This window comes from Ruditapes philippinarum, unplaced genomic scaffold (assembly GCF_026571515.1).
Source record: "Ruditapes philippinarum isolate M1 unplaced genomic scaffold, ASM2657151v2 ctg3929_1_1_1_1, whole genome shotgun sequence".
Taxonomy (NCBI): Eukaryota; Metazoa; Mollusca; class Bivalvia; order Venerida; family Veneridae; genus Ruditapes; species Ruditapes philippinarum.
This window is the reverse complement of record NW_026860348.1, coordinates 8,265-72,406: the sequence shown is the minus strand read 5'-3', so window position 1 is coordinate 72,406 and position 64,142 is coordinate 8,265. Positions and strand designations below refer to the sequence as shown.

General features: G+C 31.3%; 4 protein-coding genes across 4 annotated transcripts; 1 reads left to right on the top strand and 3 right to left on the bottom strand.

Moving 5' to 3' along the window:
• Positions 1-3,487: 3,487 nt before the first annotated feature.
• On the bottom strand, positions 3,488-5,069 carry LOC132759734 (uncharacterized). The gene is made up of 3 exons (XM_060751554.1): positions 5,009-5,069; positions 4,389-4,495; positions 3,488-3,745 (listed from the first exon to the last, which is right to left on the bottom strand). Exons 1-3 carry the CDS (start codon positions 5,067-5,069, stop codon positions 3,488-3,490), a joined length of 426 nt encoding a protein of 141 aa, XP_060607537.1.
• Positions 5,070-10,283: 5,214 nt separating this feature from the next.
• On the bottom strand, positions 10,284-11,837 carry LOC132759735 (uncharacterized). Its single transcript, XM_060751555.1, has 3 exons — positions 11,605-11,837; positions 11,144-11,250; positions 10,284-10,541 (listed from the first exon to the last, which is right to left on the bottom strand). The coding sequence occupies exons 1-3, from the start codon at positions 11,768-11,770 to the stop codon at positions 10,284-10,286; spliced, it is 531 nt and encodes a 176-aa protein (XP_060607538.1). The 5' UTR covers positions 11,771-11,837.
• Positions 11,838-17,560: 5,723 nt separating this feature from the next.
• LOC132759733 (dephospho-CoA kinase domain-containing protein-like) lies at positions 17,561-23,133 on the top strand. The gene is made up of 4 exons (XM_060751553.1): positions 17,561-17,738; positions 18,637-18,840; positions 20,340-20,427; positions 21,179-23,133. Exons 1-4 carry the CDS (start codon positions 17,627-17,629, stop codon positions 21,453-21,455), a joined length of 681 nt encoding a protein of 226 aa, XP_060607536.1. The 5' UTR covers positions 17,561-17,626; the 3' UTR covers positions 21,456-23,133.
• A 1,455-nt stretch (positions 23,134-24,588) lies between these two features.
• LOC132759732 (uncharacterized) lies at positions 24,589-54,765 on the bottom strand. Its single transcript, XM_060751552.1, has 22 exons — positions 49,500-54,765; positions 48,425-48,528; positions 45,785-46,013; positions 45,111-45,294; positions 43,759-43,904; positions 43,142-43,218; positions 42,266-42,412; positions 41,104-41,216; positions 40,284-40,369; positions 39,845-39,923; positions 39,296-39,446; positions 38,577-38,671; positions 37,957-38,078; positions 37,219-37,365; positions 36,535-36,632; positions 35,838-35,963; positions 35,391-35,569; positions 34,746-34,836; positions 32,293-32,431; positions 31,521-31,585; positions 30,791-30,845; positions 24,589-29,903 (listed from the first exon to the last, which is right to left on the bottom strand). Exons 1-22 carry the CDS (start codon positions 54,388-54,390, stop codon positions 29,779-29,781), a joined length of 7,449 nt encoding a protein of 2,482 aa, XP_060607535.1. The 5' UTR covers positions 54,391-54,765; the 3' UTR covers positions 24,589-29,778.
• Positions 54,766-64,142: the final 9,377 nt, after the last annotated feature.

The following is a 64,142-nucleotide window of genomic DNA, read 5'->3' as shown; positions in this document are numbered from 1 at the left end:
AAAAATATCAAAATATAGCCCTTTGTAATATGGTTTTTTATATAAGGGTATTTTTGCATGTAAGCCGTAATGAACAGACTAAAACTGATCCTTCTCATTGTGGGTGCTATATAAAGTTTCTTTATTTTTCATTTTACATGTAAAATGCTAACCCAATCTTATTTAAATCAACTCCTAATTAACGAGTTAGAATCTGACGACCACCAATAGAATGTCACTGTGTCTTTGAAAGTGTTGTGGTTTATACTTTAATCGTTGGAAAAACCAATACTGAGTAGGTTGTTTTCACGATTTCGAGCAAAACAATATTGTCCATAAAAATTGAGTTTCTTATTTCCAGTTTATTTTTTTCAAATTACTTCAAACATTTTTCTTACAAAACTCATCAGTTTGTTACAATGCATCCACGAACAACGATATTTTGATATTTCGGCTTATGCCTATCTATAAATGACGGTTTTATTGCATGGCTAAAAGCAACTTTCTCGGGAAATCCGAATTACAATGAAGGCGAAACAAATACGGTTGCAATCAGATCTACATGCAATAAATAACTTTAGTAAGATTGAATGTCATCCCTGATTCATACTATGTAAGTATATATTGACAATAAAATACATGCATGATTTTGTCTGATTTGTGAATATTTTTTCAAAACATTTTTAGATGGATTCACATTCCAGAAATCTCAATGACGTGCCTAAATAACATGATTAATGTGAACCTGATATGTTTGAATGTGAAATCCGCAACATAAATTGTATTTCTTTTAGTAAGAAATACAAATGTACATGCAAAATGCTAGTATAACAGTTGCACCACTGTATAATGACCTTTCACACAGATTGGCAACGTCATAACCCGGGGTGAATAAATATCCCATGCTGTGAAATATTACATACACAGTCGCTTTTAATGTTTCATTACAAATGCTAAGGTCATTCAATGACACTCTCGTATCAAGCTATTTGAAAACTTGCTCATGTAACGGTGACAATAACAAAATTGCATGCATCTTTAAAAATATGATAAAATAATGGATTAAGCCGATTAAATGTTGTTCTGTTTTTATATGTATTTAATTTACAACATATGAAATAAGCACCAAAACATGACAAATTTTCAACGTTTTATAAGATATTGTTAAACATTTGGAAGAAGGGTTATCACTTACACATTGCATATCATACCAATTGTATTTGTTTGTTGATGAGAACAAAACAAGTTCTTTATGAGAACATTAAAAAAAATAAATATTATTTTATACATTGACTAATACCGGTATTGGCTTATCCATCCAAATTTGAGCAATAATACCATTTTAAGCATTTTTGGTCTCAGCTCAATTGTTAAGAATGTTTGAAGTTTATTGGAACCAAATCAGACAAGCCTTTTGCAACTAACCGGTAGTTACGAGGTAACATAACTGTGCCCTTGATAGAACTTGAAACCATTATCCTTGTGTTGAGAGACAGACACCAAAACCACTAGGCAGCGGGCGCCTTCAGAAAAGACATTCTTATTTGCATTCGTTTTAAGGTTAAAGGTAAAGATTTTAACGATACCATTGTCAATGTTGTCATTACATTAAGATTAAGCAATTAAAGTTATTAATGATAGAATAAGGTTCTGAAGAGTAACCCATTAACTCATGGCGTTACAGCAGACGTTATAATGAGTATGATTAAATAAGTTTATTGGAAATGCACAACTGCTTTAAAAGAAACGCTATGGCGGTTCACAAATTAACAGGTATTTTTCTCCATAATATTTATTATGGATATTATACAAACACATACAAACATTTGTCAATAAATAAACACATGATATTTAATTCGCAAAAAAGAAAAATACCTTTATGATCATACAAACAAGGAAAGAAACTGAATTAATTGAGTCAAATGCCACATGAAGGTGCATAGAGTGGATGGGTTATGATTTCCCTCATTCGATAGCATATTTAGACTTTGGTACTTCATACAACGCATGTTCTGGCAAGCTACAAGAAAGAGGCCCGAGATTGGAAAACAACAAGAATTATCATGAATGAGTGATATTCAATGATAGAGTGTCACTTTTTAACATACAATGCATGTATCAGTGACAATTGGTCAATGATCAACTCAGATATCTTTAAGATACGATGTGATACACGAATCTTTTTTGTATCTTTTACCAATTCGCTTAACTTTCGTCATTTAAGATTCCTTTTAAGGCTAACAGTTAATGTCATTCTTAACCAAATACAAACTGACACAGAAGCATAAAGCCGGAGAGCTATGAATTACTTGTTTCTTGTATTTCTGTACTCTCGTATGACCTTTGTAGATATCAGTTACGGTATATTTATTGATCTCATCATATAGTCTCTGTCTCCTCAATAACAAATACGAAAAGAATTGGTAACTATACTGTGTTTATAGTCTTTTGTATTTGATATATCTTCATTTATGCAAATTGTTAACGTGATCAGGGCAAACGCTTCCTTTAAGTAACAAAAACCAAGCGTCATTTTCTGTGTAATGCAAGAACATGTAATAATAAATATTACATGGTTAAACCGGCGTATTAACATATGTGTGGTTGTTGCTTAATTTTTCGTTTTACTGCATTCTAATTAAATGTTGAATTCTGCTTAAGTCGGTATTAGGGATTTTGAGTTTTATCAGTAGCTTGAACCACTACCGTTCATTACAATCTCAATCAAACTAAGGCCTGAACCTTTCAGCTTTGCAATATGGAGTTTGTTTTAAGTTTTTCTTTTTATTTTAATGGAAATTTTATCGTACATTAATTCTATGAATACATTTGTAATGCACTTTTTTCATTGATAAAAAATGTATGAAATATTTGTGTGTATCGATATATTTTTCGAGAAGGAAATGTTCTATTTGTTTTTCAAAATATGTTTTTATTATAAACCACTTTAATCATGCCATGTTTGATAATGTTCCATTCACTAGTTAGAAATTTATTTCTATACCTGTATATAAATGATTAAATTATAGAAAATTCTTCAATTACGAGTAATAAATAATTTTAAGCTGATAGTTTATTAGCTTTGGCATCCGCAACATAAAATGTAATTAAATACATAACAAATTAAGCAATATATAATGATGACCCAACGTCATAAACTGGGGTGAATCCCATACTATGAAATAATTAGTATTATTTTGCCATTTATGTTGTGAGCGCTTCAAAATACATGTCAAATGTCAAGGCCAGTCAATAACACATTCCATATGAAAACACACAAAAACATTTTTAATAAAAAGATCATATTAAATATAACACAATACAATGTCGTCGTAATGATAAGATAACATACATACTGTATCAATTTAATTGATAAGTCTATGTGAACAATTGGTAGCCAATAAAATGTTAAAATTGATGTTTTAAGCAGAAAATGCTTGTGGGTATTTAATGATAATGAATTCTGGATCAGCGTAAGAACAAATTAATGATTTCAAACTGTTTCAAATTATGTCAATGGTAATCTATGAAGCACAACTAAATTCACACAGATTAGTGGCATCAAAGATGGACTCCATCCTGAGTTACACAAGTCTCTGTCTCTACAACATGAACGTAAAGAGCATCCATCAATCATATATAGTCTTGGTGTTGATAGACATTTGAGAAACTCGTCACGTGATGAAGTTATACATTTATTTTGCTTACATGTTCGTATAACAGTATCATAATGTGTAACATTGTCAAACATCTTGTAACGTACCTTCTGAAAAAAGAATTATAACTACAATTATCTCTACAGTTATCAAATTAATAAAGATCAACTTTCAATCATATAACTGGTTTTCACTCGATCTGTATTAAGATTACCTTAAACAATAATAAGAAATATACAAAACAATAAGTTACGATTGATATCAATTGCTACTCATTTTATCTGACAGAAATTGGGATAAAAATGTAAGAAATGTAAATAATACAATTTTAAATATTGACTTACAATGGTACTTAAAGTGACATTATGTATTTAGGCCATAATTCTTTTCAAATTGATTATTTACTTTGCATATACGATAAATAACTCGTATGAGCCAACGTAAGTTTTGTAAATATCCGTTGGGTTTTACCTGAACGTTTTAGTTGACAAAAATAGTGGGTCGTTCTTTTTATCTTTAATGCAGATTTATATTTTATCATAAACATTTTCCATTATCAACTGCTGGTCAGTCAGCAATCGTTTAAAATATATAGCCAATTCAGCTCAACGAGACAATGAAAATGAGCATAATGTCACTTTAAATGGTAAAAATGTGTATTTTCACGGGAATAAAGTGATAACAATAATTGAACATTGGCTTCAGTTACGCTTATATTGATGTAAGAGTAGTTAACTAAAGCTATGTTATTACCATACATTGTTCTCCATATTTACATTCTACTTTTACTGCATTTATATTGAGTTTAGGATCCGTATCACAGTCATCCGAAATACACTTCCAGCATTGCAAACATAATCCTGTATAATATATTTACATATATATGAAAAGATAAAATAATTAAAAACATGTTTCTATATTAATGATCAATATTGACATATGTGTATGAAAAGACAAAAAGTCCTGTATAAATGTTATCGTTTTCAAGTAAATATGGAAAATGTCATTGTCCTCTTAAAAGTCAACAACTTCAAGTGTTAAAATATACTAAATCTATAGAAAAACACACCATCGTGTGAATGATAAACATGTTAGAAAAGAAACGTAAACAAAATCCCTAAATAAACAAGTTTATTCCTTTTACCTCATGAGTAAAATATTTTTTAAAAGATATCATCATTTGTACTATGCTTTATCTATGTAAATATACTTTTGACAAAATTTCATTTTCTTCCATGAAAATTAATCGTGTTTGTGATTTTTATATTTATTTTGATTAAACAGGCATGCTACATTTTGAACAATTTTTCTTTTTTTACATAAAAAATAAACTTCCCATTTTACTAAATATACTGATTTCAAGGACAACTCACCTCGTGCAAGAATTCCAAAAAATATCAAAATTCCTACTAACAGGTCGGGTAACCTTTTCATATCAGTTGGCTTATATTTCTGTCATAGATTGATATAAAACATTTTTGATATAGACATACGTTAACCAAATCAAATAATATATCCTTTAGTATAATGTAAATCATTTAATCCTTCTATGCAACGTTCAATAACCTTGTTGATAAACATTGTAAATATATCCATATATCAAGATGGCAAGGGATCATGTCTGCGTTCACCATGCTAATATTCAAAACAAATACACATCCGTTCACTGCCAATTATAGTTTTCCATAGATCGAGTCAATAGTCCAGGGATCATATTAAGAACAACTGATGCAAATATCTTGCGTCATAATCGTTTTTCAGTGGTGCAAGATTTTTCCATGTCACTAAACAGTCTCCAATAATTGTCTCTTGAGAGATTTCGACTGTAGTCATTGTTTATCCAATAAATTTCATTAGATCTGGCATGCCTGTTAACTTTCTGCTGAAACTTACTGGAATTCATTTAAGTTAATATAATAACAAAGAAAGATTCAAAATATAACAACCTTTTACATACACTTAATATCGTCTGTCAACGGCATTAACTGTTGAAAACTTGGAAAGTGATAGTTTTAATGTAACAATTGCTTCTCAATTTATGTAAAAATGTAAAAGGCCAACATCATCAAGTGGAGTTCTAACTCAAAGGAAGATAAGTAGAGTACGTATTTTTGTTCATATAGTATATTCAATACTACTTTAATAACGGTTTCATAAATTGACTAACAAAATTTGTAGTAATGTGCACATGTCTGCGGATGTTTCTAAATTATAAACATTCTACATTAAAACGTTCACCACTTTCTTGAATTCTCCTACGATATTGCATTTATCACCACTGTCTATAAACAGGCTCACTCAAACAGAATTTGCTAATTTTGGCATTCAGACGTTATTCGAATTTTCCATTGTTTTTCTTTTTCCAAAAATTTCGAGTTTGTCAAAATAATGAAATACATTTTCAAATTACGTATAACCAATTTATTCTTGTCAGTTGAAACGTATAAATCAAATTATCACAACAAGAACAATACAGCTAATCAGTGTCTGTTAGTAACAAAGGGTCATTCTACAGCCACTAACAATACATCAAACTAATGATAGAGGGCGCTCCCAAGAGGTATCGTTGTCCATATCAATTTGGCGGACAATCAACTAAATTATAATAATTACAGTAGAATACACGTTTTAGTTATATTGAATCTCAGATTATGCATGCAGGTCCGACAACGATGATATTTGTAACTATTTATGTAGAACTAAAAGTGACACATGAACAACTTTCCTCACTTTTATACGTCAATATATTGCATAGCAACAAAATAATCTGGTGATGCATTGGAATGCCCATTGATACCAAAATGATGAATTTTTTAATATTAAATAAAATGATTGACTTGAATATCCATACTTAGGTGAATGACACCAAAATGGAAAGTTTGCTAAAAAAATAAAATTAAAAAAAGGTAAAGATTGTGTTGATTTTCTTAAGTACGTATACTCACAATAATTCTATCAAATAATTGATATTAACAGAAATATAGCCTTTTGCACTATAAAATTTATAGAGCGTTGTATTTGGGTGTTGTTTTGATATAGGAGTATTTTTGCATATTTATCGACATCGTTATCCTCCATGAATTAACAGGCTAAAACTGATCCTGTGCTATATAAGGTTTCAATTTTTTTTTCATTTTACATGTAAAATGCCAACCCAATCTGATTTAAATTAGCTCCTTATAAACGCATAAGGATATGACGACGACCAATAGGTTGTCACCTTGTCGTGACCTGTGAAACAGCCAATCATCTTTTTTTAAAAAAAAACATGCGGTTTCTAATATTTACCGCACTGCGTAGTTAATTTTCACGATTTCGAGAACAAATATGGCGTTGTCCTAATAGCCGGCAGATAAACTGACAAAACAATATTGTCCATTAAAAATCGAGTGTATAATTTCCAGTTTATTTCTTTCAGATAATTTCAAACATATTTTTTACAAAAATCGGCAATTTGTTTTACTTCCACGAACAACGATTTTTTGATATTTCGTCTAATGACTATCACAGATTATCGGCGTTGTACCAAGCCCTACCCCCAGGGTTCAACCCCTAGGACTCCCTTTACTACCCAAATATACCTTAACCCATTCAAAATAAATGTCAATACAATACGAAACAATTGTAACAAAACTATATATTACTGACACTATAAACTACGGTGGCAATCAGATCTACATGGAAGAAATAAACTAAGCAGATGCCAACCCTTATTCATTCTATGTAAGAGTAAGGACATATTGTGAAGGTGATTTTCTTCTTTCTTGCTTCTTGTTTCTTTTTCACCTTTAAAAGACATTTATAAGATAAAAAGACTGCTAATAAGCATGCAAACCTAAATTCGATCACTTCCATGTGAAGTTGACAATGATGCATATTTTATTGCAGCTCTACTCTGACATCTTAAATGACCGTGATTATAAAGAAGACTGCATCTGTGCAAAACTTCATGCAAACAAGTCCCCCCATTTTTAACATATGCTAGCTTTTTTCTCTATGCACACACAATTTACTATCAAAATTGTTACATAATTGTTTCGTACTAAAATCTTTTTATTTTTATCATTATTTGGTTTATGCCACGCAAAATATGTTTAATGGTGACTTGCTAGCTGTACCGGTGGAGGAAGACCTCAGGTTTTTCTCAGTATATTTCTCGTATTTCATGCATTATTTTAACCTTAACCACTCGGCCACGGTAGCTTAACCTCACACACAGGTGCAAAGCTGCTTCACAAGACACGCACATTTTCAATCTCTTTTGGTTAAAAACAATACTGTCTTTTATCATGTTACCTAGCATATAAATGTGAAAGGAAAATTGTGCTTCCACATTCAATAAAGTTATGTTTGCAACAGTAACTGACTTGTTCCGTTGTACATCGATTACAAATTACTTTTAAAATGGTTGCAAAATCTGGTTTGCATTTGGTTTTGTGACTCAGTTTTTGCATGTGCCGCTCATGCACAAGTAACTTATTGTTGCAAATGTTTAAGCAAAGATATATGCACTAAAATTCGAAGAAAGACTAACTTTTCTAGCATTGTAGAGTGCTTAATTTGAATAAAAAACATGCAATCTATTCATTGAGAAAATTCCAATATTTTCAGTTTTTTAGTTGTAGTAGAGTTTGAAAGGGCACTTTTTAAATACACATTTTCCTCTATTTGTATTGATCCGTTCTAGAAATTCACGCTATTTATTATTATTACCCCTCACTTTTTACGTAATGTTAATTTCCCATAGGCCTCTGGGTGTTATTCTTACTGTTAATGCAAGTGTACCACGTGACTAAGAATTTTGTACTGTTACATAGGTAACAGTATTTTTTAACAGTACAAAATCTGGTCATGTGGTCTATTTTCTAAATAAAATTAAATTAAATGGCCGCCATTTTTCTCTCGATTCATTCTTATTTTCGATGATAGGGCCTAGGGCATCAATAAAGTAATTTTGACTCTCATAAAATTTAGTTCTTTGCACCATAGAGTTCTTTTCGCGTCTAAAATATCTTTTTGTTGAATAGTCAAAAAGTAAACATCCGTTTTCAACGGAAGTAATTGTAATGTGAATAATTTTGTGTCAAACTTGAATATGCAGATGATTAAATCATGCAACAAAGGGTTATTTAACACTTTTAAGCAGTGAAACGTTACAGATAGAGTTGTTGGACAGACATCTATATGATATCATCGTTATTTTGTAAATGCACTTTGTCAAAAACCATGCGAAGAATATTCTGGATACAGAAGGAACAGATTTCACAGATCATAACCTTATAAATGGGTTAGTGTTTTGTTTTCTTAATAAAACACAGCTTATTGTATGTTTATGACTGGTAGATTGGGTAACAGTACTTTCCTCGGGATGATATTTTTTTACTGTTACCCACAAACCCATGTGTTATTTATATACTGTTACTATAGAATGTCATTGACTGTCAATGATAGTCTGAGTGAAATAATATTTCAAAAGTAAATTTGTTCATGATTATAAACTGTGGTGAAAATAGAAATCCCATGCTATGAGAGAATAAGTATTCTTTCGCTTTTTATTTTGTCAGTGCTTCACAATTTGTATTTAAATGTCAGTCAATAAAACTCTTGTTGAAAAAAGATCATAAACTTAATTATGTACAGCTGGCATTCTCAAAAACTACTACATCTTTTAGTATACAATTAATACTGACAAAGAAAATCATCAAATTACTTAAGTTTGTAACAGATCTTTAAATTATACAAGATAATGATAAACATTTTAATAGTTCATATACCAATTTTAATGTGTGGGAACAAAGCAAGTAATGCCTGTAAATAATACAAGTAAAATTATGTCTTGCATTTCAATGCCAAGGTCAAAGTGTATTTGTGTTACCGTGCGTTTTTATTCTTATGTCTCTAAAAACTAGTTTTATGAATATTACCTTCAAAGATATTTTATGATACATGTAATTATTTACGATACAACAGCAACAATATTTTAATATATATATTTCTCTTCAATTATTATAACAGTTTTGTTAATAAACAATTGCAATGTAAACAGGAAAAGGCATCGTTTCATTCTTTTTTTTCTCGCTATTTTTATCCGTATTGTTTCATTCCTTACATTTTGGATGTAATACAGTCTTTTAAAGTATAATGCATAGTCATTCGTCGGCAGCCCGATACGTTTAAACATATGGAGATATATTAGATATTTAACATGACCAATATATCATGAAAATGTGAACCATAATTTAAGTTGAAAACTCCCTAAACAATACTCTAAACTCATATAAATAATATCATACAATACATAATAGCGATTATAATCTAATATAGAAAGAATGATAAAATAGATTTATAAACTGAAGTAAAAATATAAATTGGTTAAAATAACGAATATTAAAAAAAAAAGCAGATGAAAACACACAAAAATGATTTAACAGAACATTTTATTAAACATATCACCATACAATGTCGTCATTATAATAAGAAAACATACATACTGTATCAATTGAATTGATAAGTATATTTGAAAAATTGGAAGCCAATAAAATGTTAAAATTGATATTTGAAGCGGAAAAAGCTTGTGGGGAAAAAGTATTTAATGATAATGAATTATGGATCAGCGTAAAGACAAATAAATCCTAACACTGTTTCAAATTATGTCAACAGTAATGTATGAAGCACAAATAAAGTCACACAGATTAATGGCATCAAAGATGGACTCCATCCTGAGTTACACAAATCTCTGTCTCTACAACATGAACGTAAAGAGCATCCATCAATCATATACAGTCTTGGTGTTGATAGACATTTTAGAAACTCGTCACGTGATGAAGTTACACATTTATTTTGCGTACACGTTCGTATAACAGTATCATAATGTGTAACATTGTCAAACATCTTATAACGTACCTTCTGAAAATAAAATTATCAATATAATTATTATAACAGCTATCAAATTAATAAAGATCAACTTTCAAACACAAAAGTCATAACTGGTTTTCACTCGATCGGTATTAAGATTATCTTTAACAATAAAACAATGTACGAAATGTGAATAATACAATGACAAGTATTGAGTTACTTAAAATGCTACTTTAACGGACATTATGCTAAGGTTATATAGTGAGAGAGTCAAAATAAGTTTTCCATTTGTCATAATTCCTTTCAATTTGATCATTTATTTTGCATATACGATAAATTATACACATGAGCCAATGTATTTTTTGTAAATATCCGTTGGGATTTTTAGTTGGATTTTTAGAGTGGGGCATTCTTTTTATCTTTAATGCAGATTTATTTTTTATCATAAACATTTTCCATTTGCTTTTGAACCGTCACTCTTTTAAAATATATAGCCAATTCATCTCAACTTGACAATAAAAAATGAACAATTGAGCATAATGTCAAATGGTAAAAATGTCAATTTTCACGGGAATAAAGTGAAAACAATTATTGAAAATCGGCTTCAGTTCCTGATATATTTATGTAGTAGTTAACTAAAGCTATGTTATTACCATACATTGTTCTCCATATTTACATTCTACTTTTACTGCATGTATATTAAGTTTAGGATCCGTATCACAGTCATCCGAAATGCACTTCCAACATTGCAAACATAATCCTGCATAATATATAAACAAATATATAAAAAAGATAAAATAAATAAAAACAAGTTTCTATATCAATATTGATAAACATGTATATGTATGAAAAGACAAAAAGTCCTGTATAAATGTTATCGTTTTCAAGTAAATATGAAAATGTCATTGTCCTCTTAAACGTCAACAGCTTCAAGTGTAAAATATACTAAATCTGTAGTAAAACACACCATCGTGTGAATGATAAACATGTTAGAAAAGAAATGTAAACAAAATCTCTAAATAAACACCTTTATTCCTTTTACCTAATGTGTAAACTATTTTTAAAAGATATCATCATTATTTTACTAAATATACTAATTACAAGCGCAACTCACCTCGTGCAAGGATTCCAAAAAGTATCAAAATCCCTACTAACAGGTCAGGTAACCTTTTCATATCAGTTGGCGTTATATTTCTGTCATAAATTGATATAAAACATTTTTGATATAGACATACGTTAACTAAATCACATAATATATCATTTAGTATAATGTAAGTCATTTAATGGTCAATAATATTGTTGATAAACATTTTAAATATATCCATATATCATGACGCCAATGGATCATGTCTTCGTTCACCATGCTAATATTCCAAACAAATACGCCAATTATAGTTTTCAATACATCAAGTCAATTGTCAAGGGATCATATTAAGAACAACTGATGCAAATATCTTGCGTCAGAATTGTTTTTCAGTGGTGCAAGATTTTTCCATGTCACTACACAGTCTCCAATAATTGTCGCTTGAGAGATTTCGACTGTAGTTATTGTTTATCCAATAACTTTCATAAAATCTCGCATGCCTGTTACATTTCTGCCGAACGTGCAAAATTGGGCATAAAAACCTGCTAAATAATGACAAGCAACACGAACTCGAAAGTCAATAATTGTTAGAAGGAGTAGAAACTTGTTTTCACTTGTGATATGCCGTCAAACAATTCAGAAAAGGTGATCCATTATGAGCAATGAAATCAGAATAGAATACAGTATGTTTGGGTTTGTCTATTCACCACAGGTGATTGTTTGTTGAACAGTGTATGTTCCTTAGCTCTCAGAATTGTTTAAACTGTTTTCTTTTTGGAGGACTGGCGATCCTGAAGGGGTCAACAACATACAACCACTAAAATGAAGTACAGAGCATGTGTAACTCTGGAGATGTCACACATACTGTAAATAGGCAATGAAAAACCAAAATAATTTTGAAAACTGTTATAGCCACAATAAGGGGAGTAAAGTAACAAAAACACTAAAGCCAAACTCCTTTCAACTGCTAGCACAGTTTTTTTCTTTACTTGTGTATTAAATAAATACATATTTAAGAAAGCTCTTAATGATAAACATATGGTTTTAAAGCATGATTAAATTTCAATGAGAGTACGCCATAATGGCATTGGGAGAAAACTGTAATAATAGTTTTATCAAGTAAATCTTAAAGGACATCCACTGATCTCCAAAAGCCTAAAAACAACAAATTTGTTTTCATTACATGTATCAGCTAGAACACTGAAAACAAAAACATGCAAAAGGTAATTAAGAAATATACAAGGAAATAAATTGAAAATCATGTTAACTATTTGAAACTTGTTTGAAACGCATTTCAGTTTCGGGTCATTTTTCAAAATTAGAATAATTATTACAAAAGAACGGAGAGAGCGAATGATCTGAAATTTTGCAAACAAGTTGTTGTTCTTTATCTACGTCAAATAGAATATCAATCTCGAAAATCTATATCTAGACCCATCATGTCAAAATAACTTCACTGAAGTCCCTTTAACTTATAATTACAAAGAAAGTTTTAAAATATAATGACCTCTCACATACAATTATTGTAGTCTGTCAACGTCATTAACTGTTGTGAACTTGGATGATTTAAGTTATCCTCTGAGATATTGCATGCTGTTCATCATTGTGACTTTGTATGTTTTATTTACATAATGTTTTTGCTCCTGTATTTGTATATATGCAAACTGAGTTGATATCAATAAGCGATAAATGGAAAGTATTAGCTTTAATTTTACAATTGCTTCTAAATTTATGTAAAAATGTTAAAGGCCAAGATCATTAAGTGGAGCTCTAACTTAAAGGAAGATAAGTAAAGTACATATTTTTGTTGACAAACTAGTAGTATATTTTATTCTACGTTAATTACTGTTTGATAATTACTGAAATTTGTATCGTGATTAAAGTGCATTGTATTAGGGGTTATGTGCACACATATGCGGATGTTTCTAAATTATAAAAAACATTTTCACACTGTCTAAATGTTGAATTCTCTTATGAAAAAGCACTTATCAAGAAGAGCTACTGTCTATAAACAGGCTCACTCAAACTGAATTTGCGAAATTTGGCATTTTGACGTTATTCAAAGTTTACATTGTTTTTCTTTTTTTTTCAATCACGTAAAAACATTTACATATAATGTATAAACAATTTAATCTTGTCAGTTCAAACGAACAAATCAAATTATCACAACAAGAACAATACAGCAAATCAGTGTATGTTAGTAACAAAGGTCATTCGACAGCCACTAATAATACATCAAATTAATGATAGAGGGAGCTCCCAAGAGGTATCGTTGTCCATAACAATTTGGTGGACAATCAACTAAATTATAATAATTACAGTAGAATACACGATTTAGCTATACTCAATCTAAGATGATGAAACTTTAAGCAGATATGAAAGCGGTGATATTTGTAACTGTTTATGTAGAACTTAAAGTCAATATATTGTATAACAACAAAATAGTTACTCTAGTGATGCATTGAAATGCACGTTGCCATAGAAAATGGATTTTTAATTATATTTAATAAAAATATTGACTTGAATATCCATACTAAGGTGAAGTACACCAAAATGGAAATTTTGCTAAAAAAAATAATTTAAAAATAATGTTAAGATTTCTTTAATTTTTCTTTAGTACGTATACTCACAATAATTCTATCAAATATATTAACAAAAATATAAAAAAATGGCCCTTTGTACTATAAAATTTATAGTGCGTTGTATTTTGGTTTTGTTTTAATAAATATAGGAGTAATGTTGCATATTTATCGACATCATTAACCTCCATGAATTTAAAATTTAAAATTTTAACCGCTGGAAAATCCAATACTACTAGGTAATTTTCATGATTTATATAGGCGTTGTCCATATAGCCGGCATATAAACTGGCAAAACAATATTGTCTATTAAAAATCAAGTGTATTACTTCTAGTTTATTTCTTTCAGATTACTTCAAACATATTTTTCTTTCAAAAATCAGCAATTTTGTATTACTTCCATGGACAACGATATTTTGATGCTTCGTATAATGCCTATCACAGATTATCGGCGTGTGACCAAGCCCTGCCCCCAGGGTACTACCCCTAGGACCCCTTTACAACCCAAAAATACTTCAACCCATTCAAAATACATGTCAATACAATACGAAATAATTGTAACAAAGATATATATTGCTGACACTATAAACTATGGTGGCAATCAGATCTACATGCAAGAAATAACTTAGTAAATGACTTAGTCAGATTTTATGCCAACTCTGATTCATTCTATGTATGATTAAGGACATACTGTATAGGCGATTTTCTTCTTCCTTGTTGCTTGTTTCTTTTTCACCTATAAAGACATTAATAAAATGAAAAGACTGATAATAAGCATGCAACCCAAAATTCACTCCAAGGGGAAGTTGCCAATGACGCATGATTTATTGCAGCTCTAACTCTGACATCTCTAATGACCATGATGATAAAGAACACTGCATCTGTGCAAAACTTCATGCAAAAATGTACCCCCTTTTACACACTCAATTTCCTACCAAAATAGTAACATTATTGTTTCATACTAAAATCTTTTTATTTTTAGTAATGTTTGGTTTATACCACGCGCCAAAACAATATAGTTATATGGTGACTTGTCAGGAAGACCTTAGGTTTTCCTCAGTATATTATTTCAGGTAATATTTTAACCTTTACCACTCGGCCAGGGTAGCTTAACCTCGGTCAGTTTCTGTGTACACATGTGCAATGCTGCTTCACAAGACACGCAAATTCTCAAACTCTTTTGGTTATTAAGCATATAAATGTTTACAGGAAAACAGTTATGCTTCCACATTCAATACAGTTATGTTTTCCAGTTACACTGACTTGTTCCTTAAAATGGTTGCAAAATCTGGTTTGCATTTGGTTTTAGTTGTTCAGTTTTTGCATGTGCCGCTCATGCACAAGTTACTTATTGTCGCAACTGTTTAAGCAAACATTGTTGAACTAAAATTCAAAGAAACACTAAATTTTTTTTAGCATTCTAGAGTTCTTAATTTGGAAAATAAACATGCATATGCAATCTATTCAGTGAGAAAATTCCAAAATTCGTTTTTGCAAGTTGTAGTAGACTTTGTAAGGGCACTTTTTAAATACACATTTCCTCTATTTGTATTGATCCATTCTTCAGCAAACTTTCTATATCATATAACTCAATGCCTTCGTCTTTAGAATTCCCCATTGCTTACATCAGCTGTAAGAAAATGCATAATATTCACTTTATTGATTATGTAATCATAATTTTAGGAATTCTGGGGACAGTGGCTCATGCCAATGTACTTAAGAAGGGTTTTAATTTAACAATACCATCACAAATCTACATTGCAAATCTTTTGAAGTAACCATTGAGTTTACACTGCTATTTAACACCAACGAGCTTTGTTAATGAGAGCATAGGCTGAAACTGACTTTTCGTAAATATATGGGTGTGATAATCTGTTTCAACACCTGATTTCAATGGGTGCGACATTATGGATATTTGATTTCTTATTACAATTCGCAGTAACATTTGGGAATATGTATTTAGTTATTATCAATACAATACAATATTCTTTAATTTCGTCAAGGTAACATTTGTAACTACAGACATTACAAAAAACATGTAAATAAATACATATATAATTAACAAATAGGAAAGAGTTATATTCTTCACTTTAAGTAAAGAATAGATGACCAAGCGAAAAATAGTAAATGTTATACAACTAGAAACTTTTTAACTTAATATTAAATCAAGTATGAGGACAGCGATATTTAACTGTCTAGTTTATATTTAACGTAAGAAATTCACGTCATTTATTACTGTTACAATAGAATGTCATTGACTGTCCGAGTGAAATAATATTTCAAAAGCAAAACTTAGGGGTAAATTTGTTCATGATCTACACTATGAATAGACTAAGTTTTTTTTAAGATTTCTTTGTTTCTACTTTAAGAAGTTCTTAGTATTTAATGATGTTTGCAAAGATCATTTTAAGCACCTTATACAGGCCGTTTTATTTCGCTGAAGAAAGACTTTCGGAATACATGAAATGTTCATCTACATTTGTCATAAATGTATCAAAAGACGACCAGTTATATAAATTATATGCTTAAAAAGGAAATTACGTGATTTGATAGAAATATTTGCATCGGCTCTTCATCAAGATCTGCTGAAATTAGCTGAAATTCATGAATAATATTTCATTGCTTGACTATGGTGACATAGATGAAGAAAGATGTGTTAGATTTGTTGACGTTGGCGCCTTAATTAGAAATTCATTTTCATAAAGTCTAAGCCAAGTTTTTCAATAAGAAATTAATGCATATATTTTAATGATTACATATAATGCTTTTAAACATTTGCAGTACATATTTAACCCATTACTTCATGAGCATTTTGTGAAAAATGGTTGTTTTCATTGAAAAGTCTCCCGTTACAAGTTCAAATTGCTATTAAACTATCAAAACTGATTCAATACTAATCAAATTTGGCACAAATGTTGACTGGACCATTGCCTTTGCACCAACATGCTCAGGCTTAAATTTCCTGTTACCATGGCAACGAGGGGACATATCACAATTGCCAAAAATAACTATTTTGCGTTGATTTTTTCCATCAAAATTGATTTCAAAGTGCTGCAACTTCTCAATGGATTGAGTTAGAGTCAAATGCTTTACAATGCTGGTTACACATTACCTTATGATCGATCTGGGGGTCATTTTAGCCTCTCACAAGTCGACTGCCGCCCCCCTTTACCCCCCCCCCCCCCTTCTGGCATTCCCCTGATGTATCTGATGTTTCAAAATCGTTTTAGAACAATAATAATTATATTCATATATAAAATTTCACTTAAGTGTTGTTACACTCCTTTATTACGACATACAGGATCATTAAGGATAAACCGACATTAAGAAAACACCTGTATGATCTAAATATACAGATGGTCTAGATGATCCGTTTCCTCCTAAAATGCGTCCGCGTTTTATACCGTGCCAAAATCTACTTTCACTTTCATTTTGTTCCATTGTAACTTTTAACTGTTTTAAAGAGTTTAGCAATGTTTATTGTTGGTTTAACAGGCGGGATAGCCACTGGAAAATCAACTGTATCACAGATGTTAGCTGATTTAGGATGCCCAATAATTGATGCTGATGTTATAGCAAGACAAGGTAAAAAACTAGCTTATGTTTTGCCCTACATGTACAATTTACTGCACAGCTACATGTATATACCATTTGCTCGTTTTTCTAGCTTCATTTAAACTACCGAGGCACTTTAAGTTGTCACATTTATTCAACTCATTTGTTAGATAAGTTATTCATGTTTATAGAGATCAAACATTTCCTTTTATTATCATTCATGAATTAGAAATTATAATTATTCACCTTTTAGGTTCTTGATTTGTTATAAAAATCATTTGAAAACAGTGTGCATCAGTAACGTTACATTAATTACTGCATAAATGTAGAATTAAACTTTTAGTAACGTAATGCCACTGTTAAACATCAATTTTTGCTATAGAACTTAACTTGTAGACAAATTTTAGCAGTAAATATAATTGCATGCACATTAATTTGTAGTTATTTTCTTATTTACAATGTATGACTAATATTATTCAAAGTTTTAAGTACATGTACACTGACACTACATAATAAAGTAACAGTCAGAGGCATAGATAATTATTAATGTTATCTAGGTCTCTGATACAGTGTACATGTAGATACAGCTACTGTGACATTTCACATAATTCTCTCTTTATTTCAGTAGCAATTTCGCCAATTATGAGGGTTGTTGTTTGTTGGGTTTTTTGTTGTTGTTTATTTTTTCCAGAAGAAAAATGCATCAGAAGAATAGTAGACTATTTCAAGAATCTATTTTTGAACCCTAACCCAGGCTGCACATTTTGGTTACCCTCGTACAACAATTTGCTATTATTGTTAAAGCCTTTTACTCCTGACTACATGTAGCTTAAAAATATATCATTTGAAATTTAAAAAATGAAATTTCTTCAAAAAGAAGAGTCTGATTTATTTTATAGTTGTTGAACCTGGAATATTATCTTTTTAGTTGTTGAACCTGGAACTAAAGCTTGGAAGAAAATCCAACAAACATTCGGACAAGATGTATTTCATGAAAATGGACAACTAAATCGGGAAAAACTTGGTCAGATTATATTTGCCGACAGCAGTAAAAGGACGGCACTTAACAGAATCACCCACCCTGAGATACAGAAAACTATGATGTGGAAACTTTTCATGCTGTTTATTAAAGGTATAATTGTTTCTTAGTTTAAATAACATGTATTTCATGTTCCAGGTTTCTTAATATATATGTACACAATGATGTTTATAATTGAGATTGTAATGTACATCATTTTGTCACATATTTCACTAGCATTGCAGTATGTAAGTAATAGATCTATATCTTCGTATGTTTAAGGAAACTTTGCGAATATATACGAGTATTTGATACTTAGTCCTTCATTTATTGCTTAGCCTTTGTGACAATATTAATTGAATCTATATTATAAATTTAATATTACATAAGATTTGTTATGTAGAATCTACAATTAAATACATTAAAACAGTAATTTTTAATGATGGCTTCTATTTAACTCTTAACAATTGCTAACCATCTGTCAATGTGCAAACATTCTTATTTTAAAGTAAAATTTCAAAATATCATGTAACTGACTGAATAAATTAAGATTTAAGTCAACAGCATTTGTCAAATATTTACTGGCATTGCAAAGTTTAGTTCTGAGATATATGTTTCTTGCTCAGACCTGGTACAGGAGAAAATTATTGTACATTTCAATACACAAAATACTGCCTTTAGATTATCCAATTGATAGCTTCTTTGCTTAATTTATAAAACTTTATTTTTTTATAAAAACATATGCGCTTAATATTCCGTATTCGTTCGTCGTTTTGATAGTATCAATGTCGATTTGCCAATCAGAAACATAACAAAAAATCAACAGACTGGAACTCAGGCTAACAAAATACATGTAGCACGATATCTTAAAAGATATAACAGTTAGTTGGACTAGGCACAGATCTGACAGCTGATCTTTGTCTGCACTGGTTGCATTGCTAAATTCAAATCTGCTGACTTAGGGTTAAGGTCTTTTCTTGCATTTTGCGCTAAGTATCAGCATTTAGGTGGTCATTTGGGAGTGGTTTTTAAGGTGTAGATACATAATGTATGTTGGTGTGGTATCATGTCAATGTATCTATGGAGTGATATTGAATTAAGTAATATAATGAATTATTTTTGCAATATGTTCATAAATGCTGAGACACAGTCAACAATATTACAGAGGGATTGTTAATGTTACTCAGGAGTGTTTTTTCTTATTTGCTGATGCACCTCTATGGTACATGGGAGATAACACATGATGATAAATTGAAATTGACAAACCCTGGGTAATGTCCCTTAGGTTGATAAACTTCCAGTAAACACTTTAAATTGCACTTTTTTGTACTTATAATGTACAATAGAGATACATGTATTTTAGTGAAAGTGATTGTTCTTGGAAGGACTTATCCATATTCCCACATTGATCACTATAAAATATCATTTAACATTGTTCCAAATTCTTTAACCCTAAACATTTTGAGTTTTGAGATATATTTAATGAATTTTTTTCAACATTTAGGTTGAATTAATAAAACTGACTCTTTAGCTCTCCCTTAATTAATAAGATTCAGCATTGTATATTTTTGTTAAGAGTTTATCACATTTAATTGTTACATTTTATATTTCAGGTCATCAGTTTGCTGTATTAGACACACCATTGTTGTTTGAGAGTAATAAAATGGTCCCATATATGGCATTCACCATTGTTGTCTCCTGGTTAGTTAAACTTACTGTATTCATACTGTATTGTAATAATTGTTATATAAAAGTTTAACTGCACTTATAATACTGCATGTTTGTTACAGACAATAAACAAGTTTTTTTATATACAAATACAATGCATATATTTTGCATACATACTGGGGAACAACTGCTGCAAAGTTTTTTCTGTTAATCTGTTCTTTAATGACCCTTAGCAATATTGCAGTATTGTAATTTTCTTATGAAGACTTATTACAGGTAATATAGCCTTGTGTAAAAGATTGTTCCTCTAGCAGTTTGGGATAAACTTGGAACTACATGTACTATATTTATTCTTGAGCCATATAACCTGTCAAAAAATATATTTTTTTAACTTAAATTATTTGTACAAACTCCAAATGGCATTTTTTAAAAACTAAACTTAGAACTTAAGACTTTAATGCCAGCTTGTCAATACAGGAACATATTTCAGGGACAAAACTTGAATACTTCATTTTTCTGACAACCTTACTTGACATCTTAAGTTGTGAGTAAGGAAAGCAGTTTTAAGATAAGTGGTTTTACCAAAATGCTTTTTCCGTGCAATAAATAAAATATGCTTACAAATCGGACACTTGGGAGTTTTCCTTCATCAGAAATACAGGAGAGCTGTAAAATACATTCATAATAAAATTATTCAATATAATAAACATTTTGTTCTGTTTATTGTATGTCCATGTTATGAACATTTACCTGAAAGATTTGACAGTTTCCATTTTTCTTTCAGCAAACCAGAGCAACAGCTGGAAAGACTTAAAGCTAGGAACCAGCTCTCTGAAAATGAGGCTCTGCAGAGAATAAATTCTCAAATGTCATTGGATGAAAAATGTCGTCTGGCAACATTTGTGATTGACAATAGTGGTGATTTGGACCAGACTAAAAAACAAGTTTTGGAGATACACAAAAAGTTGCGCTCAAGCAGACGGCATTGGAAATTAAGACTTGCTCTTTTTTCTGTGATAGTAGTGTTTGTTTCTGTGATTAGTTATTTGATTGTCAAATAAGCTGTAGAAGTTTAAATAAGCTGTAGTAGTTTGTTAAAAGCAAAATTGAGCCGAGCCATGACAAAACCAACATAATGCGTTTGCGACCAGCATAGATCCATGCTGTTCTCTTACAAACCCTATAACAAGTAGAGAAACTGACAATGAACAGCATGGATCCTGATCAGACTGCGCGGATGCGCAGGCTAGTCTGGATCCATGCTGGTTGCAAACGCATAATGTTGGTTTTGTCATGCCATGGCTGAAATTATGTTAATTGTACATAAATATCTAAGTCAAGCATACTAGTAAAAATATTGTTTTCTGCGACTTCTACTTTGTAAAGTCTATGATAGGCAACCACTTCAGATTGTTTATTCTTGACTTACAAATTTTAATATATTCATAATTTTTTTTTAAAATATGTATACAGACTTAATATCTGTAAAGTTAACTATCATAATAATACAAAATACTTCACATTTTTCAGTTAGTTTAGCTACTTTTAGTTTGCATTAGGCACCATTTTGTACATTTCAGTATTTCTATGACAAACAGAATAGTAAGTACATAACTTTTCAGCATAGAACCAAGTGAGCCAACACAACCATGCAGTCTGACCATGATCTATACTGTTGGTATATGTATCTCAAGTTTTGTGTTCTATATTGAGTTCTATTTAACTTTAAAGATCCTGTAACACAATTTTTTTATGGTTTTATATCATAAATATGATGCTAAAATTAAGATATATCAATTTTGTAAGTTCCAAAAAGCATTATTTATAAAGATATTACCGAATTTAACATTTCATGTAAATAAAGGGATGCCGGTACTAAAATCTTTATTTTCTTTAATATCTAAGTCAAATTTTTTCAATAAGAAATGAATGCATATATTTTAATGATTACATAATTATAATATGTACAAATATTTGCAGTACATATTGTACATGTTCTTTAATGTTTGAAAATTGTTGTATAAGCATAATTGTATACATATATGTAATTTCACTTATGTGTGGTATACAACCTCATTTACAACATACAGGATCTTTAAATTGACTGTTCCAAATCAGAAGCAGGGGAAAACTGTTATACTGTTTATTTATTACACAAGCCAGGGTTAGTTTAGCCAATGTATAATAATACATTATTTACAATTTATACCATTTTTTAAGTTGTTAAAAACTTTGTAGTAAATTCGTTAGAAATGTTTGTTAAATACAAAATTTAGTGAGATAGTAGAAGCAAACTTGTGTTACATACTGCACTGTTTGTGAAAAAGAAAAAAAAAGTTGAAGGTAAAATTATCTGTTTTTGTCCATATCATTTTTTTCTGTATGAATTTCTTTCGTGATAAAGTCTGTTTGTTACTGAGTTTTGTTTTAACTCAATAATGTTCAACAATGATTTCATATAAACTATATCCAGTATTACGGGCATTATTATTATATTAGTCCAGTACTATTTATATGTTATAATATTGTAATGTTATTTCATTAAACTTCAAATTCAACTATTACATATACATTGTACATTTTGTTGTTTTTCTTAAGGTCAGACTGATAGTTTAATATTGGCTTATGATCAAAACTTAAACTAATGAAGGAAGATGTTGGCTGATCGTTGTTATTGTATGTTATATTATCTGTATTTTTATATTTACACAATACAAAAGTGTCCCCCTTACAAGATCACTTGTGAGAAATTATTGATCAAGTGCTTCAAACCCTGCTGCCTGCTGCACCTGAAAGTGATCGGACTAAACCACCAGTACAAGGCCAGGACAGCCTGTACTCCACTCTGTCTAACTGGGAAGCTTTATACTGTTGCCAGCTTCAAGTTTGTATCTTGATTATTGAAATTCCTTAGACTTGAAATTGACTGTTACTATTTCAAAGCAGGGCAATTTTTTATATATAGCAGGTTAAGTTTAAATTCAGAATAATGCTGGAGAAATATATTTGCAACTTAACCCTTCACATTGCTTAATTTGCATTCATTTTACTTGAATTATGAACTGTTCAGTATTTATATCCCAGGGACGTAAGCTACACTGACCTATTTACAGAAAAAGCTATTTAGACTACTTTGGTATGCTGGCTCACCTGACTTCAAATTGGTGATTTAGGCCAGCCTTTACAGCAATTTCTTCCATGCAGCCACATTATCAGCTATTACTTCCAAAATTGCCGCCACAATTGGCCATTACTTCTATGTGGCTACATTATCGGCTATTATTTCCATGCCAACGTAATCAGAGATAAAGAAATTAGTTTGTTAGTTAGGAGAAGAACCTAGCTACAATGGCAAATTTTCAGATCTCTAGCTTTCATAGTGTGAACTTTGCATGGAAAAATGTTCAAAAAGTGTCCGGTTGATGGTCTCGGATAAGTATAGTTATATAAATAATTCGAGCTTTATGAAAAATGATCTTTATGTTTGAAATTAATTTATGGTCAATGAAATGACATATGAAAGGAGATTTACCTTGTTTAAGGCTGGTGCTTCACAGCATTTCTCTGAGGTTATTAATATGTGAATAAAGTGTAATAAAATAAACTTAGTTACACTATAACATTGAAAGCCCCCGGAGGAGACTGGTTTGGCAGGTTCGATGGAATGCTTTGTATAGAGATAGTCAGTACTCTTAACTCTCATGGACTTTGTAATCTGATCTGTTGGGAAAAGGTTAAATGAAAAAAAAATGTAACAGAATTTCACATGGCCGAGTGGTTGATCCATCGTGGCAGAGTGGTTAACATGTTGTACTAGTAATCTCAAGAGAAATCTAAAGATTGGTGACCGCGTGGGTTAAAACCCTGTCAAGGGCAAGCTGTTGCTTTCTTGAGAAGAAACTTAACATTCATTGCTTATAAATAGTACTGGTTGGTTCCAGGAACAGATTCAAGAGTGTTTCAAGAAGCTAATAGCTTCCAACACAAACTAAAATTAATTTGTAAAAACAAAATGTGCTACTTTATTACAGTTTTTTTTTTTAAATGCTTACTGATGAGCACTTACCAGTGTACTTAAATGATTATTCCCTAAAAATAAACACTTTATTGTCTTTATAGACCTACATATTTTTTACAGAGGGCAATTCTTAATAATTATATTAAATGAAATAAAATACAATAAAATAAAACAAATCATTTTCAATAAAATATCTTTAATATTCACTTTCAACATTATATCATTAAGAAATGTACTCCATCAATGTGATAACATTTACAGCGGAATGAACAGATCAACTGTAAGCAACTCTCACAAAACTATATGTATATGTTCACATACAGAACTTTACACGTATGTTTACATATACAACTATACATATATGTTCACATACACAACTATAATTATGTACAATTTTCATAATAAATATCACAGATACACAATAAATATAAATATATCTTTATACAAATTTGTACAACCTTACAAACATTTGTTGAACTGTGAAATATATTTATTTACAAATATATATATACTGTATACCATATATGAGCTACATTACGCCAAAACCAACACAGAGCGTTTGCGACCAGCATGGATCCAGACCAGCCATCCGCGCAGTCTGATCAGAATCAGTGTTTCTCTACTTGTAAAAGGGTTGTTAAGCAAACAGCATGGATCCTGATCAGATTGCGCGGATGCGCAGGCTGGTCTGGATCCATGCTGGTCGCAAACGCACTATGTTGGTTTTGTCGTGATGCGGCTCATACATATATACAAAACAAAAACATCTCTTTAATAAAAAGCCTTGTATAAAAGAATCTATTGATGATTTTATTATCATATTATTATGTTTAACAATTTGAATTTTCAGAATTCTTAACCCTTAACCTGCTGAGTATTTTAAATGGACTTGTCCCAATTCCATTTTTGGGACTGTTCATTATCAATTTTAGGGATATCAATTTGAATATTTTAAGTTTGTCAGCCAACAGTATAGAGCCTGGTCAGACTGCAAGGTTCCAGCACTTAAAGGTTAGGATAAATTGTCACTGTATTTCAAAAATAAAACAATATAAGGAAATGGTATTGTTTACTAGACTTATATAAATTTTGTGTCAATGAGATATATCTTATATTTTTCACAGTTACTCCTTGTAAAATGTGAATTATATTAAGCAGTAGATAAAAAGAAAATAATTTTTATATGAATTAGTACACAAAATAAAATTCTGCCATACATTATACATTTTATATGAATAAGTAGTACATCTTAATGCAAAATGAAATTCTGTAATATTTTGGTCAAGTTATTTTCTTGTTCACATTATTTGATGTTAAAATACTTGATATTAGTCATGTCAGTATATCATTTTTGTTTTTCTTGGGTTTAAGGTCACAAGGCCACTGTAAAGGTCAAGGTTAAGTGGTGATTTGGTAGATAGTATACTTATGGTGCCCCTTTGTGCATCATTTCAGCTGAGTTCTTAACCTTTTGGCTGCTGAGATATACTTCAATATTGATAAAAAAGAACAAATATTTCTTCTGTTCATACAGAAAGTCTTACACCAATACTTAACTATAGCATATATATGTATATTTACAATTACATGTATTTTCAGAAACAATGCTTTTCATAGCTTCTGGTAAGTCAATGGGTATTTGCACTATATATAAATATTTGATTGATTAATTGATTTCTTTAGATTAATTCATTTTGTTTGATTTGATTGATTGATTGATTGATTGATTTCTCTAGATTTATTCATTTTGCTTGGGTTTAAAACCACAACAATAATCATTAGTTATTTGGTGACTATTTACAATTTCTAACAATAAGTATTTGTAGACATAGTATGAACGTAAGCTTTCATTACAAATGGTTGAAAAAAATTATTTCTCATTTTATTTGTGTCCAAAATCTACTAATTTGAGCAAATTGATATAATATATTTATATTCTATAAAAACTTGACACAAAAATGAAAAATCAAACATTAAAAAGGTAAATTTATAGACATAATTATGTATACCGGAAACAAAAATACAAATAATCTTTTTAGTGTCCAACTTTATTTGTCATCCAATGAAAACGCTGTATTTCTTAAAAATTCTGTGCGTTAATTTTCATAGAAGAACAAAAGTCGATACTATATCGAATTCCGTTCATAGTCGCCTACTATTTTTCATAGTACTTCATAGAACCGCGTAGTGACGTAATTAAGTGAATAATAATGAGGCAAAATAAAGCTTGACACTAAGTATGTTAGTATTTATCCGTAGCTGTTCTACAGAAATTAGAAACATTCTCCTGTCGCTATCGCTCCCGTGGAAGTTTCTAATTTCTGTAGAACAGCACGGATAAACACTAACATATACATAGAATTCTTAGTAGAGATTTCAAGAAACAGTTCTACAAGTCTCAATGTTGACAATTTTCAAAGAAAATCTTCAATGCAATAAGAGCATAACATGCAAAATAAATACAGCATTTTCAACTTTAAAACATTTCTCAAACTTGCATTAAATTACTAAATTAATTCTCTTATTCCCAAATTTTCCCTTTGAATTTTTTATTGTTATTGTTATTAAGTGATAAATAATTTAACAAACATACAATTATTTACCAAAATGTTTACATATGAGAATGTTTACTCAAACAAACAAGCTATCATTGACCCCGACTTATAGGTGATCCAAGAATATGTTGGCTAAATATGATTTTTGATTGTCAATATGTACAACAGTTATATGATATATACCAATGAGACAATGAAATATCCATTGCAACATATAATGATTTTATGACAGTTTATATGGCCCCAATATAAATATAACAGATTATATACCAAACAATCCTTACTTTATACAACCTGTCAAGAAATCTCTAAACATGATTTTATGTATAAAACACTAATTCACTTCCAAAGGTTTTGTTTTTCATGCATGTTTAATTTTACATGCTTTTTTTTAATGGAATTTGTGCAGAAAAGTGTTACATAATAATGATACTGTAAAGATCCATTGGATAACCTGAGAAAAAAAAGATCAAAGAGAAAGGGAGGGGGAATATTACAAACATTGCAAATTGATGTAGTCATTTTATTGACTAAATGATCAACATTTCAGACACATACATATTTGTTTAAAGTGTTTCATACATAAAATCAAGTTTAAGATTGAAGGCCCATACAATTCTTTCTGTGTAAAGGAAATCTCATATTTTGTACTACATGCAAGTGTTAATCAGAATGGAATTGCTGATGTAATACATGTAATAATGGTCAAATGTTATGTTGGATATATATTAAACAACTGATAAATTGTCTTTGAAAAGTACAAAAGACACACTGGTCAGTTACAAATTCCAGATAAAATACTCTTAAAATAACTATATTTAATAAAACACTGATCGATATGTCTGATAATAAATTACACTTTTGACATTTTAAAATAATTAAAAATTATATCATGTTTCTATAATTACTGTATATGACTAACTTATTTTTGATGTAAAATTCATTTATTTTGTAAATGAATATTTATACAAATGTACTGCAATATAATATATATCATGGGTCAGAGGCCTTTAACTACAATAAAAACATATTATATCAGAACATTGTAGCTAGCAAAAGTGAACAAATATCATATTGTGCCATTTTAAATATAAATACAATGTAAAGAAAAGATAAAATAGTAAACATACTTTACAATATTTGAACAGAAACAAGCCTGTACATAACAGTCATAGCACAAAATAAATGTCATGAAAATATTGCACAATTACATTCTTTAAACAAACAAAACATTTAAATGGGTCTGACTTGAACAGATTAACTTATCTATATTATATTTGAAATTTGTTGAACCAAAAATTCAAATACATCTGAGAAAACATTGGACAAAAAAATGGTATTATTTCTTGCAGATAAATCTGATTACTTGCACTCCTACAAAATATCTCTTGTCCCCGCATGTTTTCTTTTATTTCCCATACCTAGTCACACAAATGTGTGCCTATTTTCATGGTATATCTATCTTGAAAGCTTTATATGTGAATCAAATAGCCATCCAATTATTTCATGCTCCTTTGGGTTCAAAAAAAATATTCAGATAGGATACCAGTCTATAAATGCTGTATTTTCATTGGTCAATTTCTTTCTTTTTCTTTTAATTGTTATCAGAGACTGGTTTTAAAATATTTTAATAAAGGGCATAAAATGTGAGATCACATTAATGTTAAATGAGTATCTGTGGTCCAGTAATAATCGCACTGGTTTGGTAAGCCTGGGGTCAAAGGTTTGACGCCCTACTCCAACAAACACTAATTACAGTCTTTCTAAAGAAACCATAAAAGTTGAGGTCCCATTTATTCTTGCTCTGTACCAGGCATGTAAAACAACCAGTGCTGCCATTGAAATTTGGCAACTGCAGTTTCCAAGGCTTTCTCAGACAAAAAGTCTTTAGGAGGTGTCACACATAAATGTATATGGGTACCCAAATTGCAACAGTAAATAAACTGAACAAAAAAAATAAATTTTTTTCCAAAAACCAATATATATCAATTCTAAATCTACCGTACATATCAATTGTTATATATGCTGTCAGACAACTCAGTTTGACAATAAACTAGATAACTTGTGTTCTGGTTAAGAACATAACTATCTCTCATAATAAATCTTTCATTTAAGGTCCCTTATAAAAATAGTCTTGATATATTTATTGATTGTCAGTAATGTAATAATAATACATTTCTTTGCTAGAGAGCTCTATTTAACACTGTTTCAATATATTTAACTCTTCCCAGTAAAATAATTATTATCTCAAATGAACTTATCCATCTTTCACCCTGGACAAAACCATTGTTCAGTTTTAGGGGAGTATAAAAAACAGACTGACTGAATAGCAAAACAATGCAGACCATGATCATACAGCAAAGATGTGCCTGCTCAGGTCTTGGTCTGCACTGGTCGCACATGTAAAAGCTGTTGCCACCAGCAAGCTATGGGTAAAAGAATCCCTTATGATGTCATGACATTGTTTTAAAGGTAAAAGGACCATATTCAGGATAGTGTGCTCTTACTCTACTGGGGGTAACATATGTTTCATCAAATGGCCAAAGACTACCATTTACTCCTTAGGTGAACCAATTCTAAGCATGTTAATAACAAAATTTGAAACATTTCCCAGAGCAAAATCAGACACCTGAATTATTGCACTAATTTACAATATTCACAATTAAATGTTTGGAGAAATGTCAGTAAAATGTTTGTAAAAATGAAGAGAAATGTCAGTAAAATGTTTGTAAAAATGAAAATAAAAATGTCCATAAAAAAACTTCTCAAGTATTTCAGGTTTCACAGAGGTCAAGACAAATAACGTGAATGTTAAGTTTTTCTTGGTTCCAGTTTGTGAGAGAGTTGTGTGAGAAGTCTTTGATTGTCAATGACCTTCAGGCCACGTATATAATCTGATGTGTCTGAAGACTTCAATGTCCCTGGTGCCTCAATCTCTGAAATAATCATATTTAAAATTAAAGTTAACAAATAATTATGTTAGGTTCACAAGAATACATTCACTCCATACACCCATAATAACTTTAGTTTTGAGACCAGCAAGTAGGCATCCATAAAATGACAATATCACACTTCAGTTTCAGAAACCTTTTTACGAAATGGAGTACAGATCTGCAAATGGTCTTAACAATTCAAAGCCACACTTGTATATACCATTACTGGACTTCAAGTATATCAATAAGAGGTTAAAGCAGATGAAGCTGGAAAATTTTTTTGGACCGCAAAATTAATGATGGCCTTCAAAGGCTTCAGCCCCAGTGCATTATTCATTTCAGGGCCGATTACCACTTTCTGGCCTGTCTATGGCATGTATTAATGTCTTTCATACACTTGATATAATAATAGCATTGTTTTTAATTACTTTGATATTTCTGTAGTTGAAACTCCAGTCTCTGTACTGTACAGTAATTTAGATAGAGTTGTTTCCCTTACGTGTATGCAAAGTCCACAAGAATCAAGAGGCTAGTTTTATTTTGATCATATTTTTTTTCTTTAAATTTCACAATAACTTTGATTTCTCATGCCAAACTTAAGCAAGCTATGCTTTAAACCTACTTTTATTTTCCAGCTAGCAGTTTTGATAACATCATTGTTTCAGTTTTGGAGCGTGCTCTTGTTCTGCAGGCTGATTATGATCAGTCACATGACACTCATAATCAGTTGAAAACATAGGCAATTTTGTAACTATATAATTATAGTAACAAGTGTAATAAAGAAATATTTTTCTACAGTATATTGCTTTAAATTTAAAATCAAAGCAATTTGCTGATAGCATTAAGTTATAAATTTTAACATTGTCGATATTACAATAAAACCATCTTACCTAGTCGTGCACTTCTACAGAACCTCACTGTCTTCAATGTCTGTGCAATCATATGCTGGAAAAACAACAATATTATACATAATATCATTGATACAAATGCTAAGATCTCAATCAATGTCAATGGAACTATCTAGATGTCAAATTGAAAACATCTAGCTCTACCAAAAAATTCAATGCATTTTTTTTACAAAAATACATCTGGGCAGACTGGGTATCACATCAACTTACTGTTTGATAGTTATACATGTATAAGACATTATTCATTGTCAAGAATAAGATAACATTCCAACAGAGATCACAAATAACTGATTCTCAGTGGCAGCATGGCTGAGTGGTTAACGCGTCAGACTAGTAATCTAAGGATTGCTGACCGCGTGGGTTCAAACCCTGTCAGGGGTAAGCCGTTGTTTCCTTGAGCAAGAAACTTTACATTAATTGCTTAGTACTGGTTGGTTCCAGGAACAGATTAAGGAGAGTTTCAATAAGCTTATAGCTTCCAACACAATCAAACTAAAATAAATTTGTATAAACTAAATAACTGATTCAATAAGCAATTATCATAGTATTGCAAAAAGTAGCAACCTTAACAATTAAGTTATGGTGATCCCATGCTATATTAAACATATATTCTATTACAACATTTGTATACAACTTTATAAGTTCCCTGTGGGCAAAACTCTAAAATTTGACATAACAAAATCACAGAAATCTCCAATTTATCTCCACTTACCATTTTTTCAAAGTTAACTAGTCCATCAAAGTATGTCTTATTACCTTCATGAGTAAATGTCATGTCTGAAAATATAGTTATAAATAAATGAGAAATGTTCACAAGATGGCAAGATGTTTCAAGATTAAAGCTGTAGGCTTGATACAGGGATCCTAAAATGCTAGTGCCACCTCATTTTTTAACTCCTGTGTTAACATGACCAACCTAATGAAATAGATTATAGAGAAAATACTTTTCTTTTGGCCTCAATCTTCAATCTAAACCTCTATAGTATAAAAACAACATCTGCAAAAACATACTCTTAAAACATATTGAAAATTTATGTCAAGAAACTCTCTTTATCCTGGAATCAATGGCCTCAAAATATGAGCAAGATCCTTAAACCTTCTCAAGTATGAATGTCAATAACTGCAGGTCTGTTTTACCAGTACATTTAAGCCAGTTTGAGAAAAACATTAAAACTATATTTTACTGACAAAAGCTGATACAGCAATTAATTAGCTATAATGACTTTATTAAACCATTATCCCGCTAATATTTTAATTGACTTGTCTCGCTTCCATTTTTGGAACTGTCCATTATCAAGAACAAAATTTAAAGTGGTCTACCAGCAGTAAAGAGCTTGGTCAGATGGCACAGATGTGCAAGCTGGCCTTGTCCAATACTGGTGGCAAAGTCTACTCACTTGGGTATGGGTTAACCACTTAAACGTTATTGTATTAAATTATTTAGTGCTCAGAACCTTTTGAGAATTATATTAAGAGTAATTTACCTTTCATAAGAAGGGGCATAAATGGTATTATTGGTGGTAACATTTTGGCTACAGATAGTCTATATACTCGATGATTCCTAGAAGGGTCCATCAACGTCTCAAAATCTGCAAACATCTTTTTGAACTTGCTTGGCAGTTTCTGAAGTATAGATACAATACTGAAGATCATTATCATGTTATGTCAAAATCAGATAAAAGTAGAGAAAATCCATTATCAAGGTCTTTAATAATACTTCAAAGCACTGCAATAAACTTTCAAGAGCCTTCATTTTGGCATTATAGGACTTGAAATATTTTTTTCCGAGATATTTGTATAATTTGTTATAGGTGCGGATCAATACCTTTCTTGCAAAATTTCAGATCAGTTGCTTACGTTTTTTGTTGTTTTTTCATAAACAATCATTTTAATTGTGCAAAAAAAAATGTATTTTACTCAAGTCAGGCTAAGAATTGCACCAAATGCAAAGCTTCATAAGTCCAATTTACAAATAAAACACCAGGCTTAGTTTATTTATATATTTTGTACAGTCACACCTAGACTGAAAAGATCATTATGGCAACCCTCTAGCTTCATTGCCCTGACCTGCATTATTAACAGTCTTCAAAGAAGAACCATTAGCTATTGTAAGATAACTAAATAGCTTCCTCTCATAAAACAAGAACTGTTAGAGGACAGTAACGCTCGACTATTAGAAAAGTTGTCACAAGGGTGTTTCATTAAGTATAATAATGCTTACCTATATGAATACATAAAATTGTCCGAAAAGGTACAAACCCTTCAGTAGTTATGGAGATGCCAGCTTACAAGCAAAAATTAACCTAGAATTTCTAAGTCGAAAAAGGGGCATGATTATGCAAAAAAGCAAATCAGAGTTATGGGACTTGTGCCAATCATCTTAGATAATCACAGAGAACAAGTGTGTGAAGTTTCAATCCATTCCCTTCAGTAGTTATGGAGATACAGCTTACACGCAAAAACTTAACCAAGAATTTCTAAGTCGAAAAAGAGGCATAATTATGTAAAAAAGCAAATCAGAGTTATCGGACTTGTGCCAATCATCTTAGATAATCACAGAGAACAAGTGTGTGAAGTTTCAATCCATTCCCTTCAGTAGTTATGGAGATACCAGCTTACACGCAAAAACTTAACCAAGAATTTCTAAGTCAAACAAGAGCGATCAGTGATCACAATGTGTCCCCTAATGATGGCCAATTTCATGTTGGGACAAGTTTTGTGACAGACGAACAGACAGACGGACAGTGCACAACTAGACTTGGTACTGATCATTCCTGTAAAGTTTGGATAAAATTGCACCAGTAGTTTATGAGGAGTAGTCCGGACAAGCTTATGTGTATCTGGCAACACACAGAAAAAAACACCTTTTTATCAAAGGGCCATAACTCGGCAAAAACTCATTCAACCGAGGACTTGAGCTGCAGATCAATCCTGTAAAGTTTCATTGAAATTGCATTAGTGGTATAAGAGAAGTAGTCCGGACAAACTTTAAAAATAAAAATTATTAAAGGGCCATAACTCTGACAAAAATCATTGAACCGGGATTGCTGACAATATGCACAACTAGACTTGGTACTGATCATTCCTGTAAAGTTTGGATGAAATTGCACCAGTAGTTTATGAGGAGTAGTCCGGACAAGTTTTGTGATGGACGGACAGATGGACAGACGGCCGGACAGACGACGGAGAAGTGATCCCTATATGTCGCCACTACTCCGTAGAGGCGACACAAAAAGGGGCATAATTATGTTAAAAAGCCAATCAGAGTTATGGGACTTTGCCAATCATCTTAAATAATCACAGACAACTAATGTGTGAAGTTTCAATCCATTCCCTTCAGTAGTTATGGAGATACCAGCTTACAAGCAAAAACTTAACCAAGACTTTCTAAGTCAAAAAAGGGCCATAATTATGTAAAAAAAGCAAATCAGAGTTATGGGACTTGTGCCAATCATCTAAGATAATCACAGAGAACAAGTGTGTGAAGTTTCATTCCATTCCCTTCAGTAGTTATGGAGATACCAGCTTACACGCAAAAACTTAACCAAGAATTTTTAAGTCGAAAAAGGGGCATAATTATGTAAAAAAGCAAATCAGAGTTATGGGACTTGTGCCAATCATCTTAGATAATCACAGAGAATAAGTGTGTGAAGTTTCAATCCATTCCCTTCAGTAGTTATGGAGATACCAGCTTACATGCAAAAACTTAACCACAGGGACGAGACGCAGACACAGACAAATGGGTGACTGCATTAGCTTGATTATTCTGCGAATAGTCGAGCTAAAAATGACAAAGTCTAAGCCCAGGTGGGATTCATACCCACAGTGACCATAAATTTCTTACCAGGAAGCCCGCAACACTACTATATACTTCCAATTTAACGGTTTTAAGTACAGTACAACAACAATAAAATCAAGAAATAACTGCATGATTTACCTCCCATGTCTGGGACAATCTGCTGACAGCAATATTACTCAGACCCATCACAATGGCAAAGAAACTGTTCAAATTCTTAAACTCTTTACAGCTGTAAAAAAACACAAAGTTAACATGTATATGTACTTTTTTTTCAAACATGCAACTTTAATCTATTTCATCATTCTGATGAAGCATAGGATTATGAAGGTTCATTGTAGAATTGAAACTTGTAGATAATAAATTACTTGTATCTGAAACTGTACCGGTGTTGACGTGTCATTTTTTTAATTCATTTTCCTCTGACTTTGGTAACTTACTTATATAAACAAATAATTTGGTAATGGCCAAGTTGTATGGCACATACTACATGACTGTACTATTACTTTATCAAATTGAACATTAGCTATTAATTACGAATTGTAAAAGAAAAAAATTCTCTTTACACATTGACAACCAAAAGATAATGCTGGCCTAGTATTTGGCCGAGATGGATTTAATTATAATACAAATCATCGCCACCTGATATCCCAGTCTAGTTTAATATACTCAAGTCATATATGAGTTTGAAATCAAGATACTCTAATCTAGGCTGTGATGATAATCACCTTAATACATGCTAGTCAACAATAAGCCAGTTTGAAAAATGACAAAACTACCACTTACTGAGCAGCTATTTTGATGAATTTTCTCAGCAAGGACACGCGTTTACTGAGGTTATTGGTTAGCACCATCTCCGTGACAACCCAAAACTGTATCTCGTTAAAACGTTTCAAAAATAAGTCAAGGTTGGCTGTGACCTTACCAAACTTGTAGCGTCCAAATACTTGATATATCAACTCATACTGAACAGAAGGAAAGAAAATAAATATATAGGGTTAAAACTGTTATTTATTACTAACACCATACCCAAGTGCTGGAATTAAAATTCACTCAATGTTGTCTCTTTAATCTATGATTCAAAAAGAAAATTACTAAATAAACCTTAGTTCTGATTAAGTATGTAATCTTTAAGTTCCAAAGTGTTGTATATTTTGTTTATCCTTACATGCTAATAAATCATCTATTTTAAGGGGCAGGGCGTTAGTAGGAACAATATGGTATATAGTGTACCTCTTGTAGGCATGTGAAGAGTTCCCAGTCATATTGTGTCATATGATATGCCATTTCTCTGGAACTGTACACCTCTATCACAGCAAATGACCCCTCTGATGGTCCTTCTTGTTCTGGTAGTGGTGTCTGCATATCAAAAGAAAATTAAACAATATACTACCTAGCTTTAAATAACTTCTACTGTGCAGTATCACAATGTATCAATTGCTTTTAAAATCAGAATAATATTTCCATTTTTTTTTCAGGTACACTAACACTGTAAAGGTCACATGTTGACTTTACATGTGGAGAAAGACCTCAGGAGGCCACAATGAATTTAAGTAAGCTAGCTGGATAACTTCTTCACTTCACATGAAAGAAAACATAGGTCCTGAAATGATTCAAACACACAGTTGTGTAAGGCAAGTGACTTGAAGTCAGCTAAAATAACCACTAGGCCATAAAGGTCCCAAGAAAAAGGAAGGTTCAAGGTAGCAATTTAAAAAAAGTTTTTGTTTGTCTCTGAATAGACTGCATATAATGTGAATCTAAGAACACCATAAGTCTTTATTTAAGGTAAGGAGTAGTAATATGCATTACAAGTTACAAGGAATAGGTTTTAAAGGATTATACTATTTTTTTTCATTACTTTCTTAAAATCATTGACAAGAGCTTTCATTGGTTTGGTGATTTTGTCACCAAATCCCATAAATCTTACCAGAGCATCTAGATGTTCCTTTGGTGTAACAAAAAGTTGGCCATTGATACTGAGACCTGTAGTCACACACAAGTCATTCTCCTTAAATATCAGTCTCTCTGTAAATATATCATACAATAACATAACATATCAATGATAATAAAATATCAGTCTCTCTGTAAATATATCATACAATAACATATCAACACAATGATAATACATGATGAATTATTGGTTAACTGGACATGATAAATGATGAGTCAGCAGATTATCAATAATTTACCTCTACCTCCTCTACCCCTCCCCTTTGATTATGAATTTTAATGACTTTCTACTTTATTAACTCAGCAGACATTGTAAAAGCTGATTAATACCACTTTTGATACAGTTTTGATGCATAACTTTATTGTACTTATCATCGATGAAAGGGTCAAGGGCAGCCATTGCAACATCTTTTAATATTTCATTCATTATGAAAACAAGCATTTTGTGTATAATTATACAGAAAAAATAGTAAACATTGCAATTTGTTGTTGTTTATAAGGCAGACTTAGCAGCCATTAAGAAATTCATAAAATTAGCTGATCAATAATGTACATTATAAAACATTATTTTCAAAATGAAAGGTTTGTTCTCAGAGACCATTTATTTCTATATCTGCTCATAAAGCACACCTAAAATGCATCAACAGAATGTTAAAGTTACCTCCAGTTGATTTGACCTCACATAAAATGAGGTCATCACCAAGACCAAGCTTTTCCTTAGTTGATAGTAACAGTTGTTCTACCTTGGTATCCATGGGTAACTTTAGAGTACTGTAGGTATGGTCAGCACAGTATACCTTGAAAATGGCTGCAAAATAAACGAAGGTCATTTAAACATAATTAATTAGGTTTTGTCAACATAATATACATTTTAATGGCTGAAAAATTAACAGAGAGTATTTGAACTTGTAATATTGATAGGATCAGAGCAATTAACCTCGAAAACCCTAGGTTACTAAAGCATAGCTTAAAATGGCTGGAAAACAAATGAGCAGAAATCATGTTGCACATGAAAATCTAGGTATATGGGCTATTCAACTGTATTTCTACAAGACCTCTCAAGTTATATCAAAACAATACACCAAGAAGACTAAGACTTGCAAAGTTAATTCTGATCCTGATTTGATAATATACAACATAACAAAGTATTGGTGCCTGAAAATTTGACCTTTCCATCTTGAATGTCACTCAGGGTCAAGGTAGTGGTTCCTCATTTTTTTGCTTTTATTTGTTGCCTTTCATGTAGAATTTTCATGCATATCTTTTTTATTCATTCAGGATTGTTTTAAAAAATGATATGAACCTTTAAGTCATTCAGCCAGCATAGACACAGCAAAATATAAAATTGTTTTATTATAGGTGGCCAGTCTACCATAACCTTTACATTCCTTCTACTTACTCTCATCGGAAGGACAGATAGGTTTCCTCTTTCTTGGGAAATCCTGGTAACAGTCTTTGGAATGTTTTCTGGAAAATGTGAAAGTTCCTGACATTCTTTTCTTCTGTTTATTACCTGGAGACCTAAAACATAATTATCTACAATAACAAACTGCAGATGATGGAACTTTTAAGCTTCAGATGTGGATTCAAAACTGAACTTTTTGAAAATTAAGCAAATAACATAACAGTGCCCATTAGAAATATATTTGGTTCACATCTTAAAATTCTATATTTGTTTTAAAAAGGACACCTATGCTCATTTATATAAACAGTAACATTACTTAAATAAAGCCAAGACCATTCATTCAGTGGATGCGAAGTCACGATATCCGCTTACTTATGTTTGTTATCTCTAAAACTGATCACAGACAGTTCCAACGAAAGAAGATTAGACATGTCAATTTTTAAAATTTGGCAAAAATGTAATGTTTAAAAGGTATGTTCATATAATGCAAAACTTTTCAAACATGTTAAACTTTAAATAATACAAGTGAATGTAAAACAAAGCTTGAACTCATGTACTGAAACTATCTTTAGCCACTCTGCAATATGACTATAATCTAAGATTGCTATAAATACCCAAAATTTGTATTGAGAATGGTTTCCATGGCAACTAAGTCATCTTTCAATGTTGGGTAGTCTTCAAGATCATCTTGAACACAGCTGGTTAGCTCCTGGAAAAGTAAATTTAAATCATGATGGTAGAATATATATAAGTGATTAGCTTTTAGTCTTCCCTATTTCTGTTACTCCGTTAGTCTAGGGCTTGACTTTAAAGGCGCATTTAGTATAAATATGCTAATAAATTTATTTTTGAAAGCTATTTAATTTTGGTGTCCTGTTACAGTTTTCAAAAGGTTACTTGATGACCATATAGTAGAGGAATCTTTTGCTTCCTTTATGTTTCAGCAATTAGTACAGTAACAGTAATTTTGTGTTTTGTAAGGAAGTTGAAATACTTCTTTGTTTTCATTTTGCTACCTTTGATGCAAACAATTTTACATTCAGTGTTATTTCTTCAAACAATAAGCATTTCACATGTTCTTAAACCATTATTACAATTTTATAAAACACATGTTTGTCCTCTCTGCATAAAGAACAATTTCAAAAATTTCTGAGGAGGAATGTGTCTTTAAACTTCATAAATTACATCGTTTTAAAATCTCTGATCAAAATACATTTCTTGTGCAATATGTTACTGCACATGTCTAAAAATAAAGAATTAAAAATCAGAAATCATTGCAGGTGTTACAGAAATTAAGTGCAAATTTAGGGAAACATTAACACTGACTGCTTACTTCTAGAAAAGCATGGATGGTATGGTCCTCTTTGAACGCCATCCCTACAATATTGGCCCATTCCTGTACAAAATGTAGTACACATTTTTTATGGTTCAACATGAACTCAAACCCTTCTTGTTCTGTTGTGTCTGCTGTGGATGAGTGATAGGTAAATACAGGTTAAGGATAGTATATATATGTCAAAACTTAATGCAATTTGTCAACCCATCCCTATGTAGGTCATGTGACAATTAAAAGTCAAGATAGGTCATGAGATTTTTTAATAATTTAATTTGCTATTTTAATCACACTGCTGAAGCTTGCTTCAAGTTACAAGTGCATTAACACACTGATAAAATTTACTTCATTTGTTGCCTGAATAAAAATACATGTCCCTTTTACTTCAACATATGTTCAAACATTAATGTCTCTATTATTAAAGCAGCACTTAGCTTGATATATTATTTACATGCTGTACTAGCATACACAAGGATAATGGAGAGCCTGACATTTTGATATAAGATTTGTCAATGATGATTATAATATTTTACACAACAAAAAGGATATTGTGATAACAAGACTGGACATAGATGATTACATGGCATAAAAATCACATGTGTTAGCAGGAAATCCTCTAGAAATCCATCTGAAATCATAAAATATTGACAGTAGCATTTTGGATAAAGGAATTTATCAAATTACGTTCCTGTACATAGATCATCATCATCCAGGAGTTTAACAACATGCTTGACTAAATGATGGCATAATTGTATCTTTAACCCCTACCCTGCCAAATCTGTATAATGCACTTGTCTTATATTCAAAATTAAAATCTGTATATATAAATAACCACAAAGATAAATTAAAAATCCAGGACACAATCAGAGTATTCAAAATGAAACTTCTACATTAATCATATTGTCTGAAAATATAAATTACCACCTGTCGCTAATATGCTGTGGTTTTAATCAAGATAACCAAAACACAAAAAGCATAAAAGGCTTACCAATTTCTGTCTCGTTTTTATTGTCTAATCTACTGTCTAACAGATGTTCTAACATTTTCTCAGGTGTCCCTGCCATAACTGAATATCTGAAACATAATGAAACATCTCATATAGTTCTTTGATTGTTCGAAAAACATACAAAATATCACTTCACATATTCCATAGAGACCAAAAGTATGATTTTGTATTATATTATTCAAAGCTACCAAAATTATTTTAATTGCATTCTAATTTTTGAGTCAAATTCAAAAAGAAGTTCAGTTTCATAGTTTGAACAATTTTAATTAATACAACATGTAGCATATTTGAGCTATTCTCGTTCAGCACCTTCAAGTGACCCTAATTGTGGTGTTATATTATTCTTTATATTACCTAATTTCATTATATATGCATTTTTAAATTGTGTCAAATAAAAATAATTGAGTGTAGTTTAAATATTATTTATTAATATATACTTTATCATGAACTTGTTGCTCATTTCAGCCATTCTCGAATATACATCCTTGAATTAACCAGTACTTGTTTCATAAAAGGAAACATGGATGTGACTAGAGCTCAAACCTACAAGCCCTGAGCCAATATTCTCTTCCATCTCCCTTGAAATGTTTCTTAATCACAATCAAGTGGTATTATATAATGGAGTGTTGATATATAGAAACAAATAAAGCTTTTTGTGGGGTTTGGTTCCTATTCCTAAGTCATAAGCAAATAACACGTTTTAAATGAGTTTTAGATATACAGTGGCATCAAAAAGATTAAATTATAGGCAAAACATATCATTATGTCAATTTAGACTTTTATAGAACAGAATAGAACATACTTATAGTGAGCCTGTACCGAGCCGTCGGCAGTGTGTGTATTTGACGGAATCTTCTCCAGTACCAACACGTCCTGGCCGTGTTCCTTTAACCTTACAGTGTTGGCCTCTACATCCTGTTGTCAAAACAGAAAATACAACTGTCATAAAAATAAAAGCACCTCATCCATAATATAATTACTGTTAAGTAATCATAAAAAAAATGAAGTTGTCATAAATGTATTAGTAATATAGTTACCATAGAAATGTGCACTCACTTTGACCATACGGTCACCATAAAAAATAAATTTTGAGTCACCATAAAAATATAATTATCAAGGAAATAAATACAGTAAGACAAAACTATCTACATTGTCTGTACATACATACATTCAAACATTTCTTTTTTCAAGATTTAACATTATTATAATAATTTGAAAGATTTCTTTAATCTTTTATAGAAAAACAAGATAATCCATACAAGTATGACGATCAACCCCAAAATATATATATTTTTTAGTGGCTGAATCTATTTATGTTCAGAAAAGAATGTATCTGTATTCAGTTACAAATTCAATTATACCAAAGAGAAATTCTAGCTATTGTGCTAGTTAATCAATTACTGTCAGTCTGGATGTCTATTTTCATCCTTAAAGAAAACAGTGGAACAAGCAAAAAAAATATATTATATTGAAAAACCTATAACACATTCACTGTAAAGTGACAAATTTTGGCAATGGAACTGACTTGCTTTAAATTTAAAATTGTTTATAGGTTTAATTCATAATATCAAACTGTGCAGTGAATAATATATAGTCTGGTTATGCTGCAGGGATAAATATAGTTACGTTATGCCTTAATACTGATGGTGTAATATGGGACAGCACTTAAACATTCTTTTTCTTTTTTTTGTAGAACTGTATTGGTGAAGGAAGATCCCAGTACATGTAGCATGTCCATGAATCATCTCTAATTAAATGGGAACAGAGTAGAACCACCAACCTTCCATAAGCCACCTTGACAGCTTCCTAATATAAAATTTTCCAAAGTGCTGTGCAGAGTTATATATATAACCCATCGTCAGAGAGAAAGACAATTGGTTTTAAGTCAGTGACCTTAACCATTCTGTCACATAAGAGTGAATAATAGTTTAATAAATTAAATAAATCAATAACAGACCACTTACTCTAAGAATTCTATTGAAATCGTCCTTGTCAACTCTAAGGAAATGACAGTTATCGTCCCTTAATACAATAGTTGCTGCCCTTGGTGCATCGTTAACTAGAGCTAGTTTACCAAAGTCATCTCCTTCATGCAGGGTACATACAACTCCCTGTACAGATAATACAAGTAACATATATAATCAAATTAAAACAATTTAAGACAATCAGGATAAAATAAGCTAATGATACTACTTACTAACCATAAAATGGTTTTGTCAAACAAGAAGAATATAGAGTGGAGAAAGATTAAATACTGAGATGCTTAAGGGCCCAATTTAAGCCTCAAAAATGATATGTAGTTTATTTCTTGAAAGAGATTTTATTTTTGGTGTCCGCTGTTACAACTACAAAAATATAACACTCATCTACCACATAGCTAAACTATCCTTTAAGTCTAGGCAATTGAAATGTTTTTTGTTACTAAAATCTTATTTTGTACGCTTATCAATATAGAATCTACTAATTTGCTAATTTACTTTTCTGCGAAATATAATTTCATATTCGGCCCTATTTTCATAAAGTGACTCACATTTAATATGTTGTTAATCCGTCATGACAACACAATTAAACACATGTTTTCCTTTTCTTCAGATGCGAACATGTATAAATTTCTTAAGTAATGTGCCTTTAACTTAAACCGTAAATGAGGCAATATATCATTATTATCAAACCATACTTTACCACATGACACAATCAACAATTTGCTCTCAAGAGACATTAAATTATTAAACAAAACTTAAATATTCAAAATCTGATAGAAATTTTATCATTAAATATTAAAGTTTCATTAAAATGCAAATTATGAAAGCAAAACAAATAAAAAATATCTGAGAATTTACCTTTCCGTATATAACCACATTCACAGATCCCTTCAGTATAATATACCAAGATTTTCCCTCATCACCTTGATTGAACACTGCAAGTTAAATATGTTCAGATTATGAAAATAAATGAGGTAACATTGATAAATGCTCCAAAAGTTGTGCCATGACAATACTAAAAACATTGCCTTATTCAGAGAAAAAAAAGAGATAATATTTTCTATAGCCTAGACCTTGATCGAAACAACTATAAAACTATAAAATGAATGTATTTATTCTGAAGGAAAGTTCATAATTTTGCGACTTTTTCTGAAGGAAAGTCCATAGTTTTACCATAATGTTCACTCTAATAGTTAGATGCTCCATTGCAATTCATCTAATTTAATTCTACAGGTTTTGTTTCACTTATTGTGAACAAGGTATATACAAAAGTATGGTTAATCAGTATCAGTAAATAAGAACTTTCTTTAAAAGTAAAAAAAAAATAGCAATATAATAATACCCCATTTTTTTACTATTTGATCCTATCACTTTTTTTCTTTCATGACTTTAAACTATGTTGTATCCCTGCTTGTATTGAACAGTTCTATCCTTGAAAAATTTGGTGTGTAAATGTATTAAACCATCGTACTTACAGACAGTGCCTGATTTAGCGTGGGACTCAAACAGTAGTACACTTGCAAGTTCTCTCTTCACCATTGTAGAAAGGTGTGACAGTGCCTTGATATGCAATAATTCCTCGTAAATTATCTCTAAATCTTCTGATGTCCTTTCATGAGGTCTGAAATAAAACAAGACCTGTCTGACAAACATATCACTTGACCGTTTTTACTGCTTGATAATAAAACAAAAGTCATGCAGGAAATTTTGTAGAACACAAAGGGGAATAATTCAGTAAAAATCTGGTCAAGAGTTATGGGTCTTTGAAGGGGCCTACAATTATAATCCTGCAGTTATGTGTAATATTTTAAATAAATACTTGAACTGTTTAATGAGATTATTATGTTGCAAGTAGTTCTTTAATCAAGTGATATTCCAATGCCTTGGGTTGCAGAATATCTCCATATTCATTATAGTCAAGCTAAAAACCCACTAGAATCTTTAATATGTACATGTATACAGGATCACTACAAATTTTCAGACATTTATAAGCATCTTTTCTTATCTTAACAAAAAATGTTATAAAGGGGAAGGGACAAGAAAAAACAGTTTTTTTACGTAAAAACACTATTTCTTACAAAAAAAAATTATTTTTTGAAATTGTTATTTGTTCATTTTTTCATTTTTATATCCCAATTTCTAGAACTTACATTATTTACCTGAGAAAAATTTGCAATTTAACTGAATTTAAAGAAAAAAACACAAAATTCTTTTTTTTTCAAAATGTAAAAAATTATGTAAATTTTTTCAAAAATTTAAAGCCCCTTCTTAAAATAATTTTTTAAAATGAATTTCTTTTTTTCTAACCTAAAACAAAGAAGTGTTCTGCTTTAAAGGTCAACTTCAAAAAGCAGGAACCTTTCAATCAAGTCTCTTTTAAATCTTCAGGGGGAAAAAATGCAACATTAAAATAATATGTTAATCATGCAAACCTAAAAAACAACTTGTTGTTTCTTCAAATACTTAAAGATCAGAAATGCAAATCACTGTAATTATAACATGTAAGGAGATATCTGTTATTGTAAAGCTTTCATTTTCTAATGTGTGTTAATTTGACTTGGTAATTCAAAGACAAAAACACAGCCTTTGATGTCACCATTCTATGTTTCTAGTAATACTCAATGCAAACAATAAAAAATTTACACATGCAATTTCTCTGTCATTTTCTTTGCCTGAAAAATCTTCATAAATTTCAGATAGCTGTAAGTAAGATCAATACTTATGAAAAACAAAATGATTGAGAGTTATGTTCAGTTTCAGTAAAATAGTATGATCAAAAGTTGTCTTACGGTTTCCGAAACATTAAATAATTTAAGGGTTATCTTACGGTTTCCTTAGAATCATTCTCATCATTGCGTCCGGTCCAATATGCGCCAACATTAGAAACACGTCTGGTAAATCCTCTTCACATTCTCGTTTTGTGGCGCTGCTCGGAACCGTACTCACACCTTCATCATCCTCGTGGAAACGGTAAAACAGGTACTTGTCCTTAAACTGGTGCTCGTGACATACTGAAGTGGTAGCATTGTCATATCCATCATTTATTCAATATTACGACAAATTTCGATTATAGAATATTGTAAAATATATCTCAAATAATTCAATATAACTTCTGAAAAGATTTAAAAGGACCGTTAAGCCTTGTAATTCTAATGTTGTTTTTGTTCTAAAACTTTTTTTTTTATTTCCTACAACAATAAAGTTTTGAAAGGTTACCCATTGCATGGCAATATAGCTAAGCCATCATTTGTTTCTTTCTTTTATTTTGGCAGTACAGGTCTTACAATACAGTGTTTTCTTTATTTTAATACCATTATCAAAAATATTTCACACTCAGCACTTTTTCTCAATTGTGATAAGCATCTTACATTTTCTAAAGCCATTATTACGGAAATATATAACATGTTTCTACAGAAAGATGAAATACTAATTTCTGAAGCTTTATGTGCCTTTAATCACAATGAGCATAGAGTATTTTAGTATTATTATTGTATCATATACCATGAACAACTACTCCCTCTTCTACCAGTGCCTGCCACATGCCCACAGCCTGAGTCCGAGAATGTACTAATGTACTCTGCTGTAACAACCAGTCCACCATTTCTGTACCAACCATACATCGTCGATATGTACGTAAATGAAATTTGCGATCTCTGATCATGTGAGGAGCTCGAGCCAGTAAGACTGTCCGAAGAACAATACCTGCACGAGCTAACCTGTCTGAAGGCACCTGACAATGTAAAATATTTTTATACAGAATACCTTTTCTTCACTTGCTTTTTTAAATCTCATCTGAAAGAATATTTACATAATAAATCTTAATTTTCAGTGTCATGTTGTATAAAAACATCACAGTATGCAGTAATATAGGTTAAGTCAGATTCAATGAACTCATGGAGGTCTAAAAGTCTGAAAAACATAAAATCCGAAAATCTTTTCAAAGGTCAACTGGAACCCTTAAAACAGAAAATTATGGGAAACAGACAAAGGATTTTTACAAATACTGATGTTGGATCTTAGGAAACAAGGAACATCGCAATGCGATGCAACCAGGTTTTCAGCAAAATATTTCACAGAAGCTTTGTCATGAAGGGGCATTTGTTTTTAATTGAACTTTTAGGAGGAATTATGGCTTTTTTAATATTCCTCAAACAAAAATGATTGAGAAATTTTATGTTGTCTATTCGCCTTTTTTTCCTAAATATTTTAGAAAGGTAAACAGTACTTTATTTTTGCTTAATTTTTGCATTTTTGCGTCTCTTGTCATTTTCTTTTGTCAACAATATTGGCGTGTGGTGTTTTGTGCGATATCAAGAAAAGTATGTTCACAATTTTAAAAAAATACTTGAATGATGTCTTGGAAGAAACATGGGAATTTAGTGAGCGCCAGGGCACTTGATGACAAAGCTTCTGTGAAAGTTTGGTCAAAATCCATTGAGAAATGTAGGAGAAGTTGCGCACTGTAGAAATTGTTCACTATATATTCTGTATAAGGAAAAAATATACAAAGGGCCATAATTCGGTCAAATATTATCCAATCACAAAACCCCGACAATATGTGCCAGGCACTTGATAACAAAGCTTCTAAGAAAGTTTGGTCAAAATCCGTTGAGAAATGTATGAGGAGTTGAGCACAGAAGAAATTGTTCTCTATATATTCTGTATAAGGAAAAAATATACAAAGGGCCATAATTCGGTCAAATATTATCCCATCACAAAACCCCGACAATATGTGCCAGGCACTTGATAACAAAGCTTCTAAGAAAGTTTTGTCAAAATCCGTTGAGAAATGTAGGAGGAGTTGCGCACAGAAGAAATTGTTCACTATATATTCTATATAAGGAAAAAAAACAAAGGGCCATAATTAGGTCAAATATATACCAATTGCAAAACCCTGGAAATATGTGACAGGGCACTTGATGACAAAGCTTCTGAGAAAGTTTGGTCAAAATCCGTTGAGAAATGTAGGAGGAGTTGCGCACAGAAGAAATTGTTCACTATATATTTTATATAAGGAAAAAAAACAAAGGGCCATAATTAGGTCAAATATTATCTAATCGCAAAACCCCGACAATATGCGCCAGGGCACTTGATGACAAAGCTTCTGTGAAAGTTTGGTCAAAATCCGTTGAGAAATGTAGGAGGAGTTGCGCACAGAAGAAATTGTTCACTATATATTCTATATAAGGAAAAAAAACAAAGGGCCATAATTAGGTCAAATATATACCAATTGCAAAACCCTGGAAATATGTGACAGGGCACTTGATGACAAAGCTTCTGAGAAAGTTTGGTCAAAATCCGTTGAGAAATGTAGGAGGAGTTGCGCACAGAAGAAATTGTTCACTATATATTTTATATAAGGAAAAAAAACAAAGGGCCATAATTAGGTCAAATATTATCTAATCGCAAAACCCCGACAATATGCGCCAGGGCACTTGATGACAAAGCTTCTGTGAAAGTTTGGTCAAAATCCGTTGAGAAATGTAGGAGGAGTTGCGCACAGAAGAAATTGTTTACGCCGCCCGCCCGCCCGCCCATCCGCCCGCCGACATACCTCAATCTAATAACCAGTTTTTTCCTTCGGAAAACCTGGTTAATAAAAGCTTTAAATGCATTTTATTTTTATATCTAGGTCATTCTGCACAATAAAAATGATTATTCAGGAAAAATAGAACATGCAGTTGATTGAACTTTTACACACAAGTTATTGGCTAAAAATTCATTAAACTGTATGAAAATCTGGAAAAAAAACTTCATGTCCACTCATATATTTGTCAAAAAACCCTCAGTGGTGTCCCTTTAACTAGAAAAATCTGCATGCCAATAATCCACAACATACTCAAGAATTAAAGAAAACATCAGTGCTGGACATCTTTTAAACAACATATCAATAAATTTATCATTTGCTCATAAAATCCACTTCTGCCTGGCTGAACAATTATGAATTTAAATTGTAAATAGTAAAAATCAATGAATTGTAATTTCATTTATGAAACAAGGACATCAAAGCTTGTGCAGAAATTGCAAATTTGGTTCAAAACATGTCCACATATCATGTTCAATCAGCTGAAATAATGAAGTTATTTTGATACAGTATGACATTTTTATAACTAGAGAAACAAATTATGACAGAGATCTTACATTAGTGATTGGAGCAGCAGGGTTTGGGAATTCATCAAGCTTGGTTTTATAATGAGCTTTGTTTTTATTAGCACTTCCATGTTCATGTGACTTTCTACTTGGAGCTGAAATAAAACCACTTACTTGATAATAATTATAACAGATAATACTGTAATTACCATATCAAATAATTGTGTTAAGAGTATACGTTTTTATTTAACTGAATAACATTCATGACATGTAATTCATTTTAAGTCACCTGGAATCTTTTTTAGGTTCAAAGAAATCAAACAGTATGTATTAAATTAACTAGTTCTTGTTTGTAAACCACATTATATTAATAAAATTTAAATGATTGAATTTTTGGTTTATAATGTGATTTACTGAGACCCCAGTGTTTTGTTTTCACTTTTCCCACCAACAAAATAGCAGAATATTATTATGCTGGTTTTCAAACTTGAGAAATTTAGCATGGTAAAAAAATTGGAAGTTGTGAAAATTTAACAAAACCTTTCAAAACATTCGCTTTTATTATCTATACAGTTTGAAACTTAAAATACTGCACGTTTGTTACATCACATTTCATTTGGAAATTGTGACGTTTATATACATGTAGTTTTATATACACGGCTACTGACAAATTATGAAGAAATCTCACTTTTTTCTCAAAAATAGAAGTTTACTGTTTAATAAATTTGTTATAAATATTCTTGACAGGTTATTATATGACTGTACATAAATGGTTGATTGCAATATAACCCTAACCTAGCCACTTGTGTTATATTTCCAAACAACCATTTATATAGGGCCATATAACCTGTCAAAAAGCTTTATAACTAACTATATACATGTATCAAGTTATAATAATTATAATCTTATTCCAAAGCGGCTGGTTCGACATTGTAAAAAAATATAACATTCTGAATAGTTATCATGTACTAAACTGTATTATATTAGTTTGATATTCATAATAACACTACTTTGATACAGCATTTTAGACAACAAAATTTGGATCATTTGATCCTGATTCTGATTCAAGCTTTGTGAATACAGGGCAAGAGTAAAAGTTAAATTTTTCATCAATAACAAAACTTACTATGTGGAGAAGCGTTCAATGGAGTAATGACTGATTCCATCAACTGCTTGTTCCTCTGTAATGAATACACACAAATCATCTTATTATCACATTGTACTGAATGTAACAAATACCCTAGACAAACATCATATCTATTTACACATTCTTCAGTCAGGGAAGGCAGATCTGGCAATTCTGGTAACAATCCAGGGGAAGAAATCCTTGGACCTGAAAGTCTTGAAAAACCCTTTACAGGGGTTGACTCAAAAAATTCTACATATGGGGATAACTCTGGAACTAAAGGGAAGGTAAGTCTATTAAATACTTCATCCGAACATGAATCTCGTGATAAGCGATTTAAAGAACACGCGGAATGTAATTTTTCAGGACCAGTTTGCTGTGGACTTTCTACAGATCCACTTAAAAGATTATCACTTGATATAGATTTTTGTCTGTCAAATTTAGAAACAGTTTTAATATAGCTCTGAATTTGATGGTCATCAAATAAAAACTTTCGTACAGATGTTCTTCTTGCACTTATTTTTGGTGTTGCATTATTGCCTGATCTTAGTTTTTCTTTCTCAGTTTTAGACAAATTTTTCATTGTTTCATTGTCATTTTTAAAGTTTAAGTTACATGAACAAGTACTCTTCCGTTCTTCATGCAATTCGACCATGGAGAGTACTTTTTGCCTTCTAAACTCTTTGTAGTTGTCATTGTCTTGGTTTGAAATGTCACAAAGAGAAAGAACTTTCGCTTGACGTCTTTTACGAGGTATCGGAGGTTTTGAAATAACTTTCATATCACTTTCATCAACAGATGAATTTAATCTGGATTTAAGAGCAGACTTTGAGTCAGCTAACTCATATCGCAAGCCATTACATCTTTCACATTTATTATTTTCTTTGTCTTCTCCATCATCTCTTGGCATGAGAGTATTAGTTTCAATTTCATACTCACTGTTAGAAATGGTCCACTGGTCATCTGTTTTTATTTTGTTTTCAGTATCTAAATCATTTTGGGTCAATCCAATTATATTATTAACAACTGATTGTCCATTTTCCTGATTCTCAGATGTTTTATTACACTCAAATCCTTTACCCAAGATACCATCCACGTCATCAATATTAATAGTTTCCATGGCAACAAGGTCACTCAATGCATCATGGGAACTTGACATTGACTTGACCTTAACTTTCCTCAATTCCTTCTTTCTCTGTTCCTCTAGTTTTAAGTTGTCACCAAGATTAACTTCATTGGCATCAAGCAGGTTACCACAAGAGTGAGATTTCAGTTTATCAGTGTTATCATTCTCAAATACAAAATCTGTCTCAGCAGTTTCTGAACAAGAATGAAAACTTTCTGCATCTTCATCTTTTTCATTCTTAATTTCAATCTTAACCAGATCGCTTTTTGTTAACTGACTTGAATATATTCCTGATTCTAGTAAGTCACCACAAGACTGGCTTTTCTTTGCATACTGTTCATCTGTCTCATTTACAACATCGTCCTGTGAATCTATAGTTTCATCCAAGTTTTCACCACTTAAATCAAGTAAAGGTTTATGTCTAAGCAAGGTTCCTGGCAAAGCATTTGAAGCATCCATACTTTCACAACTTATTGCATCCCCCACTTCAAATTCTACTTTCTCCTCTTTAGTGTCTTCAAGATTGTGTCTCAGATCATGCATGGAAGAAGGCCTCTGACAGCTTGGTGAAAACATTTTTCCATGAGACAAAATGTTCCCACCTTTTATCTCATCAGTAACACTACTTTTACAATCTGACATAATAACCCATGACTTTCGTTTGGCATTCTGATTAAATGTGCATTTTTCATCTGTAGCAGGCAAAATCACACCATACCTATCTTTGTAACTTTTACCTCTTGTCAAACATTGGCAAGTAGAACTCAAATCACACAAGCTAAGTGAAAATCGAAATGAACCAGAATTTCTCTTTATCAATGATTCTGATGAGTTTTTATCTGACCAACTTTGTACTCTCCCACAAATTCTACATACTGCCAGTAATGTTAAGTCTTTAGCCAAATTGGTATCAGAATCCAAACTGTATTGTTTCTGAAACAAAAATATGGAACTTCCACTGGAACTTTCCCCATAATCTGACACATCCAGATCATCATTGCTGACACTACATTGTTTTCTTACCCCTGCAGTATCAACAGATTTCATTATTTCATCCAACAAGGTTGGACTTTTAAGAGGGCTGATTGATGTTGAATTCCAGGGTCGTCCTACGAAACTACTTGATCTTGACTTTGAATCCATGTCATACTTCTCTGACTCACTTTTACAAGCAGCCTTGGCAAGTCTTAGATTAACTCTCAATCTTTTTGTCCTTGCTGTTTGTTCAAGGGCAGTAACTGGACGTTTAGTAGGTACTCTCACCCTTACTTTTTCATAAACAAGCTCTGATGCATTTTCGTCTTTAACTTTTTTCACTTTCTTTGTATATTGTTTAAACGGACTTTCAACCGCAGTGTTTGAGTTTGTTCTCCTTCTGATTAATGTAGAAAAACTGGAAGCTTTCTTTGACATTAAATCAGAAAAGGATGATGCTGAGGAGGAAACCAATTCTTTAGACTTTTCTAATTCCTTTCTGAGCTTAAAGGATGCTCCCATCTTCAAAGTAGACAAAGAGGTAGCTTTGTCACTGAGCAGTTTAGATACACTTCCTAGTCTGCCAAGTTTCTTTTTTAGGTTCTGCTGCTGTGCCTTCAGTTTTTTGGGGTTTGGCAGAGTGAAAAATCGTGTTGGGTCAAGATTCTTATCAGTCTCTTTGAAATCAGTTTTTTCATTTGGTGAAGTTTTACTATGTGATTCTGGTACTGGTGAAAGGAATTCATTTGAGTCAGTGGATACAAATTCTCTTTTCTCAGCTGATTGAAGTTCATTTAAAATATTTCTTTGAACTAGACTAGAATCTAGCGATCTTCGATAATGATTCGCTTTCTCAACTTTTTTACCTTCATTTTCAGTTGTTAAGCCAAGTGACAAAGACTTCATCAAATTAGTTTTTTTACCACTGGATGATCTTTCAGGGCTAAGATGGACTGTTTTATCTAGTTTCTCGTCAAAAGATCTACTATGTGGTTTCTTTTTCTTCTTTCTAGTTGTAATACTGCCATTAAATTTCTCTGCTAAAGCATATGGAATCATTTGCTTTTCATCAGAATCTGAGTCACTTTTCTTACTATAAGAATGTATATGTTCACTGTTCTTGTAAAACTGGCCCATACTGTTAGGTCTCTCATTTCCTTTGTGACTTTTAGTTACACAGTTTGATGCTTTATCTGAATCAGTAACTGCTTCAGTATCTAAGTTAGAAAGTTCCTTACTTGGGATATCATCACTTTTAGACATAACTAACCCTTCTGCACATTCTATCGAGTCATCAGATATATTTCCAATGTTATGTTCAGCTTCTGAGTCAGAGAAATATAAATCTTTTACAGAAGTCACTGAATGATAGCTTGAACCAAAGGAGTCCACAGAGTCTGCACTGTTAGTTCTGACTAATTTTCTTTCACATGCATTTAAATTGTTTGTTTTTGTATCACTCACTTCAAACCCTAGTGATCTTTCAACTTCATTATTTGTAAGACTTTCAGACATGTCTGACATTCTTTGAGAGCCATCCTGTAGAACCCAGGGATTTTCAAAATTATCCCGACACCCATTCTTGGAGCCATGTGACTCATTGGGTACCATTCTAAAGCTACAAACTTTAGATAAGTCTTTATATTTGTTAGACACTACTTTGTCATGTTTATAAACCTTTGCACTGTTTTCAAGAACTTTACTTGTATCTACATTTGAATTATCCTGGTCATATTCTAAATCAGGAATTTTATTATCAACAATCATGGCACCTTGATAATCATTATACCAGGAAGACACTCTACTTTCAATTTTTTTGTTTATTTCTGAAGAACTCTGTTTATCGATATACTTTGCAATGCCACTTGTACTTGACTTTGAGCTTATGGCATTAATGGTGTTGCCCTCAATTAATATTTTATTAAATGAAACATTATCTACTTCATCCGTGCCGTACATATCAGCACAAGTAGGAGACAAGTCTTTACTTAATCTTAACGAGAGATTTTCATGTTCAGATTCTTTTGTTTCAGTATTTGGCACTTGTAGCTTAAGCTCCTTGCTATTTTTGTTCTCTAATCTCAATTTTAATTCCAATGTTCCATTAACATTCTTTGAACCGTCTGTGTTCTGCTCCCATTCTCCTGCACAGCGCTTAATATTTTCCCATTCTCCTGCACAGCGCTTAATATTTTCTTTCAATTTTATAGCTTTTTCTTGACTAAGTTTTGAAATGTCGACACAAGTGTTTTCTGCAATACTTGCCATAATATGCGATTTTAAATTTGCAGACAAAGTAATATTGGACTTTTTGGAAACAGTTTTTGAATTAGAAATCCTTTTCACTAATCCTGCTTTTCTCCTTGTCTTGGAAAAATTCCTTGTAAAAATATTTTGTTTTTTCCATCTTTTTTCTGTCTTAGTATGATTCCAATGTAAACTGTCCATATAAAGAGAGTCTGATTCTGATCTGCCAAGCAACAGATTGTTTTTCCCATCTTTATCAGAAAATCCAGAATCAAGGCTGTGACAGTTTTTTGTGTCTGTCTTTAAATGGCAGTTTATGTCATGGATTTTATTTCCTTCATGAAATAATAAACTATTTGTCTTGGCTTTATTGCAATAACTCAAATTTTCCGTGCTCAATTCAGAATCTACTTTATCCTTGGAATTCATCAAATTTCCAGATAGCGTGTGATTCAAATTGTTTCCTGGGTTACATGATTTTTTCTGCTTGTCTGCAGAAAAGCGGAGGGAAAGTGTCCGCTCCAGCTTATGTTTGAATTTCATCCTGATGCTTTAATATCTATTATCAAATTTTTTTCCCCAATAAGTTCTCCAAGCACTATCAATATTGGATATCAAATACCAAGCCATTTTTCATTGTTCATCATGTCTCATAATCTTGTCCTTTTATTTTGATTTCACAAGTACATCCTTAATGTCCTTTATCATACCATCATGTTTTGCAATAATGTTTTTTATCCTTTTATTTTTTGTTTTTCTAAATCAATATGAAATTTTTTTTTTCTCCGTTTATTTTCTTTTGGATTCTGTTTTCCTGGAAGTTTCTGAATCTGTGACATTTGGTATTCATCTCAGAAGATAAATCTGGATTAACTTTCATTTATCCCTGGAGACATCCTGAAAATAGAATTAATATGTTTAATTAAGCAAAAATCAAAAGGTTAGAACAACACAAGAAACTTATCATAGGAGAAGTTTTGAGAAGAAAGCAGTTTCTGAGTAAATAATCCAATTTGGAAAAAAATATTATTTTTCCTGTCAAAGATCAAGTTACTAATTATTGCATAAATTATTAGAATAATTCATAAATTTTTGAGTGTCCATCTTAATTTAAAAAGCACTTGAATATTTTTTCCCTATAATTATGTTAACAATTTTTTTATCTTAATGTCTAGAGGAAAATGTTGATGAATTTTTTGTTTATTAAAGTTACATTCTCTTTAAAATGTACTTCAAAAACTGTTATCCTGTCAATTCTCCTTTAAAAAAAAGAAAGGTTTTGATCATATTCAATGAAAATCTCTTGGCTATAATACAATTTATATCCACCTCCAAAATGAAGAGTACAGACAAGCATCCCTCTTGCTCAAGAAAATTCACAGCTTTATATTGTAAGCTGGAAAATGAAGCCTTATATGACAGATTACTGCTAACAAAGTATGATTGAAATGACAGGGAGAAAACAATATTTCCTGATTAAATCTCACAGTCCTGGTAACTTAATAATCTGTATACTAATGGCAAACTTGTCAGAAAACCCTCCCTGCAAGAAAATGTCTTGATTAACACACAAATTGTTATAATGCACCCCCCCTCCCCCCCCCCCCACACACCACACACACACAATTGCCACCCCTCGCTCTTCCACCATAGTAGAATCATCAGAATATAATAATAATAAATATTGATTATTGATTAAATATGCATGACTGAAATAGAAAGCCAGTATATTAATTACAAAATATTTCGGTCCAATATTTCTATTGCTCAATCAATTTTTATTACTTTATAAGTATTGAAATACTGACTCCAAACAATCTGTTTATTTCAGTTTTCTTTTAATCTTTTGACTTGTACTGTATAACATAACAAATGAAGGGGAAATTATACTCTTCAAACAAGCTTCAATCTCGGCATCTCACAAATAGAGATCAGGATTTATTAATGCTTTAAAGTAGCAACAATATAACTGAGTAAACTATTATAAAAGTTATGAGTCTCTAAAGCTGTTGAATTACTTTAAATTTTAGGAATCAATCTACCTTTAAATTGAAAACTGTCCAGCATTGACTTGATGTGATTAAATGAAAAAAAATACTAAATTGAAAGAGCCAACAGTATTTAACCATAACCATGCTAAATATCTTAAATGGACTTGTCCATCTTTCAATCTGGACAAAACCATTCATCATTGTTAGGTAAACTTTCAAAATATGACCTAACCACATAGCAAACAATGCAGACCATGATCAGGCAGTAGGAAAGTGCAATCTGTTCTTGGTCTGCACTCAGGTTACATGGGTAAAGAAACAGTTGCTGCCTGCAGCCTTAAGGCTTAGAGTCTGTGGTCAAATTGTACAAACAATCAGGCTCAGTTGTGACAAGGAATCGAGAGCATACCTGAATAAGTCATTACCACTGGGTGTTAAAATGGCAATATAACACCAACATTTTCACAATTTACATAATAACAGACTTGAGATAACTGTTATATTCATTTCACATGAAAGACCCAAGATTTCTCATTTTACACTTCACAAAACAAATGATTTCTTACAATGCATAACTGATTTCTACTTTGCATAACCAACAAAACAAAAGATATCTTCCTCACATTTTGCTATCAAGAAACCTGATTTTTGACTTTCATTTCTTATACCAGTAATTAACTAGAAGTCTTTAAAGCAAATTATACATAACAATTCAGATTTCTTATATTTTACACAACAAACCAGATTTCTTATGCACACATTTACATAACAAACCGGATAAATAATATCTGTCATAATTATGTTGCGGTTCGGACCGGAATATCCGTCCCGAGGGGACCCGCCCATGTTATTTCATATTTAAAATGCCTTACCTCAATATGATATAATTTGTTCATCGAAATTAAAGTCATTTCATCCATAACTATTTTCTTACAATATGCAGCACATGAACTTACAACTTAAATAACAACGGTGAAATGACGTCATCCTAAGCACATATTTCCCTTCTAAAATGACGTCATTTTAATGTGGTTCATTCATAAAGTGCGCTAAAATGACGTTGCTTAAGCACCCCCCATGCCAGATGAAATTTTTGGCATGGGTAAAACTCACGGAAACGCCAGTCTGCTATGCAAGAATACTTATTTCTATTTTTACATGATAATTCAGATTACTTACTTAAACGTTTTACATAACAACCCAGAATACTTACACAAATTCTACATAACAAAATCAGATTTCTTACAACAATTTAACATACCAAACCAGACTGCCTGCTAACACATTTAGAAAAACAAGCAAGATTACTTACATTTTACATATTTTTCAAACCAAACTTCTTACATTACAAACCAAATTCACTAGTATAAAAAACAAGATCACTCACAAAAAACATGTTATAGTTTACTTCAGCACAATTATTTTTATGTCAATTTATTAATTCATAATTGATAATATCAACTTAATTTAATTGCATAACTCCAAGTCAATTTATTTTGTGCAACATCACTGATGGCCTTGAGTTACCTCTGTGCACTACTGGTGTCCCAAAAGCAATTAAGCAGCTTCTAAAATGATTCGAATATTTTAACTTTCCCATAATTCTGCGAAACAAATTTTAACCTTGAAGTACCAACTGCAGAATTCAACTTTTGCTTTTAATTTCATTCTCGTGTAAATATCTGATGCTACAGTAATGTTTTAAAATTTACAAACATTGATGAAAACTACTCAGAATCACATTCCATTCCACAAAGTTTAAAATCAATCACAGTGAAAACAGGTTGTTCTGATCAACATCCCAATCTGATTTTCAAAAATTGAATTTAAACAACTTTTTCAAGGGAATATACACACAACAGTCTGAAAACTATAATTACCTGTCATTTTATAATTATCCCAAAAACTTGTCAGACAAAAGAAAATTTCTTAAAAGAAGTTAATCCATGCATCTTCTTCATTCCTCTTTTAACCACTGTTAGAATATTGATATACTATTTAAATCTGGAGAACTGATAAATCCATGAGACGATCATCATGTTATATTGTACTGCCCTATTCCCTCTATGATAATGTCATTTTACCATCCAAGAAAATTCAATTCCACTAGCAGAATACAACCCTCTGATTATTTTCCTGTATTTACAGTTTTAATTATAACAACGGGAATGTCCAATCTAAACCAAACTTAATTGTCCAATGAAAATTACAATAATCAATAAGTCGACATTACTCTCCTGGTCAACACAAAGGAATTTGCAGGACCGAAGGAATTCCCAAATATTTGAGAATGGTTAATAAGTTGATAATGGATCAATATTTGGTTTGATTGCAGCCTGAGGACCCCAAAATCAAACCATTAAGACACAATAGATTATAATTACAGATATACAATCACATCATCTTGATATAACCAGATATATAGAATATTGTGGGCAGTTCCACTCAATATTATTTTAATACTTTTCTTATATCTTGATAATTGTACAGTCAAACCTGGCCAATAAAGACCAGCTTTGTACAATGTCAGATGCAGAAAGTGACACTTTGCTATAAATCTGACTTCCAATTGCCACCATTCTTTTTTATTGAACATGATGTATGAAGATAAAAGTAAAACTTTTCAGCCAACAGTTAAGGGCATGCATGGTGGCAAAGGCGAATTATACTTTTGGCCCCAGCAGTTTATTATATAATTACTTGATTAAAATCTCCATAAAGGGAGATAGTACAAAGAACTATTTCCTAATCTATATGTACCCTTCTATAGATTAAAACACCTTATGATTTATTAATCAAATTCCAATAAGCATTTTGTGATTATATTAATGACTATTAAAATAAGTCATTGAAAACTGTCTACTATAGTATGTCTAATACAGTACGTAACAAGAACAAGGATTCCTGAGATGCCAGTGACACTTCACAACACTTCTAGTATGTTTGTTAAAGTACTTCTTAAAGGACCAGCCCTTCTCATTTTCTTTATTTCTTCATCAAATAGATTAAATTATGCAGTTATTTGCAGCTCAATTCATGAAATTCAATTCATGGTTGGGGGTGGGGGGACAATGCTGGACAAAGCTAATGAACAAAATCAATCAGCTTCCAATAGGATAAAGGTAAATTAAGTCAATACAGTCACTTTCATTCAATAGGTTTAAACAATATAAAGGGCTCTTGTTTAGAAATACGTAATTAAAATGCTAATTTACAGTAAGTAATTAACATTGAAAATTTATTCATTAAGAACAGCTGTTAATAAAACATCTCACTTTTTTGTAAAGAAAAAAAAACAACACAATAATATACCTTAGTATTACTTTAAAAGGAGCATTGGCCATAAAAATAATGTTACATTGTTTATATAGTTGACAGAATGACAAAATGTATATTGTAAATGTAGAATGATTTATGCTAGATAGATGACAAAGAATATTACACCCTTCTTGGCACAGTGACCAAAAAAATAACACTAAATGGACATGAAAAATATTCTTATCCTAGTATATGTAAATAAAAATTCATCACATAAAAAGCTGTTATGTATTACTGTAGAATAACAAATATTAACAGAAAACTAAAATTTCTGCAGTCAAATTTTAAAACTTCCAATTCACATTTCATAGTTGAGAATTTAACTCTAAAGTTGCTTGTTGCAATTATTATATTGATTTGTCTTTAAAATAACGAGAGACTAAATATTAGTCCAGTCTGAGCAATCAATGCATCCCAGTATCAATAAACATTTCCAATAGATTAATAGTTCTTGAAATTTACAATATTTACCTCCCCTGCCAAAAGGAGCTGCCATTAATAAAACATGGTTAAAGGTCAAAGGTCAAGCTTTTTTTTTTGCTCAGAACGTCTGAAGACTTAAATGGGACTCATAAATAAAGATTAGAACTAATTTGAATGATATATAAGCCCTAAAATCTGACAGTGCTTTTAACTTAAATATGATTATATATATATGCTTCTAGAAAAGTTATATCCCTCTGGTATTAGTTAAATAATAATACTCAAAATTTAAAAACTGCCATTCAAAAAATTGTCACAGAGTAACATGATTTTACAGTATTTGAAAAATTATGGACTTAGTCTCGTTAACTTAACGTTACTAATCATAAACCATGTCACCTCAACTTATGTCATCTGTCCATCTTCCCATGTGACTATTAAACCATCATCACTACCATAAATGTCTCAACGATGCCTTTCAAAATAACTCCTTAGAAGAAATAGGAGCTTAAAAAACTACTTTGTATGATAAATGATATCAATATTTTGAAGTAACACTATACTTTAGAATATGTCACATTGTGGTTACCAAGGGAATGTGTCATTTTTTATCCTACTAAACATGATCAGCCTACTAAGCTTCAAATAAACAATTTTTCATTTTGAAATAATCACACAAAAAACAGCTAAGAAACAACAGAGAAAGAAAAATCTTGTTGGTTTTTTTGTATATTAGTGTTGGTATGGTACAATTTGATAGCTCTACTATACAATAGCCTGTTAAAATTCCTGAAATTTGTACTACCAGTACTAAACTACAGTCCGACCCCGGTTATTCGACAACCCTTTATTCGAATACCCGGCATTATCCGAAGTAGATCGGCGGTCCCGTTTTTATCTCTATATAAATCGATATAAATACGAGCGTATTATTCGAAATGCATTATCCGAATACCTCCTATTTTTCGAAGTAAAATTTCGGTCCCGACTATACAATTATGAAAGAATTTCACACCTATTATTCGAAGCCAGCCTAATTATTATTCGAAGTCAGACTTAATGGCGCAAATCCGCTCGCTGACTGGTCGTCTTGTGAAAAACATCAATAGTCATGCATGTATTTAGACAATCGTGATAATAGCTCTTTTTGTGTTCTTTAATCAACTTTAATTACCGAAAATGAAAAGCAATGCACCGTGTCCGATTTTGTTACTGTTATTGCTTGAAGATGACAGCAATATTTTTCATACATACCGTATATGTAATTTTGTCAAAACATCCAAAACGCTACATAAGAGCCTTTTTCCTAATGGAAAATACCAGAGTTTAGCTGTAAATACCGTAGTGACAACACGGCCATTATCAAGGTTTTGCGCGAAACGAAGCGATACATAATGTAGAATGAAATGCAAGTATTTATGTCTTCAATGTCAATACAATAATTTTTACGCATCTTTTCTTTATTATTTATTTTTCTCAATTGATTACAGGAAGTAAATGTGTTTTAAACGGTAGTTTTACTACGATTCGTCAAAGTTGAGTAGTTTTCGTCTATCACAATATTCGGATTTCGATTATTCGAACCCATCGATTATTCGAAGTAAATACTCAGTCCCAGGCATTTCGAATAAACGGGGTTGGACTGTATTTAATAAATCCAACTTTGATACATACATTGTCCTTTAATTGCCTGCAATATGTTAGTTGTATTAAAATATGGAGGCTGCACATGAGATTGTAAACAAAAAATCTGAATTGTCAGGGACCCAAAAAAAGAAACAAACAAACAAAGATGGACAGAGAGAATGAATGAATGAATGAATGAATGAATGAATGAATGAATGAATGAATGAATGAATGAATGAATGAATGAATGAATGAATGAAATGAATGAATGAATGAATGAATGAATGAATGAATGAATGAATGAATGAATGAATGAATGAATGAATGAATGAATGAATGAATGAATGAATGAATGAATGAATGAATGAATGAATGAATGAATGAATGAATGAATGAATGAATGAATGAATGAATGAATGAATGAATGAATGAATGAATGAATGAATGAATGAATGAATGAATGAATGAATGAATGAATGAATGAATGAATGAATGAATGAATGAATGAATGAATGAATGAATGAATGAATGAATGAATGAATGAATGAATGAAAGAATGAATGAATGAATGAATGAATGAATGAATGAATGAATGAATGAATGAATGAATGAATGAATGAATGAATGAATGAATGAATGAATGAATGAATGAATGAATGAATGAATGAATGAATGAATGAATGAATGACCAAACAAATATAAAGAAAAAAATATTAAAAACAAATTGTATTACCAATTTAGCAGCTATTATAAATCCACAGCATAACAAATTGCTTTAATTAACAGTATATCCAAAAAGTCAGGAAACAGTTAACACTTAAAACCAGAAGCAAGTTCTTTCCTTACAGAGATTTACATAAAACCACAAGTAGTAAATTCCACACTGGATGATTAGGTAGTGAAGTCCAAATATATCCAAAAAAAGAAAATAACGAATATAACAGTCTCCCATTTTTGTCATTAACAAGCAAAGTGGTAATTATATTGCTATAAGAGGCGGCTTCGACCTGTAAACTTTAGGACCCTAGGGCCATAAACATCACTTCAAAACAACATCAGTTACCGCTACTTTATAAGAAAACACAAGAAAAACCAAAGCTACTAACAAAGGCCAAGCAAATGTTTTGTGTAAGGCCAAACAAATGTGTTTTTTTTATAAGTTATAAATAAACTGAAAAACAAAAGCTGCTGACAGTTAAAAGGCAACAAATGCCTAACTTTTCATACTTTAATTATTATTAACAAATCATTTTATACTCTGAAATTAAACAATAATTTCTAAAAAATTTGAAGAAAAAAAATGTATATTAATTTTAGTGAAAGGAATGTGAACCAAACAAATATTTTATCTTTTTTACAAATCGAGAATCTGTTCAGAAAGCAGCTTCAGTTAATTTAACAACAAAAATACAATGTAGATAACAATCTCCTGTGGCCACTGATTGTTATCTTATTGTGTTTAAATCTGAAAAACATCACTTTAAACATTTGAAAACACAGTTTGCTGTATTTGTTGAAATGGACCAGCTCAGATCAATATATTGTTAATTGTCAGGGATTCAATGTCATGAGTAAAAAGTGCCATGGATTATTATGCATTTAAATAGATATTTTAATTTGCAAAAAAAAAAATAATCAAGGGGTATAAAGATTTTATCTAATGAATTATTTTTTCAAAATTTCTAAACGGAAACATAACATTGTTTTACTCGTTTGGACAACTCTTCAAAGAAGTCGTAAAATTGGGACTGGATAATGTCCCTGTTATTTAACACGCTAATATTGTATGAGAATAGAATAAGGTGTTCAGGAACAAAATTATACTAAATATACTGCTATATTAGCATGGGAGCAATGATTTAAAGACAGTGTAATGTGATACACATTTGAGCCGCGCCATGACAAAACCAACACAATCATCCGGGGTTTGTGACCAGCATGGATCCAGACCAGCCTGCGCATCTGCACAGTCTGATCAGGATCCATGCTGTTCGCTATCAGTTTCTCTACTTGTTATACTCCTGGATTTGTAGACAAACAATATGGATCCTCAGATCAGACTGCGCATCCTGGATCCATGCTGGTCGCAAACGCAATGTTTGTTTTGTCATGGCGCGGCTGGATTTTATGCCTCAGAAATCCTTATTTTTTTCAATTCTATAGAAATGTCAAAGAACTAAAGATGCAAAAGATAGATCATGTACATAGCAAATGAACATGTTTTTGGAAACTATAAACATTAGAGCGATCAGTGATCACATGTGTCGCCTCATGATGGCCAATTTCATGTTGGGACAAGTTTTGTGACAGACGGACAGACAGACAGACAGACAGACAGTGCACAACTAGACTTGATACTGATCATTCCTGTAAAGTTTGGATGAAATTGCACCAGTAGTTTATGAGGAGTAGTCCGGACAAGCTTTTGTGTATCTGGCAACACACAGAAAAAAAAAACTTTTTATCAAAGGGCCATAACTCGGCCAAAAATCATTCAACCGGAAAACCCGTGAAATATGTGCAAGAACTTGAGCTACAGATCAATCCTGTAAAGTTTCATTGAAATTGCATTAGTGGTGTAAGAGAAGTAGTCCGGACAAACTTTAAAAAGAGCCATAACTCTGACAAAAATCATTAAACCGGAAAATGCTGACAATATGCATAACAATATGCATAACTAGACTTGGTACTGATCATTCCTGTAAAGTCTGGATGAAATTGCACCAGTAGTTTATTAGGAGTAGTCGGGACAAGTTTTGTGACGGACGGACAGACGGACGTTCCAACATTTTGGGTTTAGGGGCTATTTTCTTTGTTATTTTCTTTGTTTTCTTAAGGGCTACTAGCCCATAAACCCTTTGATCACGGAATGAACCTATTGTTCTCTTTTGTTCTCTTTACTGTCATATAGCCCCTTAACCCAAAATGTTTGCTCGG

Excerpts from the sequence above, each read along its gene's own strand:
- LOC132759734 (XM_060751554.1), bottom strand. The coding sequence starts at position 5,069 with ATGAAAAGGTTACCCGACCTGTTAGTAGGAATTTTGATATTTTTTGGA. Across the intron at positions 4,496-5,008 it reads TTTTGGAATTCTTGCACGAG|GATTATGTTTGCAATGCTGG; the intron begins GTGAGTTGTCCT and ends TATATTATACAG. Across the intron at positions 3,746-4,388 it reads AATATGGAGAACAATGTATG|AAGGTACGTTACAAGATGTT; the intron begins GTAATAACATAG and ends TTCTTTTTTCAG.
- LOC132759735 (XM_060751555.1), bottom strand. The coding sequence starts at position 11,770 with ATGACTTACATTATACTAAATGATATATTATGTGATTTAGTTAACGTA. Across the intron at positions 11,251-11,604 it reads TTTTGGAATCCTTGCACGAG|GATTATGTTTGCAATGTTGG; the intron begins GTGAGTTGCGCT and ends TATATTATGCAG. Across the intron at positions 10,542-11,143 it reads AATATGGAGAACAATGTATG|AAGGTACGTTATAAGATGTT; the intron begins GTAATAACATAG and ends TTTTATTTTCAG.
- LOC132759733 (XM_060751553.1), top strand. The coding sequence starts at position 17,627 with ATGTTTATTGTTGGTTTAACAGGCGGGATAGCCACTGGAAAATCAACT. Across the intron at positions 17,739-18,636 it reads TGATGTTATAGCAAGACAAG|TTGTTGAACCTGGAACTAAA; the intron begins GTAAAAAACTAG and ends TTATCTTTTTAG. Across the intron at positions 18,841-20,339 it reads TTTCATGCTGTTTATTAAAG|GTCATCAGTTTGCTGTATTA; the intron begins GTATAATTGTTT and ends TTTATATTTCAG.
- LOC132759732 (XM_060751552.1), bottom strand. The coding sequence starts at position 54,390 with ATGAAATTCAAACATAAGCTGGAGCGGACACTTTCCCTCCGCTTTTCT. Across the intron at positions 35,964-36,534 it reads AGGAACATCTAGATGCTCTG|ACACCACTACCAGAACAAGA; the intron begins GTAAGATTTATG and ends TTTGATATGCAG. Across the intron at positions 35,570-35,837 it reads TCTTCACATGCCTACAAGAG|TATGAGTTGATATATCAAGT; the intron begins GTACACTATATA and ends CCTTCTGTTCAG.